At 45.8% G+C, this 72,089-nt stretch overlaps 3 protein-coding genes across 3 annotated transcripts; all 3 read right to left on the bottom strand.

Annotated features, from left to right (window-relative positions):
* Positions 1–8,618: 8,618 nt before the first annotated feature.
* On the bottom strand, positions 8,619–9,403 carry LOC124651766 (basic blue protein-like). The gene is made up of 2 exons (XM_047190804.1): positions 9,183–9,403; positions 8,619–9,092 (listed from the first exon to the last, which is right to left on the bottom strand). Exons 1-2 carry the CDS (start codon positions 9,346–9,348, stop codon positions 8,719–8,721), a joined length of 540 nt encoding a protein of 179 aa, XP_047046760.1. The 5' UTR covers positions 9,349–9,403; the 3' UTR covers positions 8,619–8,718.
* Positions 9,404–10,881: 1,478 nt separating this feature from the next.
* On the bottom strand, positions 10,882–11,621 carry LOC124657485 (basic blue protein-like). Its single transcript, XM_047196030.1, has 3 exons — positions 11,459–11,621; positions 11,130–11,357; positions 10,882–11,024 (listed from the first exon to the last, which is right to left on the bottom strand). The coding sequence occupies exons 1-3, from the start codon at positions 11,619–11,621 to the stop codon at positions 10,882–10,884; spliced, it is 534 nt and encodes a 177-aa protein (XP_047051986.1).
* A 16,927-nt stretch (positions 11,622–28,548) lies between these two features.
* On the bottom strand, positions 28,549–29,482 carry LOC124657486 (basic blue protein-like). The gene is made up of 3 exons (XM_047196031.1): positions 29,320–29,482; positions 28,970–29,213; positions 28,549–28,675 (listed from the first exon to the last, which is right to left on the bottom strand). The coding sequence occupies exons 1-3, from the start codon at positions 29,480–29,482 to the stop codon at positions 28,549–28,551; spliced, it is 534 nt and encodes a 177-aa protein (XP_047051987.1).
* Between the last annotated feature and the right edge of the window lie 42,607 nt (positions 29,483–72,089).

Genomic DNA, 72,089 nt, shown 5'->3' on the forward strand with positions numbered 1-72,089 from the left:
CTTTCAGCCTCCGGTATATTTTGTAGCCGAGATCTTGCTCTCCTCCGAGCTTCTCTGTGACTATCTCCCGAAGTTCCTGACTGTCGACTTAACTCCGCTCTTCGCCTGCTTGACGCGGAAGCTGCTTCCTTTCTTCTATTAAGAGCAGCTGTCTGCTTTTTCCAATTCCCTTCTTTCTCTGGCGAGCCTATATTGATATGCTTGCAGTTCTTCTACCGTGGCGGTTGTCTCCATTGGTTCGAGCCATCCAAAGCTTTCGCAGCTCTATCCCATGCTGCTTGTGGAAGTTGAACTCTGACGCGTGGTGTGGGCCCGACATATTTAGTGCCCAAACCTCTCCTTAGATCTGAGGGATCGACATAGGGATTTCCCAAATCGTCGAAAGCCTCTGATGTTTCCTCTTGATCGCGACTTGCTTCTCCAATGGCATAAACTTGGTGATATTTTGGAGTTTTCACTTTGCTTGGTTTGGTGACACCATCATGGAGATTGGTGAGGACCTTTCCAATAGAGATGGATTTGTCGATGAAGTCGAAGCTGTCGGTGTCGCTCGAATCATCGCTTATATAGGAGTCCGCAAATGACTCGAAGGACATGTCGCTGAAGATCTTGGCGAGTTTTTCGCTTGCCTTGCTGCCGATGAAGCGTGGCGACGAAACCTCCTCGTCGCTTGACTCGATGGATGACGCTGAGCTTGAGAAGTCAGGATCAATCGCCGATAATCCCGACGAGATCGGAATTTCGAGACGATACGCTCCTTCTTTCTCGACGCGGAAGTGGAACTTTCCAAACGTCATCTTCATGGGCTCCTCCAGATATGCATATGCATCCAAACGGGAAGGCGGGTGAGGTATAAAATCAACGAGATCAGTTTCGACCTGTTTACCTCTGTCCATGATGTTGCTTGCTACAGATGAAGTCGGCGATCTTGAACGTGCCATCGAGATCAGCTCCTTATCGCCTCTAGATCCCACAGACGGCGCCAATTGACAAGGTATCAACTTGTCAATGCCTACGGATTGTAGACTAGGGTTTAGTTAGATGTAGAGGGCAAGTAGATCTCGAAGGTTTCAGCCGAAAAGTACTCGACGAATATAAAACTAGGGTTGTGTTGACGGTAGATTCGATCCTTTCTTTGTCCCTCGACTCCCCCTTATATAGGAGGTGGAGCCGAGGGATTCGTATTGTACAAGTTACAGAGTCCGGGAAGGTTTCTAACTCATCCCGCAAGATTACAAACATCATCTCCTAATACAACTCTAGCTTTCCTTAATAACAACTTGGGCTTCCGATTCTTCTTATTCTTCGAGTCATGGGCCTTTAGTAAACCCCGGGTACTATCTTCGGCAGATCCATTGGGGATGCCTATGTCACCACGAAACGATGGTTGTGCTAACTCTCAACTCACAATTTGCAAACATATAAACTTCATAAGATAGTCACAGTGATCAAGTTTATTAAGTGCAAGAAAGTAAATGTGCCATCAAGTTTGTGAGAGCTTTACTAACTAATTTTCTTATGCCAAAAATTAATTTGGAAGATAAATAAAAGCATGATGAATTTACTTGGAATAGCAATAATGCTAATTGGTAGATATGGTGAACACAATTGCAAACTTTAGTTAATGGTGGTTGGATGCACGAGTAGAGTTCATACTCAGTACAGGCTAAGGCTAGCAAAAGACTGGGAGCGACCAACTAATAATCATGCGCATAGCAACAAAACATTATCAATCAAAGCAAAAAGTGATATTACAAATAAAACTAAATGATCATAGAGGCTTTAGTTGACTATTCATAGTCACAACATGGTATAAGCATGCGCCAAGTCAACTCAATAAAGTATCAAAGGATAATACCACAATAGTATGCTTATATGATGGAAATAACACATGATTCTTTCAATATCACATTATGCACTCTCAGCTATTTGATACAAGTCATGCTACAACAATAAATACTAAGCATATGACAAGAATAACATCCAACATGACATGCCATAGTCTAGACAAGCTTCTTCTTGCATCACTATAGGCATGAAACTTTTTACTCGTCTCCAACATCAATAAACTTATTTGAAATAAATCTCAGAGATAAAATCAATATGGACCAGAGAGCTAATCATACATGCATAAAGCAAACTAACAAGCTCTGTATAAAAAATAAAAATAGAAAACTAAAGCTAAACGAAGTACTAGAAAATTAGAACACTCGCAGAATAATAACATTGAAAACTAGAGCGTTCTATGCAATTAAAACGGAGCTGGTCTTTCTCCAAAAAATATGCTGGGATCCAAAACAAAATAAAATAAAAAAAAAGACGCTCCAAGAACAACACATATCATATGAAGCAATAACAATGTAGCGCATAGAAAGATAACATGACGCTCTAGTTATTTATACGAATTTTTATGGTGACAAACTTTTGCCCGCTCAGCATGTTCCAGGACCAATCCAGAGGCTACATAGTGGAATCTCGCTGCGTTATCGAGGTGGAGATGGCCATCGTTGGATCGTCAAATTAATGAATGATGGGTTGGCAGGCTAGGATCATGACCGATTTAGCTGATTGCTACTAGATAAGTGGTGCATCCTACATCATGTAGGCTAGTCACAGGATTTGGAATTTCGGTTTGATTAAAATTCGAGACCCACCAAGGTCTTCCGAATTTCAGAAATTTCCAATTTTTCAGAATTTACTTTGGGAACGTAAGTTCCAATTTTCATCAAATTTAAACAAATTCAATGGAATTTGGATTTATTTGAATTGATCCCGAATCTATTCCATACAGAAATTTCGTTGAAATTTTAATTCCCGAGTTATGCTCTTTGGTGGAACTGTAATTAATAGCTTGGCTGATGATCTTATGGTGAAATGTAGCTTGTCTTAAGTCTTAACTGACGAAAAAATTCAACACCAAACTTAGAAGAGGATGCAAAGTCAAAGCTCTGATCCATTCTATCAGAGCATCTTTAGTCGCGTCCCCCAAAGTGATTTGGGGCGCGCCGGACAAAAAAAGCGATCCAGTCGCGTCCCCCAAAGCCCATTTTTGTCCGGCGCCTCCCGATACGGTGTCCGGCGCCCGAGCCCGTCCCCGTTCCACAGGGGACGCACCGGGCACGCCGGACACAACGAAAAGCGAGGCGGGGAGTGGCGGGGCCGACCCGTCAGCGGCACAGTTAATTTTAACCTAACCGTCGTCTACCTCGCGACGGAAGTTATTCGCGCGCAATGACACACGGCGACATCTTTGCCTTAATGGCGACGGAGGGGCAGGCGAGACGTCTCGTCGGTGCTGCGCAGCCTCCACGCGTCGCCGGCGTTCGCACGCCACCGCCCGTTCCCGCGCGATCTTTCCGCCTCTTCTCGTCTGTTCCGACGCTTTCTTCCCGACGCCGGCGTCTATAAAAGGTCTCCCGGCTCATCAATGGTAGCCACCACACCCCGCCGACAACAAACACAGCCCTCGTCGCTCCACAGCCGTCTCCTCCACCACCAGTGGCAATGGCGAACCGCCCCGGCGATGGCCACTTCCCTCCACCGCCGTCTCCTCCACTTCCAGCCCGCCAGCGGCGTGAGGCACTCGAGGAGGAGGCACTCGAGGAGGAGGCCCGCCAGCGGGGTGAGGCGCAGCACGCGGCGGATCTAGCGGCGTTCTACGCCCCTGCCTCCGCAGCTGAGGAGGACACGATTGCAGCAGCGTGGCAGGGAGCGACGATGCGACACCGTTGCGGCGTTCGACGCCTCGACGGGACAAGAGGCGCGATGGCGCCGGTACCGGGAGGAGATGGAGCAGCGGTGGGCTGATGAGCGCCGGCGCCAGCGTGATGAGCGGCAGGCGCTGTACCGTGAACGGCGTGAGTCGATCGAGCGCTAGCAGCAGGTGACGGCGGAGGAGCGTCGGCAGCGGGAGGCGGCGCTGACGGCGCTATGGGGGAGGCGGGCGGACCAGTTGGCGGCGGAGGCCGACGCGTTGGCGGCGGCGATGATGGAGGCGCCAACAGATGTGGAGGAGGAGGCGCCGATGGAGGAGCAGGAGGCCGAGGCGGAGGAGACCGAGGTGGAGGACGACGACGACGATGAGTTCGAGTGGTCCGACGACGACGGGCCGCACCCGGACGAGACGGCCGATCAGCAACACGCCCTCGTCGAGTCCTTCGAGTCGGAGAAGAAGCTCCAGGACGACACCCGTGCCCGCGAAGAGGCGCAGATTCGTCGCGCCATCGAGCTCTCCCTCCAGGCGGCGCAGCAGGGGACGGCGGAGGACGCGCGGCGGGAGCGGCACCGTCTGGCCTGCGCCGAACGCAAGGAGAGGAGGCGCGTGCAGGAGGAGCTGCGGCGTAGGGGAGGCGACGACGGGGCGGGGCCATCGAACGCACCGCCGGGCGGTCAGTAGTCTAGGTTTAGATGAAATCTAGCCGTTTTCATTCAAACTTTGTAATATATAATCAAAATTGAATGAAAACCTTTATTTTCGTGCACAAATATTCATTTGGGGGAGGTGTTTGGGGGACGCGGCTGGGGAGCGACGTCCCCCAAACGCGGCACGAACAAAACACGTCCCCCAAACGCTTGATCCGGCGCGGTTTGGGAGACGGTTTGGGAGATGCTCTCACCGTCACGACAGCTAGCCGAACCACAAACCGATCACACCGATGGGGATATTTGTATCTTCCATTCTTGCATAGTTCATTTTTTCTAATCTTCTAACCTTCACCTACATAAACGCAGCTAGGTCTAACTTCAGTGTCAAGCACCCAATTTCAGAGTTCGAATGCTTGATTCCTCTTAGCGAACTACTGAAATCGTCTGATTTTCTGCATGATGATTGCTGTGTCTTTGGTGTGGAGATATTAAGTATTGATGTCTTCTCTTCCGAAAAGAGGGCTATTGTGAAGGCTACCGCACCTTGTCATCCAGAAGAACAGATTCATCAAAAAGACGTTCAGTGTGACCATGAACTTTCGTGAAGTGAAACCGAACGATCTCATCCGTTCGCGCACATTTGAACTTGGTGGACATAAATGGTACTGATCTGTTTCAGAGTCCTTTAACTTAACCGGAAATTTAATTCGGCTCCCGGGTGCATATGCTCCCTCTATCAAAAAGTTATATTTCGAAATGTCGAAAAATTTTGACAAAAAATTCTACATGTACATCTCCACAATATATGTACGTTCGTCAAGTTTCGCGATGAACCAATATGTTTTGTGGTCTGTGTAAAAAAGAGAAAATTTATCTCCTGAAAAGCTTTATTTTCAGCATTGAATTTTGTCTTTTTTACACACGTCACACGACAAGTCGGATTTTTATGAAACAACTTTGTGAGTGTGTAGCACGTGAAGATGTACGCTCGAATTTTTCGTTTCAATTTTTTGAAATTTGAAAATGTATGTAACATGCATTTCAAAATAAAGGGAGCATATGCTCCCATGTGCCAAAACACCTACTTAACATACTACTAAGTTTCATTACTAGTTTCATAGTTTTTTTTTCGAAATGGGGGAAATATCGCCCCAGCTTCTGCATCCAAAGGATGCACACGGCTTTTTTTATTAGATTATTCACAACACCTTACAAGAGCAATACAAAAGATCAAACTCGAAGCCACCTCGCTAAACCTACAGAGGGATGAAGGGGGTGACAATTCACCAACTCACATCAACCAAAAACCAAATGCCTTCCCAGGCCGCCCAATAGCAGATGAGAAGCACATCCAGTCAAGCAGACTCTCAGCATACGTCAACGCACATGCCGTAGAAGTTGCTACCGCCGTCTTCCTCGACTCCATCTTAAGAGAGAACATCGCATTGACCATGCCAGGCCTGCCATCGATGCCGCCACGGCGCCAGACGACTCCACCATCCTGCGCGTGTCCGTCACACTGCATCCGTCCCGAGACACCACTGCACCATGCCATGGCGACTCGACGACGCCGACACAGCAAAAGCACACCGCTCCACCTCAGCACCACCGCCATCCGTTGTCTGCTCCAAAAACGATACCCCCAACAGGGAGAACGGCGTTGCGCGCCGCCATCGTTCGATCCGGGAGACCCGAGTCTGGGGTTTCCCCCGGAGCAGCCCAGACGAATGTAGCTGCAGGAACAATGCCTTCAACAAGGATGCGACGAACAGGCGCCGCCATCGTCCGCCATGACTGCAGTCAAGACCGGTTTTCACCGGCAGCCACGTCGCCGTCCGGGACAAACGCAGCTGCGGGAACAATGCCTTCAACAAGGATGCGACGAACAGGCGCCGCCATCGTCCGTCATGACTCGCAGTCAAGGCCGGTTTTCACCGGCAGCCACGTCTCGCCATTGGGGACTAGATGACGGATCGCGAAACCCGCCAAAATAGCCACGAAACTGGCCGATCCCCTCCGACGAAAGAGGAAACCGCCACCGCCCAACCTTCCTCATGCTGTAGATCAGACCCATGAGCACCGCCGACAAGCAACAGGGACGCCAGAGATGCAGGTGTACACAACCCGACCAAGCCCAGATGGGCTCAGATCTGGCCCGCCTACCCGCAGCCATGGCCGTCCGCCGCTGGAGTTCACCGAGGAGCCCTGGCCGCCACCGCCGCCTGCAGCAGTGCCGTAGATGGCCGGAGCGGGCGCCGCCGCCACCACACCATGCCGGCGACCGAGGAGATTTTCTTAGTATAAATTTTATTACTAGTTTCATAGTTTTCTTAGTATAAATTTTATTACACCAAACAAGCTTGAACTTGGACATAAATGGTACCGATCTGTCTCAGAGTCTCTTAACTTAACATACTACTAAGTTTCATTACTAGTTTCATAGTGCCCAGGAGATTTTCTTAGTATAAATTTTATTACGCCAACAGGCTTTTTTTATCTTCATCCACTGCTAGGTTGATATATGTGCAACACAGGTATTTTCTCAGTTGTCATTTTAGCTATATCAACTGAATTTGATTTTTCCATCACCATATTAGCCTTCAATTTTATATGTTGTCTTGATTTATTTCAGTTGGTCTCTCTAGAAGAATTGAACCCGTGTATTATTCTCAGGTACCTCGGCATATATCCACATGGTGACCAATACAGCACTGGTTGCCTCTCCTTGTACATGTACCTGGACGCCCCGGAGGACGACCCCCCTCTCAAGCCTGGGCAGGCGGTGGACCTTGTTGTGTCCATCGTCGACCAGAAGTATGGGATAGACCACTTCAGTAAAACCATAGGTGAACCATATATATCTCCTATTTGTTTGTTCTCCGCGCGGTTTGATCTTGGCTGATAACCTATATTTATGTTACCTTGGTGCCATTATGCAGGACTAGTGGTATATCAGGGTAAACGCCGATGGGGATTTTCAAACTTTTGCCCGCTCAGCATGCTCCGGGACCAGTCAAGAGGCTACATAGTGGAATCTCACTGCGTTATCGAGGTGGAGATGGCCATCGTTGGATCGTCAAGTTAATGAATGATGGGTTGCATGTAGGCTAGTCACGGGGTTTGGAATTTCGGTTTGATAAAAAAATTCGAGACCTACCAAAGTCGTCCAAATTTCAGAAATTTAGGATTTTGCAGAAATTACTTTGGAATTGTTTAGTCCAAATTCTATACAAAAAATTAAAGAAATTCAGCAAAATTTGAATTTATTTGAATTAGGCCTGAATCTATTCCAGAAATTTATATTTCAGGACACACGCGGAAATTTCGTTGAAATTTTAGTTCCCGAATAATGCTCTTTGGTAAAACTGTAATTAATAGTACTAGCTTTGTCTGATGATCTTATGGTGAAATGAGCACCGGGTCAGGTTGAGGGTGCGATTGACAAATGATATACGGAGTATATACCGAGGGTAACTAGTTACTAGTGTGGTTCTTGAGGCCTAAATCTCAGGCTGAAACGTGTAGTTTCTCTGTGGAGCCCTGCTATACGTACGATCATCCGTGTACGGTTCTTGTACGATCAGCCTATCAGCAAGCTCACTTCACGCGGCGAACAAGACCGTGTGACTTTGCTATTTGTCTGCTCCTACTCAGAATTAAAGCCGACCAATCTACACCACCAAGTCTAAGATCAAGTCGTGTTCTTTCTTTTCGTCTTCTTCCTTCCTGACGGTTGTCATCGTTGCCGCTGCTATCGTCACCTTGGTAGTCGCCGCCTCCCCACGATTTGAACTTATGGTTTTCTATTATCTCAATGATCATGTGTTAGATGAACTCGTGGAGTCCTGCTCCCGTGCTCTCCCTAAGTGAAGTTGAGGATTATTTTTTATTTTTTTTCGCGTTGGGTCAACCGATTCAGCCCATGTATACTTGTCTGTATTGATACGGTATATATGCGTCTTGAAAAAAAAACAAGAGATCACATGAGCGGTTAAGATCTAATTCGCCTAAGTCCCCTCCCACCTCCTGCATGCCTTCTGTTTTGAAACTCTAGTGCGGACGCATCGATCAGCGTGGTGGGGTTAGGGTTGATCTTCCTCTCGGCTGGGATCTGCCATCGGAGGACGGAATCGCTACACGTGCCGGCCGTCTCCGCCGTCGCCGTTGATCAACCAGATTCACGAGTCCATCGACCCATAAACACGAGATCGGTGAACCGTACTTCCGCTCTTCAATTTGACTATTTACGGGCTACGAGAGATGCTATTAACTGACAAAAAAAATCGACAAAAAAAATCAACACCAAACTGAGAAGAGGATGCAAAGTCAAAGGTGTGATCCATTCCATCACCGTCACGACAGCAAGCCAAACCACAACCCGATGACAGCAAGGCAGGAAATCCCCGCCACGTCCGGCCACGCCAGCCTCCCGGACAACGAGGCACGGGAGCTCGGCGGCGGCGGCGCGGGCGTCGGCAACGCCGGCGGGGGAGGCGGGGGAGGAGGAGGAGGCGGTGGCGCGCCCACGGCGACGGTGAACTTCATGCCGCCGAGGCAGTGCCCCGTGATGTTGCAGAGGAAGTAGTAGTCCCCCGGCGCGGCGAGGTCGGCGACGTCGCTCCCCGACGCCCACATGCGCAGCGTCTGCCCCGGCGCCGGCTCGCACGTCCGGAACGCGTCCTGCGTCACCTGGTACACGTCGTGCTGCCCCGGCACGTAGTTGAACGCTGCACACCGGCCGGCCGGCCGCAGCGTCAAGGCGACTGAAAGCATATCCTGGATAGTATAGGGGATTGACTAGAACTGCACCGACGTACCGAGCGTGTCGCCGGCGGTGAAGTTGTACTTCTGCGACCAAGCGAGGTAGTTGGGGCCGATGGTCCACCCACCGGAGTCGCCCACCGCGTACTCCGTCGCGCCGGCGTCCCGTGGAGCCGCTGCCGCGGCCGCAAGGAGAAGCAGTAGGATGGCGGTGGCGGCCATGATTGGCGCGCGGGGACTTGCTAGCTAAGAGGCGTGTGTGCGTAGGGGGGCGACGACTATGGACTTTCTGAGTCCGAGATATGTTTTCGCAGAAGTTAGGTGGTGTACTTCCATCAGGTGCCTTTGCAAGTTGCAACCTCCAAGTCTCCAACCGATTGGCTTGGTCGTTATCACTCACTTGCCAACATGTCTGGCTTAATTATGCTTTTCCTTGGAAAGAAAAAACAGTACCCGATTATTATCTTGCATATTATGCAAAAATATGGCAATTTGGATTCCAATACTGTATGTTTTCACGGGAGGTGGTGTTTTAATTCGCTGATAGGTCTATATGCACCTATTATTAAAATGCATCAAAAAACAAATATGTAAAAAAAAGTCGGAGTAAACTTTCGCTTGCACATCCAGACATTCTATGTTCATAATCAAGTTTTTAGAAAAAAAAACATTTTATGTGACCTGTGTAAAAAAAGATAAAAAAATATGTCACGTAAATAGACATGTTAGAGCATCAAAATTTGTTTTTTTACACGAGACATATAAAATGTTATTTTTCCCATAAACTTGTGTACGGACATAAAATATCTTGATGTGCGTGTGGAATTTTATTTCAGAATTCTTATCATTCAAAATTATTTTTTCACACAAGGGGTTCATATGCACCCGCGTGCTAAAATGAATTTCCTGTAGAAGATACACTAAGACCATCCACTATGTATGTAAAAAGCGATTCATTTTGGCTTTGGAACCGGTTCGATACATAGTAGAGCATGGATACATCCTGTCTGACAAAAAAAGCGACTCAACTTCTTGATTCGGTTCATTGCAATTAAATAATGGTATTTCCAACGATATGATCATGCATGGGCAGAAAATGGTAGGTCCATCCAAGCCAAAGGATTAGAAAGGGAGTAAAAGAACATTACTTTATCTAAGCTGGACCCCATTGCTAGACTTTGATGCGGTTCTACACATAGTGGGAATTGGAGATCGATTCAAACTCTGACAACGTTTCAGAATGAACCGGCACCACATTGTACATGGCCTAACTTCGACCTACTTGCATCTATATATACCCAAGCGACAACAATCACTCCAACATGTCGGTTGACCTGCAGTGACTTCAACAACAAAGGATAATCCCTTGATACATAGTAACTGTCCAGATTTCAGTTTAAATTACTAGAACATATTTGAACTAAAACTCCAACCCTTGTTATAGATCGAAGGGAGTACATAAATACAAGAAGCCCATCCCGAAACTATCCCGAAGCCTGCGGGAAGCAGCCCGACTTGCACGCAGCAAAGAAAAAAAGGCCCATGGATAACAACTGCACAAGCCTTTGCGTACGGATGTGCCCTGTGACTTCACTTCACAGCACAAGCACCCATATCAGATGGCTGTACCATCGACTGAGATTTATTCTCAGGTGACCGGAATTTAGCAAATCCGTTTTTTCAACCGACCAAAAACTCAACACCAAACTGGGAATAAGGTAAGACGATGCAAAGTCAACTCTCGGACCTATTCCATCAACTCCAGCATGGAAAGATAATCCACAACCCGGTCACAGCGAGACATGAAATACCCGCCACGTCGAGCCGGCCTTGCAACGACGCGCCGGAGCTCGGCGGTAGAGGCGCGGGCGTTGGCAAGGCTGTCGGGGGAGGAGGGGGAGGCAGAGGCGAGGGTGGCGTGGCCACGGCGTCTGGGCTCGGCGGCGGCGGCGGCGGCAACACCGGCGTGGGAGGTGGCAGAAATGGAGGCGTGGGTGGCGACGACGGAGGAGGCGGGGGCGGCGTGGCCACGGAAACGGAGATCTTCATGCCGCCGAAGCAGTGTCCGGGGGCGTTGCAGAGGAAGTAGTAGTCCCCCGGCGCTGCGAGTTCGACGACGTCGCTCCCGGACGCCCACATGCGCACCGTCTGCCCCGCCGCCGGCTGGCACGTCCGGAACGCGTCCTGCGTCACCTGGTACACATCGTGCAGCACCGGCACGTAGTTGAACGCTACAACGACCAGTGGATATATTGATGATTTTTTACAGGTTGTCACCCCGTGCTGGATCGACTAGGTAGACACAGAGAATTGCACCGGCGTGCTGACGTACCGAGCGTGTCGCCGGCGTTTAAGTTGTACTGCTGTGACCAGGCGTCGTAGTTGGGGCCGATGGTCCACCCATCGGAGTCGCCCACAGTGTACTCTGTCGCGCCGCCGTGGCGTGGAGACGCGGCGGCAAGGAGAAGCAGTATGATCATGGCGGTGGCGGCCATGATTCGCTGGGACTGCTAGCTAGGGGCGACGACTTTGGACTTTTGGGGCATGTTTTATAGGTTGCTTTCGCATCCCGGGATAGCTGCAAGTTGCAACGTTGGCTTGGTCGTTATCGCTCACTTCACCTGCATGGCTTAAGTAAGGTTGCTTTTTTTCTCTCTCTCGAAAATAAGAAACAGTACGTATGAGATTATGGTCTTGCATATGCACAAATAGGAAAATTTGGATTCAAACAAGCTATTATTAAATTACTAGGATTTTAATCCATAGAGCGTTTCCGTTAAGCCTAACTTAGACTCAAATGGTTACAATCATCATACTTTTTTTGTGTGTTTATTCTGATTGTGCACCTTTATATGTTCGAGTTTCATATGTTTTGCCGTAAGATCTCAGAACCAGTAGAAATCATCTTTCCTGACTTACTCATAGAGAAGCTAATATATTTTCAAGCTTAAACTATATCATTCTCATTTCCGATAAACTTAGCAACTAATCATATTGCTTTAGAAAAAAAGATAAGTTTAAACTCAAGATTAATGTGCCTATTCCCCCCACCCCCCAACATTTTACAAAACTTACAAATATGTTTGTTGATACTAGTATTTAGAAAATGCGTGCACACAAGCCTTGTTGGCTGCATATCCAAAGAATGTTGGGATGGTGGTCCAAATTTTGAGTCCGGGGACCAGTTTAGTATTTTCAACCTCGCGTAACACGTACTTCTTACCAAGTGTGAGCCTTTTGTTTCTTTAGTTCGAAACATTCTAGAAGTCCAACTAAATAAGTAAAGTAACATAGGAATTATAATTTCATGTAGCATGCTAAATCATACTGTAAACTGAAAATGCAAGAATGCGTAACATAACTTACCTGCTGGTTGCATCGCAAAATAAAATGTGGACACTTTTCTAAATAGCATCTATATGCCATGGTTATCATAGAAATAAAATTAAAATTTATACGAGATTCGGCTCAATAAAAATATGCGTTGAAATTGCATACACAATGGACACCGGAAATAATTCCTACAAAACAAAATAGGTCCTGTAATAAAAATTAAGGGACACAATTTTTCAAAAATCATATATAATTCCTTCAAACAAAGAATTACATGACTATCACAAATCATTTATCTACTTACATTTATCTCTTCCAATCCAAATGATGATGAAAAATAAACTAATCTTTGTTTCATTTGAAATCCATAAGTTTGGAGTTGGGTATTTGACAAGACCCTTGTCAAATAGAAGGGATGGTGCAATATCACCCACATGATCGTTTTTTTAAAGCAGGAGAGGAGGGCTAGGCTATTTCATGTGAAGGCTTGTGCCATATTGTTATCTAACATTTTCCGAACATAATTGTAGAGAAAAAGGTATATGAATACACCCATAGTTCCAAGCTATTATTCTGGAGAGTTGAAAATGGTTCTTCAATTCCTGCATCACGGCTTTTAGAGCGCTTGGAGCTTAGAGGTGGCTACCTGACAAGTAGAAGTGGAGCAAGATGAGAAGACCATTGGGTTAACTCTATCTCTCATGGTCTAATATTTTAATAATGATCAATCATAAAGAATAGCCTATGAAGGTTTGATGAATCTCAACCCAAATGTTGTGTATTTGTGTACATGCTTTACCCCTGCTAGTAAGCGGCTCTGGATGAGAGGCTCACACACATTTGGAAAGTTGTGTTGGCGAATACGTTCTGGAAGTTTAGAAGCAAAGTGTTGGAAATTAGCTAAACATTTGTTAGATTGTACATCGAGCTTCATCCATGTTTGGAGAATTCTCAACCCAAAAGCATATGTTACAAAGTTTTCTGTTGATTCCCATCCGTTACATGTTCTATAGAAAACAAAAGATTTCACTTTTCTGCTATGAATCAACGGAGGAGAGAGCGCCGTGCTAGAGCGGTGTCCATCATCCCCATGACATTTTTCTGGGTCGCTATCTACCATTCCACGTGTAATTTTGTGTGAGCGACCAACCTAACATTTGGATCTTATCTGCATTAATCTCCCAATACAATATCTACATCGTAAATGTTGAGTGCCGGGAAAGCAAACATCGTCATTGTAGAATACACAAGCCACACCCGCCCAAAACACGTCACTGTAGAATACACACGCCACACCAGCCCAAAACACGTACGTTGTACTCCACTTTTTCTTCTGAAATTAATAATAGAGATATATTTCTTATATCCAAAAAAATACTTTAGAGCACCAAAATGAATTTTTTTGGCAGTGATGCAAAGTTATCTGATACCTAAACGCAGATAATTGTAGCAATCTTATACCCAACGGTTTTCACAATATCGCAATATCATACAACTCCTTAACATTATACAACTCCCAATATTGAATTAAAAAAATGCATGAATCACCAAGCCAGACATCTTGCCACAATTTCCACCATTATCATTGCCAATCTTCCATCTATGTATATATAGTACATCTTAGAGAAAAACATTTTGGTCCTTAGGAAGATGTATATTTGTAACAGAATTATTTTCGTTCTAGCCAATGTAACATAATCTAAAATATATCTCTTGCTTCATCAAACTTAAAAAACAAAATACTAGCAATCCAGTAAAAACAGATTGAACTCCTTAGTTCTCCATAGACAAACATTGTTTTTCTAGCAACCTAGCCCCCAGATTGTGCTATGATGGTGTGTGTGAGCTGCCAATCTGGGCCATGTCACCAAGAACATAGTTTATAGGTAGTAAGCAACTCCGTTTCTTTCTTTATTTTTCTCCCCGCCATAGCTAGAACCTGCGTTTTCGAAGCACAAGTTATCAAATTATACTTACCATATGGCCAGTTCCACGGAGCCATCGTCCCTACACCGATCGATCACACAGTGTCTAGGTGGCGCTGAGAATTATCATGCATGCATCGTCTGTGCTAGATCTTGCAGACGCAATGACGAACTGCTTTGAGCTTGCCTCGGTACGACCTTCCGGGTGATCGATCTTACTGAATGATCTAATGACAATCGTCGCTCACTCTGTGAGTCACATGCATGCACCACCCCATTGATCAAATGACAATCTGGTTATGTTAGGAAATTAACCATTCCATTCGCCCCCACCATTATATTGTCTCTGGCTCTGCTAGCAGCTGCTCCACATCTAGTCTTGGTGCATGCAAGAAAACAGAACTCTCCTCGATAGATGGCTAAACCAACACGACTTGCATCGGAGCAGGCTATGACAGTATGACCGCCCGAGCCGGCCGGCCGCTCCGGCTCTTGCACCGTTTCTGCCGATCTACAGTCCAATGTCCTAAGAAATTCTGATCAGCTGCACGCCGGGAACTGGACTTCGATCCAGAGCAGTGTGTGGGTCTTGCTGCTGCCCGACCAAATCTCAAATCAAACAATCACAGCTCAAAATTCACTAGATCGAATGATCGAATCGCGCTCACGTGCGCGCGGCTATGAATAGTTAATTGCAAGGACTGCATGCACGCGCGCGCGGCGCCGCACAGAGTAGGCGAGCTACCCCACCAAATCCAGGGCTGGAGCCGATCTGATCACGGCGGAGATCGTACATAAGCAGAGGCGCCGTCGACCGACCGAGAAATCGAGCCAGATCCAGCCCAGGCGCCCGTCCAGCTACATACACGGTACAGACTATAACTAAAAAACAGTTCAGAATTCAGAACCCGCCATGGATGAACAGGGACAGAGCTCCAACCAAAGCAAGTCTTATTGAGAAGATGAAGCTTTTACAAGCGAGATCGATGGCGACTCCTCTACGGCCAGGAGGAAGGAGAGAGGACTGCGAGCTCAAACTACGAGCTACCCCCCAGCAATTACGATAATTACAAGGAGATTCCTCACTCTATACACCTCGTCGTCTACTTCTTCTTGTTCTTCCGGCCGGTGCGCCCTCCAGTTTCCTCCGTCGCGGCATAGATCTCCACGATCAGCCGGTAGCGCCTCACCCTGCGCTGCCTCCCGGCAACCTCGTGCTCTTCATCCTCCTCCCAGTCCACGCAACCGCCCAGGGCTACGACCGGGGCCGCCGCCGGCGGGGCATCCACAGAGCGCGAGGAGTAGGAGCCGCCGGAACCCACGGGGGCCCGCCGGGCGGCGCCCGGGGTGCCCGAGGACGCGCTGCTCTCGCTGAGTTGGATGAGCTGCTCCGCCACCTCGAGCTCACACGCCGTGAAGGCCTCGACCGCCAGCGCACCCTTGATCTTGGGCACCGGCGCCGGCGCCGGAGCCATCTTCGCCCTCGCCGGCTGCGCCTCGCGCTGCAGGGCTTTGATGGTGATAGGTGGATGGGTTGCCGTGGACGCGCCTTGGCTAATTCTGCCTCTCCTCTCTTTTCCCCTTCTCATTTCCCTTTTTGCCTCTCAGGTTGGGTTTTTATTATAAGCAAAGGGGGAAAAGGCTGGTTTATATCTATTTATTTATTTTATTTACTCATCTTGCTATTTAAGGAAATATTTAATAGTTCTATCGAGTTGGATTTCATAAATATTGAAACATTAATGTTACATGTTCACGCGGAGACGCACTACAATTATTGTATAGATACACTTAGACCTATTTTTGTTATCCATCTCCGGAGGCTCCCACCTAAGCTAGCGAAAAACCTGCCGATCTCCTCCTAGGGCCGTTGTCGGCGCCGGGGATGGCTGACATGCCCAGCTGGCGAAGACAGGGGTTGAGAGCGGGTGGACCCTGTAGGTGTCCTACGGGCGGAGTGGGCCATCGTCGAGGAGGCACAATTGGAAAGTGGGAACAACGCGATCAGGGAGATGTATTCAGTTTTGCAGGGATGCCGTCCATCGAGGCTCTTCAAGCTCGCGGTGGCGCCCAGACTCATGTGGTCGACCTCCTCAAGGCAGAGCTATGGCGAGGAATGGGTGCAACACCCTCCCCTGTGGTGGCTTTAGCCTCTGGTCTATGATGACAGTGGATTCCGACGAATAGCAGAGATTTACTCATCTGGTGACGCGACCTGGTCTTTGGTGTCTTACCTTCTACCCGTCTTTGAGATGCCCGTGGCGGATTTGGGATTCAAACTCTGGTCAGTCTGACAATGGCGATGCCCGTGGACATCGTTACCTTTTTTAAGGAGACATTGTTGGGACTCTCCTTCCCCGCATAGATGTTCTAGGGATATTCCCTTGATCTGGGTCTCGAGTATCGGACGACAAACACTTTTGGTGTCATTCTCCCTCTTGGGGGCGTCGATTTGGAACAAGTTCTGGCTAGAGGGGTCTAGTCTCCCTCGAGCGCATCTCTGGGTATGTGATGTTCTTGGTTCCTAGTTGGTGGAGGGGTTTTGTTATTTTCAGGATATAAGGCCATGTTGACATGATCTTCACCCATTGTTGTGTGTAGGAAACGAGTGGGTCCAACCATTCACTCTAAAGTTCGATTCGCTTCGGGTTTTGTGATATATGTTCTTTCTCAGTCGTTTGTTGAATAATTAATAAATAAAGGAGTATGCATGTATCTCTTCGATGCAAACACCCAGAGGCCATACTCTAGTTCGAAAAGAAGTCGTAAATGACATAGTTTTTTCTTGCAACTACAACTACAACTAATTTCACTCACATCAAAGATCGAACCCATCTGCGGACCCTGCAGTTACCCACCATTTGCATGCACGGTTTTGCACGGTTGGTCAGATGTTGTTAGGTGAGATATGTAGGTTACTGATCAGTTTATCTACCGGTGCACTACTACGCTTCGTTTATGACCGTCTATACAACTTGTGGAGCATCGAGACCTATTTATGGAGGTATAGCTAATTTTGCATTGACATTTTTACAAACCAATAAATAAAAGAAGATAATGATACGAGTAGTACATAATACCACACATTATATATAGATCTAGTATCATATACTACTTCCTCTATTCCGATGAATAATGCATCCTCATTTGATGTGTTTTTCTTTGATCGAGAATTACTCTAAATATATAACAATTGTTGGTATAAAATTAGCATCATTACCATGGACGGAGCACCTTGTTGGTATAACTATTGCAAATGTTTTTCTAGGCTAACTCTGCATCGCATGTCTCCTAGAGTTTTACTAATTTCCAATCTAGCACAAGGGAGAAACGAGAAAGCGGCCTCAATTTTCTACATCAGTTGTCTGTCTGACGAGATGGGCCTGCTGAGTAATGTCCCAATCTAGTAAAATTAGTTTTTTTTTAATGTACGATGATCAACTGATTCTTAATGTTTTTTTTTTCTACTTTCTGGCCATCGGTGGATCTTGGGCCTAGTCCTCTTGCGGTTAAAAATTGAAATATAAATTCTCAGTATGTCAATTCTATGCAAATTCAGGAAACGGATCTTTGAAATTTTATAAACGTCTACAAAATGAAACAAATATATTATGAAAATATATTTTATAGTGAATCTGATACGGTAGTATTGATTTGGCACCGTAAATGTTTATAGAATATTTTTTATAACATTCATCAAATTTAAATGTTGACTATTCACTAAATTTATAGGTCTTATTCATTGAAACGGAGAATATTAATTAAGTGCATTTTCCCTATAAAAAGATTTTAAGTGCATTTGAAGGCATGAAAATCGTTAGTTGCCTGTTACAAATAGCTTTGAAATTAGCAAAAGTTTCAGATAAAGTATTGAATTTCGCCCCCTCTTTACATTTGGTCACGCTCCGCCACTGATCATTACCCAATTTTTTCAGTCAAAATTCATCCACGGAATGGATGTAGTAGATTGATATGCGTGTTACTACTGATTTGCTTCGATGTGACTAGTCTTATCGATCCCTGGTTTCATGTGGAGTTCCGAAGTATACCTGTTGCCAAGAATGGCATTGCTACTCTAAAATAAAATGGCATTGCTTATCGAACGCAACAGCCCTTGGCTTCCACTAAGCTTTCCCGTATCAGCAACAAAAGAAAAGCCTTTCATCAGCAAGAAAGCAAGCTGCCGGCTTCGCCGTCTCATTCGTAACTGAATGTCATCCACGCGCAATGGCATTCTGTGTGTGCGGCCATGTCGAGATTGTGCTGCTTAGAGCATCTCCAGTCGCGTCCCCCAAACCGTCCCCCAAACCGCGCCGGATCGAGCGTTTGGGGGACGCGTTTTGTTCGTGCCGCGTTTGGGGGACGTCGCTCCCCAGCCGCGTCCCCCAAACGCCGCCCCCAAACATTAAAAGTATTTTTTTGGCTAGAAAGAAACTATTTAATAATATTCAAATCGGCTGAACATAAACAAATTATATATAAAACTTCGAAAAAATATAATTAAATACATATAAACTATCTACTTCTTCTTCTTCGCTGATGGCCCTGCCTCGTCGTCGTCATCGCGGTGGCGCTTCCTGCTCGTCACCTCTTCCGAAGAGGCGGTGTCGGCGCTCGACGCGTCGTCGTCGCCGGTGCTCGTCGGCTGCGCCTTGGCCTTGGCCTTGGCCTTGGCCTTGGCGGCCTTGGCCTTGGCGGCCTTGGCCTTGGCAGCCTTCGCCTTGGCCGCCTTCGCCTTCGCACGGGCCACCGCCGCCGCCGCGGCCTCGCTCTCTTCTTCCTCCTCCTCCCAGCCCAGCCATTCCTCCTCGCTGTCAACTGGCGGCGGGGAATCGTCGCCGCTGCTCGGAGTCCTGGCTTTGTCCCACCAATGGCGCCAGCCAGCAGGCTTTCCCTCGCTGGAGGTGTCGGACGGGAGCTGGGAGATGTAGCTCATCGTCGCTGGAGGTGTCGGATGGAGGCTTGGATGAATGACGGCGTACGTACGGGTCTTATTGAGCGCGGATGAACGGCGGCGCAGAAGTCGAAGAGAGCAGCGGTTGCTCTTCCGAGGAGTCGGCGCTCCATTCCGGCGGGGTTGCGCGTCGTCGACGCGGTTGCCAATGCGACGATTCCGCTTCCTGTCAACTGCACCGTCTCTACGTATGTGGCGGTTGAGCGTCCGAGCCGCTGACGGGTCGGCCCCGCGCCTCCTCGCCTCTCATTTCGTTGTGTCCGGCGTGCCCGGTGCGTCCCCTGTGGGACGGGGACGGGCTCGGGACGCCGGACACCGTATCGGGCCGCGCCGGACAAAAAAGGCCTTTGGGGCGCGCGGCTGGGAACGTTTTTTTGTCCGGCGCGCCCCAAATCCCTTTGGGGGACGGTTTGTGGGACGGGGAGCGCTCGGGGAGTCATGACGAAACGAAAGCGCGGGAAACGCCGAGAAAACTTTCCGCGCGGCTGGTGGCCCCGACTTGTCGGCGAGAAAGTCCGATCGTCGTCCTCGTCGCACCGTCTTCCGCGCGCTATAAAAGCCTGCCACCGGTCAGTCTTCGCCGGACACGTAGCTTCCACGCGGAGTTAATGCCGTCATCTCGGTTTCACGTGCGTCGCCCTCTATTTATCGCGGAACTACCGAGTCTGGCCGCATTCACCACGTCGTCTCCCTGTTCTCACACCATCTCTCTTCCCCAATCTCATCGAGCGAGAGCTAGCGGCGATCAATGGCGAACAACGGCTTCGGCTGCCGCTCTCTCCACCAATGGGATGGGCGGCTCCTACACGCGGCGGCTACCCCGCACCGGCAGACTTCCGCGCGCCCGGAGGCTGGCGACTCAGCGCGGGCAGCGTCCCGATCCCGCCGCCGCCGATCGGTCGCGCCGCCCTGGAAGCGAAGATCGACGCGGTGCTCGTCAACCTCAGTGACGAGCAGCGCGCGGAGGAGCGCTTCTTCCCGGAGAACTACGAAGAGTGGACGAAGTTCTTCCGGCGAAGGTACGTGCGCAAACTCGCCCAGTACGACGGACCTCCTCCTCCTCCCGCTAGGAACAACGTCGTCGGCCGCCGCCGCTGGTGGGGCGCGCCTAGCTGCACCCTCGAGAATGTGCTCGCGCACATCGAGGGTGGGAATTCCCTCGTTCTGGGATGCCGCCGCCGGTGGCACCTACGGTGTCGCGTCGGCACGGTTGCTCCTGGATGCCGCGAAGGATGGCGCCGTCCTCCTCCTCGTCTAGGTCGAGGTCGGCGTCCAGGTCCGGCGGATCGGCTCCTCCGCCTTCGACACCGGCCTTCGTCAAGAAGGAGCCGGCGTCTCCACCGCCGACCAGAGGGCGCAGCAGCGGAGCCCGCGTCATCCGCGACCAACCTTCTTCTCCCTCGCGCGGCCGTAAGAGGAAGTCATCTAAGAAGGAGGCCGCCGCCGCGTCCCAGCTCGCCGAGGAGGGGGCTAAGCGTGCTGAGGATGTCGCGGTGGCGGAGGCGATCGCCAGGTCGCTCAACAACCTCGTCCCCGCCGACAACGCGCTCCCCACCGACGCCGCGCTCGACTGGTCCAGGCGGGACTAGGAGCGGCATGAGGCAGAGCAGCAGCGCCGCCTGCTGGACTTGGCTGCCGCGCGGCAATGCGCCGCTGCACCAGCCACCGCAATGAACGTCGCGCCCAAGCCCGTGCCGCTGATCAAGCTCGAGGAGAGCAGCAACGATGACCTCTACCGGCCGACGCCGCCACGCGGCGACCCTGGTGCTGGCTCAAGCCGTTGGTACGAGGCTCCGCCGGCCGAGGACGCCGGCAACTTGAGCGACGACGATGGCGGCGACTACACGGCCTTCTACCGCCATTTCGGCATGTAGAAGGCCGTTTTCAATTTTAGTTTATGTTTCCATCTAGCCGAATTCAAATATATGTACCAATTCGGCCTATATATGTACGAACTTGCCTATATATGTTAAAAAATCTTTAAATTCCCCTTATATTTAAACAAATTTCGCCTTGTTTTGTCTGAACTCGCCGTTATTTGTTAAAACTTTTCATCCATCCTGGATTCGCCGCTGGAAAAATGGGTCTTCCAGACAAAAATTACATCCATCCGGCGCTAAATAGCGCCGGATTTCAGCCTGGGGAGCCTCAACGGCTGGAGATGCTCTTAGCCCTGATGTAGATTAATCCCGTGTGCAGTGATCAGGTAAAATGGCCATGCATTCATACTTTATTTAGAAATAGTTCTAATCTGATTTTGCCACCCTCATGTGCTTTTACTCTCACAAAATCTTAGAATAACAGAAATTAAATAAAATTAAGAAACTGACGCGCTGGTCTGTGTTTCAGTGTGTACGCACCCCTGATGTAGATTAATCCCGTCTGCAGTGATCAGCTAAAATGGCCATGCATTCCTACTGTATTTAGAAATAGTTCTATTCTGATTTTGCTACTTTGCGTTCAACTTTCCTAGACAAGATAATGGAATGTACTTTCTCCATTTGGGTTTACATGTCTTGCATGTATTTCTAGATCGTTAATTTTTCAAATATAATATAAAATAAATAACATAAAATTTATACCATTAGAAAATATAAATCTCGGTTTCTAGTGATATATGTTTTATAATATATATATCATGTATTATGTTGATTAAATTGATGATCTAGAGATATGCCTCGACCTATAAACCTAGACGGGTGAGTAGCATAAATTGTATTGGGAATGTGCCAGCCATCATCTCTCTTCTATTTAATTTCTTTTTTTGACAACTTCTTCTATTTAATTTCTCCACCTCCAATACGATAAGTGCATATAAAAATTAGAAGACAACGTGTTGAATGTTAGTATTTGGTTTGATTCCCGTGTGATGGGACAAAAACCTTTTTTCCTATTTTAAAGTGCATCAAAAAAGAGAATTACACTCTTTTCTGCATATTTTGAAACTAAACACCTACATATTTGTCTCAATGCATTGGACCCGTGTGTGCGTTTAAACTTTAACCACTAATTTGATCAATAAAACATGTGTCACTTGGTCTACTAAAAATATTATCATTGAAAACTTTTGTCGAAGTATGAATTCAGTGTAGAACAAGCAGTCCATATTTTGATGTTATATCAATTGGCAACCTTAAACCTTGAAAAGCGAGTGCGCTGAGGGAGGGAGAGAGTATCATTTAGGGTGTGACTATTTCTCAGCCGACTGAGAAATAACTTCGTTTTCAGTCAGATGATATCATCAAATCTTAGTTGCAACTTATGATTAGCATGAATCATAATATAGATCAAATGGTGTAGGATCTAACTGAGCACTAGTTTTCAGCTAGCTGGAAACTAGCAAATCCCGTATCAATTAAAACCCAACAAGAATGTCCAAGATATGTTAGAAAGTTCTTTTCAGAACACGGTTGCATACGTCTAGAACTCGAGATTAAAAACAAATATTCAGAGCAACAATGGTACTGGCTTGTGCAGCGCACGACAAGATCATTGCCGTGTGGATGCAAGCAAACAGTACGAACGCGCTACGTACGTTACGCGCTGCTGTATTCTTTGGGTTGTCCAACTCCACATCATCAGGATCATGAGTCAGCTTCTATCTTGTCAAACATGAAGACCTCGCATTAGTGATCGCACACGCCGGCCGGGACCGCAACTCCATCGCGTGCGTGCGTGCGCGCTTTCCGAAAAGAAACGTACAGGGGGAGAAGCTGGATATTTGAATTCGAATTCAAATCGCAGAAGAGGGAAACGCGAGCGGAAATGCATTTGTAGAGTGACGAGCTCCGATATCTCTGGAGGTCCCTGAAGACTAGATTCAAACTCGAAATTCAGAAATGTGGAGGCGCCAGCCAGCCAGCTGCTTCCTGTCGAAGCAAAGCTGTGTAATGCTTGTCCTCTTCCGTTTCGTCTCTGAAAATATTGGTGGCTAGCTGCTAGCTACGACCACGACGGACAGGCGTATTTACACAAAAGCCATTCTACACTAAACTTTGTCTCTCTAGTAGTGGTCTCCGCCGTACCTCGTCGCCCCCTCCGACGAGGAGGACCCGAACCTGTGGTCGTCGCCGTGGTGGTGGTGCCTCTTCCGCTTCTTCTTCTTGTTCGCCCCGGAGCTGGAGGCGGAGGCGGATGTCAGCGGGCTCGTGGCGGCGTAGAGGTCGGACAGAAGGCGGTACCTCTTCCTGGCCCTCATGTCCAGCTCCGTCGACACGGCCGGCTCCTTGACGACGACCCGCTTCTCCGCCTCCGCGTCGAGGTCCTCCAGGCACGGGTTCGCCGACCTCCGCGACGAGCACGTGGTGGCCGACGACGAGTCAGCCGCTGCTGCCTGGTCGTCCCGTCGGGCTCCGGGGACGCTCAGCTGCAGGAGCAGGTCCGCGGCCGCCAGCTCAGCCGCCGTGAAGAGGCCCCCGAGCCAAAGCTCCAGGTCCTCCAGCCCTCGGCCGACGGCGAGCGAGGACATGGCTGAGCAGTGGCCGGGCCGATCGGTTGCTCCGCGAGAGAGGACCAGATTTTTTGGGGGTTCTCTCAGTTACCCACTGGGTGGTGGATGGATGCGGCCGGAAATGAAAACGTGAGGGAGACGTGGGGTGCACGCGCGGCGACTTTATAGCGGCCGGGGAGGGAACCGGGTCAGGCGGTGTCGGGCCCGTGCGAGACGTTGGTGCCGTGGGGCCTTGGGCACTGCTGCGTGGGCCCGTGAGGCTGTCTCGTGGGGTCTGGGTGGTGGACAGACGGATTGGTCGCTCGCGTGGACACGTGATCGTTGGGGCGTTGCGTGTGAGCTGGAACGGTGGATGGGTGTTGTGATATTTTCAGTGATAATAACGGATTATTCTTGTTGATCGTTACAGGTCGATTTTAAAAATACTCCTAGATCCTAGCACTACCACCGGCCTATTTAGTCCTTCCCAAGTTTCCATCTAAAGATCATTTTGTATCCAGGATTCATTCCATTTCGAGTTCAAACTTCTAGCAGAAATCCATTCGATTTGGATTGAGATTCCAATACCACACTACATGTTTGGCTGCCACACAGATTTGTAAATGAACTGAATTCCATATGGAATTGCTACATGATAGAATTCCATTTGGGGTATATGTGAGCATGAGATGAGTTGCAGCACTTTATTTTTCATAACCTTTTAAACTCGGAACGCACAAATTCATGTACTAAAACATAGATTAGCATGCACAACTACAAAAGGCAAGGGACATGGAGAAGCAATGTATCGGAAAAGAGCAGGGAGACGCTGGCGAGGTCATGGTCGGAAGGAGAAAGGAGGCAGGGCTAACCACCTTGACGAGCTCCATTGTCGCCAAGGTTCAAAAAAAGCGTTAAGTGTAATTTGTGCGGTAGCCTTCCGCTCAGAACTTATGTGATTTATGCGTGCTTTAAGCGGTGCTTAAGTATTGCTGACTTAGTCAACGGCGTGACCCAAAACTAGGCGAAACCAGGAGGCCCTACGCTTCGCGCATAAGCACGCTTAAGCGTCCAGTTTTTTCCGCTTTCCTGAACCTTGATTGTCGCTGATTGGATGTAGAAGCGATGTTTGTCGTTGCACGCGCTGACCCGACATAGGAGGAGGGAACCGACGCGGATGGTTTCGGCGTTGTTGTTGTTGGTGCTGCGACGAAGCTAGGGCTCACGGGACAGATCGACGTCGTCGGGCTCAGTGGCGCAGCGGGAGGGTGAGCAGGCGGCACACAACCGATGTCTTCACCTACCAGGCATGTTGACTGCGACTGCATAGCCTTACCCGATGTCCTCCCATGTTGGTTGTGATCCCTCATATACCGATCAACGTCGATCGAGTTTTTTAATTCTAACAATATACGCGAGCCTACGACTCCCGTAGACACTCAGAGACTACTGACGTGTGTATACGTTATTGGGTAATCACTATTGCATACCAGGGTGTGTTCCAACTAAAGGCTCATGAAGCCCATGGCACAGCAAGCGACCGGAGCCTAAGAACTTGGCGTGCAACACAAGGACAAGCCCATACAAAAACCATTTTGGTCTTAGTATGGATAGAGGATCTTCCTATTACTATTCCACTCTCAACTATGAATTGATTTGATAGATCCGATATTCATAATATTGAATTGATTCAGTATTATCAGAATGCAAGCCCTACCCTTGAATTTACAGGATACCCCTTTTTCCTCTCCATGGGATTACATCCCGAGTTATTGTGAAAATAAAAAATAAAGAGGTTATGGAAGTCAATATTCTCGCATTTATTGCTACTGCACTGTTCATTCTAATTCCTACTGCTTTTTTACTTATTATTTATGTAAAAACAGTCAGCCAAAATGATTAATTGGAATTCTAATTAATCATTGAAGACATCCAAAAAGGGATTAAATAAAAAAAATCCAAGTCTTAAATGAAAGGATCTGGTTGAAATCTTAAAGTGTGGTAGAAAGAACTACATATAGTTTTTTCTACGACACTTTAGAGTTTTTCATTTTTATATTATATTATCGAACATGTAACCTACCCGGAGTCCTGAGACTTGGCCTCCTATAAAAGTACTAGGAAGAATCGATGGGGAGGAGGATTTCACATCAGACAGTATAGAGCACATTATAGTGATGCATGTAAAATGCATACATGAACTTTGTCCTTCTACATACTGAATTCCCACGTATTTGCAACATGTATGATGATAATACCATGTTTTACATTGATTTATGGGGATTTACCAATGATCTCCTTTATTTAGTTTATAACTTCCATCTCCCCTTTGGACTCCGACTTCGTGATAGAAAAATAGGAACTTCTGCTTTTTTTCGTCCAATTCCGAGAATATTTCCAGAACAACTTTTCTAGAAATACAAAACAATAGAATGTTTCCAGAACAATTCCGAAAAATAACTTGCCTTATATGAATGTTATTATGCGGACCATTCCGAACCTCCTCGTGATGTACTGGATCTCATCCGAGACTCTGAACAATATTCGGTCTCCATCTCATATTTCATACCTACTAAGCAACATCAAATCTTAAGCGTGTTACCCTACGGTTCGTGAACTAAGCGGATATGATCGAGACACATCTCCGATCAATAACCAATAGCGGAACCTAGATATCCATAATGGCTCCCACATATTCAACGATGACTTCGTGAATGAATGAACTATTAACATATGATACTGATTCCCTTTGTCGCGTGATACTTTACTTTCCGAAGTTCAATTCGATCATCGGTATCTCTATACCTAGTTCGACCTCGTTACCGATAAGTACTCGTTACTCGTACCGTGGCATGTCATCCCTTGTGACCTAGTCAAATGCTTGCAAGCTAATTGAATGACATTCCACCAAGAGGGCCCGGAGTATATCTATCCGTCATCAGGATGGACAAATCACACTCTTGATCCATGCGCTTCAACTCATACTTTCAGAATACTTAATCTCATCTTTATAACCATCCATTTACGAAATGACGTTTGATGTAATCAAAGCATCCATCCGGTGTAAGTGATTTACACAATCTCATGGTCGGAGGATTAGGTTACTATGTATCGATAAGCTTATAGCAAGATGAACTTCATGAATTGATCTTATGCTATGCTTACAATGGGTGTGTGTCCATTACAACATTCACCTAATGACATAACCTTGTTATTAACAATATCCAATGTTCATGATCAGGAAACCATGATCATCTATTAATCAACAAGCTAGTTTAACAAGACACTTACTAGGGACTCTTTTATGTTTACAAAACACACAAATATAAATATTTCCGGTTAATACAATTATAGCATGGGATGCAAACATTTATCATAAACACAAAGATATAATAATAACCACTTTATTATTGCCTCTTGGGCATATCTCCAACAGAATTTTATTTCCAAAAATTTTGGCATTTAAAATTATTTTCTTACACAACAGATTCATATGCATCTAGGTGCCAAAATGAATTTCCCATAGAAGATACACTAACTTTGGCCCACTTGTGCCTCTAGACTAACGTGCGATTTCCCTTTATGAGCTATGAAATGATTTTTTTTTTAAGCAGCGTGAAAATGAGTAAACTTAGCTGCGAGAACACACTGGATCTTTTTCAGATAGGGGTGCGGGAGACATGAAGGAGTACCAACGGAAAAAAAGCCCGGAATGATTCTTCTCTATATCTAAAGCTTTCACATCTATACCCGGGCGACAACAATCTCTCCAACATGTCCGTAGACCTGCATGGACTTCAACAAAAAAAGATAATCCCTCTGAATCCCTCTGATACATAGTAAATGGTTCCCTCGTTTTGTTTCTGCTAGCAGAAACGTGCAAATTGCTGGGCTGACTGCAATCTGTTGGGCTATTTGTAAACTGCGAAATAGAGCTTGTTTTGAGAAAATATATAATCAAATCTCCTAATGAGCTAATCAGTTTTTATGCCGTCTTTATGAATTACTGGGCAGGTCTACATAACCCATCTGATGTACAAAACATCAAAGATGGTGCTGATAGTCTTCTCTGTCTTGCGGCTGCTGCTACATCATCGACAATAGAGAGGCGATCTACTGGGATAAATCTTCGCATAACTGATGAGAAGATGGCAGATCCTGATGGGGATAACATGGAGACCGATGATGCTGATGCTTAACCTGCTCCTGCTGATATTGCTGATGCAGATACTGGTTCCCCTTCCTACTTTTGAGATAGACTTTATCGCTGATAGCGTGGTGGTGCTGGCGCTTGCTGTTGGTGGCGTTCGATTTGTTGGCTAGATGGTTTGGTTACTGGTGATAAGTTGTATATATTTCATCTGTCATGTAATCTCTCTGAAAACACTAGCAGTAGGCGGTGATCCCCCTCCTGCATTTCCTTTATATTTGCTACCAGAGCAACTGTTGTTTTCGTTATCTCCTGATAATGAAAATCGATCCTACGATTCGGTTGCTTGGAAAAAAAAACCCTCTTTATGGATCGAAGGGAGTACATAAATACAAGAAGCCCATCCCAAAAATAGCCTGCGGCCTGAAGGAACCAATCTGACTTGCACGTACGGGCCGTGCGCCCTGTGACTTCACAACACAATCGCCCATATCGATGGCTGTACCATCGACCGAGATTTATTCTCAGGCGACCGGAAATTAGCAAATCCGTTTTTTAAACCGACCAAAAACTCAACACCAAACTCGGAATAAGATACGACGATGCAAAGTAAACGCTCGGACCTATTCCATCAACTCCAGCACGGAAAGCTAATCCACAACCCGGTCACAGCGAGACATGAAATTCCCGCCACGTCGAGCCGTCCGTGCAACGACGCGCGGGAGCTCGGCGGTAGAGGCGTGGGCGTTGGCAACGCCAGGGACGGAGACAAGGGGGGACGAGGGGGGGCTCAGCCCCCCCTATGGTTTGGATTTTATGAAGAATACTGCTCACTAGAACTGTAATTTCTTGCTGATTTAGCTTACTCTGCCCCCCTCATGAAATTTACAACACTATTTTGCCCCCCTCAAAGTTGAAAGCTGGCTCCATCCCTGGGCAACGCTGTCGGGGGAAGAGGCGAAGGCGGGAGCGGCGCGGCCACGGCCACAGGGCTCGGCGGCGGCGGCAGCGTGGGCGGCTGCAACGTCGGCATGGGAGGCGGCGGAAATGGAGGCGGGGGTGACGGCGACGGAGGAGGCGGGGGCGTCGTGGCCACGGAAACGGAGAACTTCATGCCGCCGAAGCAGTGTCCGGGGGCGTTGCAGAGGAAGTAGTAGTCCCCCGGCGCTGCGAGGTCGACGACGTCGCTCCCCGACGCCCACATGCGCACCGTCTGCCCCGCCGCCGGCTGGCACGTCCGGAATGCGTCCTGGGTCACCTGGTAAACGTCGTGCAGCACCGGCACGTAGTTGAACGCTGCAACGACCAGTAGATATGTCGATGAGTTACACGTTGTCATCTCGTGCTGGATCGAGATCGACTCTAGCTAGACACAGAGAGTTGCAGCGGCGTACGAACGTACCGAGCGTGTCGCCGGCGCTGAAGTTGTACTGCTGCGACCAGGCGTCGTAGTTGGGGCCGATGGCCCACCCATCGGAGTCGCCCACCGTGTACTCTGTCGCGCCGCCGTCGCGTGGAGACGCGGCGGCAAGGAGAAGCAGTATGATCATGGCGGTGGCGGCCATGATTCGCTGGGACTAGCTAGCTAGGGGGCGACGACTTTGGACTTCTTGGGCATGTTTTATAGGTTGCTTTTGCATCCCGGGATAGCTGCAAGTTGCAACGTTGGCTTGGTCGTTATCGCTCATTTCACCTGCATGGCTTAATTAAGGTTGCTTTTTTTTTCTCTCTCTTGAAAATAAGAAACAGTATGAGATTATGGTCTTGCATATGCACAAATAGGAAAATTTGGATTCAAACATGCTATTTTTAAGTTAATAGGATTTTAATCCAGAGCGTTTTCCGTTAAGCGTAACTTAGACTCAAATGGTTACGATCATCATACTTTTTGTGTGTGTTTGTTTTGATTGTGCACCTTTCTATGTTCGAGTTTCATATGTTTTCCCGTAAGATCTCAATACCAGTAGAAATCATCTTTCATGACTTACTCATAGAGAAGCTAATATATTTTAAAGCTTAAACTATATCATTCTCATTTCCGATAAACTTAGCAACTAATCATATTGCTTTAGAAAAAAGATAAGTTTAAACTCAAGATTAATGCGCCTATCCCCCCCCCCCCCACACACACACATTTTACAAAACTTACAAATATGTTTCTTGATAGTATTTAGAAAATGCGTGCACACAAGCCTTGTTGGCTGCATATCGAAAGAATGTTGGGATGGTGGTCCAAATTTTGAGTCCAGGGACCAGTTTAGTATTTTCGACCTCGCGTAACACGTACTTCTTACCAAGTGTGAGCCTTTTGTTTCTTTAGTTCGAAACATTCTAGAAGTCCAACTAAATAAGTAAAGTAACATAGGAATTATAATTTCATGTAGCATGCTAAATCATATTGTAAACTGAAAATGCAAGAATGTGTAACATAACTTACCTGCTGGTTGCATCGCAAAATAAAATGTGGACACTTTTCTAAATAGCATCTATATGCCATGGTTGTCATAAAAATAAAATAAAAATTTATAGGAGATTCGGCTCAATAAAAATATGCGTTGAAATTGCATACACAATGGACACCGGAAATAATTCCTACAAAACAAAATAGGTCCTGTAATTAAAATTAAGGGACACAATTTTTCAAAAATCATATATAATTCCTTCAAACGAATAATTACATGACTATCACAAATCATTTATCTACTTACATTTACCTACTTACATTTATCTCTTCCAATCCAAATGATGATGAAAAATAAACTAATCGTTGTTTCATTAGAAATCCATAAGTTTGGAGTGGGGTATATGACAAGACCCTTGTCAAATAGAAGGGATGGTGCAATATCACCCACATGATCATTTTTTAAAGCAGGAGAGGAGGGCTAGGCTATTCCATGTGAAGGCTTGTGCCATATTGTTATCTAACATTTTTTCAACATAATTGTGGAGAAAAAGGTATATGAATACACCCATAGTTCCAAGCTATTATCCTGGAGAGTTGAAAATGGCTCTTCAATTCCTGCATCACGGCTTTTAGAGCAGTTGGAGCTTAGAGGTGGCTGTTAGATGTATATATTTGTACATTTTAGTTTCCCCATATGTTAGGGGGCGTTCTGCATATGTACACATGTACATGTACTATATATTGTGGCCTTTGGCCTCCTGGTAATACAACAAGCATATTGCCCTAACATGGTATCAGAGCTAATTTTGGTCCTATTTTTCTAGTCCGCGCGGTGCCTTGGCTTGTTCCGCCGCCGCTCTTCGCCCTTGGCCAGCCGCTGCCTCGTCTTCCCCGCCGGCCGCCGCCCCGTCGCCCCTGCCGGCCACCTCTCCCTCGCCGGCCGCCGCCTCGTCTCCCCCGCCTCTCCCGCCGGCCGTCGCCCTGCCGGCCGCCTCTTCCTGTCCTCTGTCGGCCGCTCCTCTCCCGTGCCAGCCACCTCTCCCGCCGCTGCCGCCCCGGTCGCCGCCCGGCCGTCCCCGTCCCCGCCGCCTGCTGCTGCCGCCGCCGCCCGCTCTGCCCCGTCGCCCCGCCCCGTTATGCCGCGTCGCACCGCCTGGTGCTGCTTCGATCTGTTTCTGCTTCATCCGTTGACTTCGATCTGAAAAAAAAACAGTGGCTACCTGACAAGTAGAAGTGGAGCAAGATGAGAAGACCATTGGGTTAACTCTATATCTCATGGTCTAATATTTTAATAATGATCAATCATAAAGAATAACCTATGAAGGTTTGATGAATCTCAACCCAAATGTTGTGTATTTGTGTACATGCTTTACCCCTGCTAGTAAGCGGCTCTGGATGAGAGGCTCACACACATTTGGAAAGTTGTGTTGGCGAATACGTTCTGGAAGTTTAGAAGCAAAGTGTTGGAAATTAGCTAAACATTTGTTAGATTGTCCATCGAGCTTCATCCATGCATGTTTGGAGAATTCTCAACCCAAAAGCATATGTTACAAAGTTTTCTGTTGATTCCCATCCGTTACATGTTCTATAGAAAACAAAAGATTTCACTTTTCTGCTATGAATCAACGGAGGAGAGAACGCCGTGCTAGAGCGGTGTCCATCATCCCCATGACATTTTTCTGGGTCGCTATCTACCATTCCACGTGTAATTTTGTGTGAGCGACCAACCTAACATTTGGATCTTATCTGCATTAATCTCCCAATACAATATCTACATCGTAAATGTTGAGTGCCGGGAAAGCAAGCATCGTCATTGTAGAATATAGAAGCCACACCCGCCCAAAACACGTCACTGTAGAATACACATGCCACACCAGCCCAAAACACGTACGTTGTACTCCACTTTTTCTTCTGAAATTAATAATAGAGATATATTTCTTGTATCCAAAAAAATACTTTAGAGCACCAAACTGATTTTTTTTGGCCGTGATGCAAAGTTATCTGATACCTAAACGCAGATAATTCTAGCAATCTTATACCCAACGGTTTTCACAATATCGCAATATCATACAACTCCTTAACATTATACAACTCCCAATATTGAATTAAAAAAATGCATGAATCACCAAGCCAGACATCTTGCTACAATTTCCACCATTATCATTGCCAATCTTCCATCTATGTATATATAGTACATCTTAGAGAAAAACATTTTGGTCCTTAGGAAGATGTATATTTGTAACAGAATTATTTTCATTCTAGCCAATGTAACACAATCTAAAATATATCTCTTGCTTCATCAAACTTAAAAAACAAAATACTAGCAATCCAGTAAAAACAGATTGAACTCCTTAGTTCTCCATAGACAAACATTGTTTTTCTAGCAACCTAGCCCCCAGATTGTGCTATGATGGTGTGTGTGAGCTGCCAATCTGGGCCATGTCACCAAGAACGTAACATAGTTTATAGGTAGAAAGCTACTCCGTTTCTTTCTTTCTAGAACCTGCGTTTTCGAAGCACAAGTTATCAAATTATACTTACCATATGGCCAGTTCCACGGAGCCATAGTCCCTACACCGATCGATCACACAGTGTCTAGGTGGCGCTGAGAATTATCATGCATGCATCGTCTGTGCTAGATCTTGCAGACGCAATGACGAACTGCTTTGAGGTGCAAACGTGCAATGCCCGCTTGCCTCCGTACGACCTTCCGGGTGATCGATCTTACTGAATGATCTAACTAGACTACAGTATGATGAAACCGAGAGTCCATCGTCGCTCACTCTGTGGGTCACATGCATGCACCACCCCATTGATCAAATGACAATCTGGTTATGTTAGGAAATTAACCATTCCATTCGCCCCCACCATTATATTGTCTCTGGCTCTGCTAGCAGCTGCTCCGCATCTAGTCTTGGTGCATGCAAGAAAACTGAACTCTCCTCGATAGATCGGCTAAACCAACACGACTTGCATCGGAGCAGGCTATGACAGTATGACCGCCCGAGCCGGCCGGCCGCTCCGGCTCTTGCACCGTTTCTGCCGATCTACAGTCCAATGTCCTAAGAAATTCTGATCAGCTGCACGCCGGGAACTGGACTTCGATCCAGAGCAGTGTGTGGGTCTTGCTGCTGCCCGACCAAATCCCAAATCAAACAATCACAGCTCAAAATTCACTAGATCGAATGATCGAATCGCGCTCACGTGCGCGCGGCTATGAATAGTTAATTGCAAAGACTGCATGCACGCGCGCGCGGCGCAATCGAGAATCGCCGGCCTCGCGGCGCCGCACAGAGTAGGCGAGCTACCCACCAAATCCAGGGCTGGAGCTGATCTGATCACGGCGGAGATCGTAGATAAGCAGAGGCGCCGTCGACCGACCGAGAATTCGAGCCAGATCCAGCCCAGGCGCCCGTCCAGCTACATACACGGTACAGACTATAACTAAAAAACAGTTCAGAATTCAGAACCCGCCATGGATGAACAGGGACAGAGCTCCAACCAAAGCAAGTCTTATTGAGAAGATGAAGCTTTTACAAGCGAGATCGATGGCGACTCCTCTACGGCCAGGAGGAAGGAGAGAGGACTTCGAGCTCAAACTACGAGCTACCCCCCAGCAATTACGATAATTACAAGGAGATTCCTCACTCTATACACCTCGTCGTCTACTTCTTCTTGTTCTTCCGGCCGGTGCGCCCTCCAGTTTCCCCCGTCGCGGCATAGATCTCCACGATCAGCCGGTAGCGCCTCACCCTGCGCTGCCTCCCGGCAACCTCGTGCTCTTCATCCTCCTCCCAGTCCACGCAACCGCCCGGGGCTACGGCCGGGGCCGCCGCCGGCGGGGCATCCACAGAGCGCGAGGAGTAGGAGCCGCCGGAGCCCACGGGGGCGCGCGGGGTGCCCGAGGAGGCGCTGCTCTCGCTGAGGTGGATGAGCTCCTCCGCCACCTCGAGCTCACACGCCGTGAAGGCCTCGACCGCCAGCGCACCCTTGATCTTGGGCACCGGCGCCGGCGCCGGAGCCATCTTCGCCCGCGCCGGCTGCGCCTCGCGCTGCAGGGCTTTGATGGTGATAGGTGGATGGGTTGCCGTGGACGCGCCTTGGCTAATTCCGCCTCTCCTCTCTTTTCCCCTTCTCATTTTCCATTTTGGCTCTCAGGTTGGGTTTTTATTATAAGCAAAGGGGGAAAAGGCTGGTTTATATCTATTTATTTATTTTATTTACTCATCTTGCTATTTAAGGAAATATTTAATAGTTCTATCGAGTTGGATTTCATAAATATTGAAACATTAATGTTACATGTTCACGCGGAGACGCACTACAATTATTGTATAGATACACTTAGACCTATTTTTGTTATCCATCTCCGGAGGCTCCCACCTAAGCTAGCGAAAAACCTGCCGATCTCCTCCTAGGGCCGTTGTCGGCGCCGGGGATGGCTGACATGCCCAGCTGGCAAAGACAGGGGTTGAGAGCGGGTGGACCCTGTAGGTGTCCTACGGGCGGAGTGGGCCATCGTCGAGGAGGCACAATTGGAAAGTGGGAACAACGCGATCAGCGAGATGTATTCAGTTTTGCAGGGATGCCGTCCATCGAGGCTCTTTAAGCTCGCGGTGGCGCCCATACTCATGTGGTCGACCTCCTCAAGGCAGAGCTATGGCGAGGAATGGGTACAACACCCTGTAGGGATTCGTTGCATAGAAAACAAAAAATTTCCTACCGCGAACACACAATCCAAGCCAAGATGCAATCTAGAAGACGGTAGCAACGAGGGGATTATCGAGTCTCACCCTTGAAGAGATTCCAAAGCCTACAAGATGAGGCTCTTGTTGCTGCGGTAGACGTTCACTTGCTGCTTGCAAAAGCGCGTAGAAGATCTTGATCACGGCGCCACGAACGGGCAGCACCTCCGTACTCGGTCACACGTTCGGTTGTTGATGAAGACAACGTCCACCTCCCCGTTCCAGCGGGCAGCGGAAGTAGTAGCTCCTCTTGAATCCGACAACACGACGGCATGGTGTCAGTGGTGGTGGAGAAACCCGGCGGAGCTTCGCTAAGCGTGCGGGATGTGGTGGAGGAGAGAGGGCCGCTAGGGTTTGGGAGAGGGGGGCGCCGGCCACTAGGGGGTGCGGCCACCTTGTGGTCTTGGGGTGGCCGGCCCCCTCCCCTTGGCCCCTCATTATATAGGTGGAAGCCCCAAGTGTTGGACTACAAGTCTCCGAATAAGACCCGAACCCAAAACCTTCCATGTGATAGGGAAACCTACCCAAGGTGGGAATCCCACTTGGGGTGGGATTCCCCCTTCCATGTGGGGGTGGCCGGCCCCCTTAGGGGAGTCCACTTGGGACTCCTCCCCTTAGGGTTGGCCGGCCATGGGAGGTGGAGTCCCTCCGGGACTCCGCCTTCCTTAGTGGTTTCTTCCGTACTTTTCTAGAACCTTCTAGAACCTTCCATAGAACCTTCCGGATCATTTTAAATCTTCTAAAATGACTTCCTATATATGAATCTTATTCTCCGGACCATTCCGGAACTCCTCGTGATGTCCGGGATCTCATCCGGGACTCCGAACAAATATTCAAACTCCATTCCATATTCAAGTTCTACCATTTCAACATCCAACTTTAAGTGTGTCACCCTACGGTTCGCGAACTATGCGGACATGGTTGAGTACTCACTCCGACCAATAACCAATAGCGGGATCTGGAGATCCATAATGGCTCCCACATATTCAACGATGACTTTAGTGATCGAATGAACCATTCACATACGATACCAATTCCCTTTGTCACACAATATTTTACTTGTCCGAGGTTTGATCATCGGTATCACTCTATACCTTGTTCAACCTCGTCTCCTGACAAGTACTCTTTACTCGTACCGTGGTATGTGGTCTCTTATGAACTTATTCATATGCTTGCAAGACATTAGACGACATTCCACCGAGAGGGCCCGGAGTATATCTATCCGTCATCGGGATGGACAAATCCCACTGTTGATCCATATGCCTCAACTCATACTTTCCGGATACTTAATCCCACCTTTATAACCACCCATTTACGCAGTGGCGTTTGATGTAATCAAAGTACCTTTCCGGTATAAGTGATTTACATGATCTCATGGTCATAAGGACTAGGTAACTATGTATCGAAAGCTTATAGCAAATAACTTAATGACGTGATCTTATGCTACGCTTAATTGGGTGTGTCCATTACATCATTCATACAATGATATAACCTTGTTATTAATAACATCCAATGTTCATGATTATGAAACTAATCATCCATTAATCAACAAGCTAGATAAGAGGCATACTAGGGACTCTTTGTTGTTCACATATCACACATGTATCAATGTTTCGGTTAATACAATTATAGCATGGTATATAAACATTTATCATAAACATAAAGATATATAATAACCACTTTTATTATTGCCTCTTGGGCATATCTCCAACGAGTCTCCCACTTGCACTAGAGTCAATAATCTAGATTACATTGTAAGGAACCTAACACCCATGGCATTCTGGTGTTGGTCATGCTTTGCCCTAGGGAGAGCTTTAGTCAACGGATCTGCTACATTCGGATCGAGTGTGTACTTTGCAAATCTTTACTTCTCCATCTTCGATGTACTCGCGAATTGAGTGGTAACGCAGCTTGATATGCTTCAGCCTCTTGTGTGACCTTGGTTCTTGTGCATTGGCGATGGCACCCATCTTGTCACAGTATATGACTAGTGGGTCCAATGCACTAGGAACCACACCGAGCTCTACAATGAATCTCTTCATCCATACCGCTTCTGATGAAGCCTCTGAAGCCGCTATGTACTCTGATTCTGTTGAAGACTTCGCCACCGTGCACTGCTTCGAGCTTGCCCAGCTTACTGCAGCACCATTCAATATAAACACGTACCCGGATCGTGACTTAGAGTCATCAGGATCAGTGTTCCAACTTGCATCGGTGTAATTTGTTACAACGAGCTCTTGGTCACCTCCATAACAAAGAAACATATCCTTAGTTCTTTTCAAGTACTTCAGGATATTCTTGACCGTTGTCCAGTGTTTCATTCCTGGATCACTTTGATATCTGCTAGTCAAACTAACAACATGCACTATATCCGGTCTTGTACATAGCATGGCATACATAATAGAGCCTACTGCCGAAGCATAGGGGATCTCCTTCCCCGCATAGATGTTCTAGGGATTCCCTTGATCTGGGTCTCGAGGATCGGACGACAAACACTTTTGGTGTCATTCTTCCTCTTGGGGGCGTCGATTTGGAACAAGTTCTGGCGAGAGGGGTCTAGTCTCCCTCGAGCGCGTCTCTGGGTATGTGATGTTCTTGGTTCCTAGTTGGTGGAGGGGTTTTGTTATTTTCAGGATATAAGGCCATGTTGACATGATCTTCACCCATTGTTGTGTGTAGGAAACGAGTGGGTCCAACCATTCACTCTAAAGTTCGATTCGCTTCGGGTTTTGTGATATATATTCTTTTCCAGTCGTTTGTTGAATAATTAATAAATAAAGGAGTATGCATGTATCTCTTCAATGCAAACACCCAGAGGCCATACTCTAGTTCGAAAAGAAGTCGTAAATGACATAGTTTTCTTGCAACTACAACTACAACTAATTTCACTCACATCAAAGATCGAACCCATCTGCGGACCCTGCAGTTACCCACCATTTGCATGCACGGTTTTGCACGGTTGGTCAGATGTTGTTAGGTGAGATATGTAGGTTACTGATCAGTTTATCTACCGGTGCACTACTACGCTTCGTTTATGGCCGTCTATACAACTTGTGGAGCATCGAGACCTATTTATGGAGGTATAGCTAATTTTACATTGATATTTTTACAAACCAATAAATAAAAGAAGATAATGATACGAGTAGTACATAATACCACGCATTATATATAGATCTAGTATCATATACTACTTCCTCTATTCTGATGAATAATGCATCCTCATTTGATGTGTTTTTCTTTGATCGAGAATGTTGTGGGTATACTTCATGGGTGTACCATCGACAGTGCCTAGATCCGGCAAGCCCGGGTGGCCCACAGATGGTGATGAGGCATGTGGCCCATCGGGCGGCCCAGTTGCTGTTGATCATGAAGGAAGAAGTCCAGCCCCAGGATCAGTAGGCCGGATCCGTACCGACATTAGGAGTAACCCGGATCCATGGAGGCCCATGAGGAACCCGGATCCAGTACGACGTATATGGAAGGCGGATTCGTGACGTGCACGGCAAGATATTGTACCGTAGTTAGGCTGTCTGTAATCCGGCTAGGACTCTCCATGTAAACCCTAGATCCGTGCGCCTTTATAAGCCGGATCCCGGGAGCCCTAGAGGGACAACCACAACTCATTGTAACAACGCGAAAGCGCCCAGATAATTCCAGACAAGCAGCAGTAGGCCCTGTCATCGTGCAGGTGTTCCGAAGCTGGGTAACTCGCGTACCACCGTCCCGTGTGCACTCCACCCTATGGCCCCTACTTCTTCTCCCCCTCGTGAGGATCCCTCCTCCGAGGTACCGTCGATTAGGCAACGACAGAGAATTACTCTAAATATATAACAATCGTTGGTATAAAATTAGCATCATTACCAATCTAGCACAAGGGAGAAACGAGAAAGCGGCCTCAATTTTCTACATCAGTTGTCTGTGTGACGAGATGGGCCTGCTGAGTAATGTCCCAATCTAGTAAAATTAGGTTTTTTTTTAATGTACGATGATCAACTGATTATTTATGTTTTTTTTTCTTTCTGGCCATCGGTGGATCTTGGGCCTAGTCCTCTTGCGGTTAAAAATTGAAATATAAATTCTCAGTACGTCAATTCTATGCAAATTCAGGAAACGGATATTTGAAATTTTATAAACATCTACAAAATGAAACAAATATATTATGAAAATATATTTTATAGTGAATCTGATACGGTAGTATTGATTTGGCACCGTAAATGTTTATAGAATATTTTTTTATAACATTCATCAAATTTAAATGTTGACTATTCACTAAATTTATAGGTCTTATTCATTGAAACGGAGAATATTAATTAAGTGCATTTTCCCAATAAAAAGATTTTAAGTGCATTTGAAGGCATGAAAATCGTTAGTTGCCTGTTACAAATAGCTTTGAAATTAGCAAAAGTTTCAGATAAAGTCTTGAATTTCGCCTCCTCTTTACTTTTGGTCACGCTCCGCCACTGATCATTACCCAATTTTTTCAGTCAAAATTCATCCACGGAATAGATGTAGTAGATTGATATGCGTGTTACTACTGATTTGCTTCGATGTGACTAGTCTTATCGATCCCTGGTTTCATGTGGAGTTCCGAAGTATACCTGTTGCCAAGAATGGCATTGCTACTCTAAAATAAAATGGCATTGCTTATCGAACGCAACAGCCCTTGGCTTCCACTAAGCTTTCCCGTATCAGTAACAAAAGAAACGCATTCTGTGTGTGCGGCCATGTCGAGATTGTGCTGCTTAGAGCATCTTCAGCTGTCTCCTTGGGTAGGCCTCAGGATGGCTTTTGTCATCCGGATGGATGAAAACGGCTCAGTCATGTCCCTGGATCCTCGTTTTCGTTTGGATTTGGGCATTTATCCATCCGGGGAGCCCAAGTCATCCCCGCCCCCCGGGGAGCGCTCGGGGAGTCATGACGAAACGAAAGCGTGCGAAACGCCGAGAAAACTTTCCGCGCGGCTGATGGCCCCGACTTGTCGGCGAGAAAGTCCGATCGTCGTCCTCGTCGCATCGTCTTCCGTGCGCTATAAAAGCCTGCCGCCGGTCAGTCTTCGCCGGACACGTAGCTTCCACGCGGAGTTAATGATGTCGTCTCGGTTTCACGTGCGTCGCCCTCTATTTATCGCGGAACTACCGAGTCAGGCCGCATTCACCACGTCGTCTCCCTGTTCTCACACCATCTCTCTTCCCCAATCTCATCGAGCGAGAGCTAGCGGCGATCAATGGCGAACAACGGCTTCGGCTGCCGCTCTCTCCTGCACGCGGCGGACTACCCCGCACCGGCAGACTTCCGCGCGCCCGGAGGCTGGCGACTCAGCGCGGGCGGCGGCGCCGCCCTGGAAGCGAAGATCGACGCGGTGCTCATCAACCTCAGTGACGAGCGGCGCGCGGAGGAGCGTGATACGTCTCCAACGTACCTATAATTTCTGATGTTCCATGCTTGTTTTATGACAATACTTACATGTTTTGCTTGCACTTTATAATGTTTTTATGCATTTTCCGGAACTAACCTATTAACGAGATGCCGAAGTGCCAGTTCCTGTTTTCTGCTGTTTTTGGTTCCAGAAAGGCTGTTCGGGCAATATTCTCGGAATTGGACGAAATCAACGCCAAACATCTTATTTTTCCCGGAAGGCCCCAGAACACCGAAGGAGAGTCGGAGGCGAGCCAGGGGGGCCCCACACGACAGGGCCGCGCGGGCTCCACCCTGGCCACGCCGGCCTATGGGGAGGAGGCCCCGTGGCCCCTCCGACTCCGTCTCTTCGCCTATATAAGCCCTTTCGACCTAAAAACGCGATACCAATTGACGAAGTCGCCAGAAACCCTCCAGAACGCCGCCACATCGCGAAAATCCGTCTCGGGAGCCAGAAGTCTCCGTTCTGGCACTCCGCCGGGACGGGGAATTGGAGGAGATCATCGCCGCCATCACCACCGACGCCTCTTCATCAACCAGCCATGTTTCCCCCATCCATGTGTGAGTAATTCCCCCGCTGTAGGCCGAAGGGGATGGTAGGGATTGGATGAGATTGGTCATGTAATAGTGTAAGATTGTTAGGGCATAGTGTCTAGTGTCCGTAATTGGTACTTTGATGATATTGTTGCAACTTGTTATGCTTAATGCTTGTCACTAGGGCCCGAGTGCCATGATCTCAGATGTGAACATGTTATTGTTTCATCATGATATTCATTGTTTATGGTCTTACCTGCAAGTTGTATACACATGTCGCTGTCCGGAACCAAAGGCCCCGAAGTGACAGAAATCGGGACAACCGGAGGGGATGGTAGTGATGTGAGGATCACATGTGTTCACGGAGTGTTAATGCTTTGCTCCGGTACTCTATTAAAAGGAGTACCTTAATATCCAATAGATTCCCTTGAGGCCCGGCTGCCACCGGCTGGTAGGACAAAAGATGTTGTGCAAGTTTCTCATTGCGAGCACGTACGACTATAATTGGAACACATGCCTATTGATTGCTTTGTACTTAGACACCGTTTTATTATTATCCGCAAATGCCCCGCTTGATTGTTACATGAGTTTCTCTCATCCATGCAACGCCCGTTATCCGTCCCCGTGCCTACGTATTTTAATCCTCGCTCGTTTACTATAATCACTACTGCTGTCTCTCGTTACTCTGCTGCTCGTTATTTCACTACTGCTATCGCTATAAAACCGTTACTATCGATAAACTCTTGCGAGCAAGTCTGTTTCCGAGTGCAGCTGAATTGACAACTCCGCTGTTAAGGCTTTCAAGTATTCTTTGTCTCCCCTTGTGTCGAATCAATAAATTGGGTTTTACTACCCGCGAAGACTGCTGCGATCCCCTATACTTGTGGGTCATCAAGACTGTTTTCTGTCGCCGTTGCCGGGGAGGCATAGCTCTACTCATAAGTTCACCTGGGGAGTACACTCTACCTCTCTCTCTCTGTTTTTATTTTGTTTTACTTTGTTTTGCCTAGTTTATTTGTGCTTAGTTTATTTCTGTCTTGTTTAATTTTTCTTAGTTTACTTTTGTCTAGTTTCTTTTTGTCTTGTTTTACTTTTCTCATATACCCAAAAATCCATAAAAAAATTGAAAAACCTAAAAATTAAAAACTGCTGTTATGGGAGAACCCATAACCTACTTGGAGCTTATAGAATATTATAATAATTATAGAGAATCAAGAGCGGGAAAAGTGATGAGTGCTGTGATAGAAAAATTGAATACAATTGCTAAAATCTTGCTTAAACGCCATGATATAAACTCGTTGCTCTCAACAGGACACTCGAACATCTTAAATTTCAATGTGGCTTTAGTGAGGAATTTTTAATTAAGAACTATAATCGGAATAGCTATATTCATTTTGGGTTTGAAGAGGTAGAACAATTTGTCATATTTATGGGAGCCTGCGAGATAGAATCCTTCATGGTTAAAAATTATGAAACTTGTGTTGTTTGTAAGAACCTTAAAGATTATGTCTCTTCTATCCTTAATTTTTGCAATGAAAGTTACACTGATAATCCTTATATCATTGATTATAAAGAGAGACTCATTAATGCACAAGAATGCACTCACAATTTGCAGGGACCAGTGGAAGAAGAAATTGATGAACCTGAAAGCTCATTGGATGAAAAAGAGGAGGAAATTGATGAACCTGAAAGCTCATTGGATGAAAAAGAAGAGGAGAGTGATGTGATGCGTGTAGTTGACACGTCCGTTGGGAACCCCAAGAGGAAGGTGTGATGCGCACAGCGGCAAGTTTCCCTCAGTAAGAAACCAAGGTTTAATCGAACCAGTAGGAGTCAAGAAGCACGTTGAAGGTTGATGGCGGCGGGATGTAGTGCGGCGCAACACCGGAGATTCCGGCGCCAACGTGGAACCCGCACAACACAACCAAAGTACTTTGCCCCAACGAAACAGTGAGGTTGTCAATCTCACCGGCTTGCTGTAACAAAGGATTAACCGTATTGTGTGGAAGATGATTGTTTGCAGAGAAAACGAGTAAAACAAGTATTGCAAGCAGATTTGTATTTCAAGTATTAAAGAATGGACCGGGGTCCACAGTTCACTAGAGGTGTCTCTCCCATAAGATAAAAGCATGTTGGGTGAACAAATTACAGTCGGGCAATTGACAAATAGAGAGGGCATAACAATGCACATACATGGCATGATAAGTATAGTGAGATTTAATTGGGCATTACGACAAAGTACATAGACCGCCATCCAACCGCATCTATGCCTAAAAAGTCCACCTTCAGAGTTATCGTCCGAACCCCTTCCAAGTATTAAGTTGCAAAGCAACGGACAATTGCATTAAGTATGGTGCGTAATGTAATCAACAACTACATCCTCGGACATAGCGCCAATGTTTTATCCCTAGTGGCAACAAGACAACGACAACCTTAGAACTTTCGTCACCGTCCCGGTGTCAATGCGTGCATGAACCCACTATCGAGCATAAGTACTCACTCTTGGAGTTAAAAGCAAAAACTTGGCCGGAGCCTCTACTAGTAACGGAGAGCATGCAAGATCATAAACAACACATATGTAATAACTTGATAATTAACATAACATGGTATTCTCTATCCATCGGATCCCGACAAACACAACATAGAGTATTACAGATAGATGATCTTGATCATGTTAGGTAGCTCACAAGATCCGACAATGAAGCACAATGAGGAGAAGACAACCATCTAGCTACTGCTATGGACCCATAGTCCAGGGGTGAACTACTCACTCATCACTCCGGAGGCGACCATGGCGGTGTAGAGTCCTCCGGGAGATGAATCCCTCTCCGGCAGGGTGCCGGAGGAGATCTCCAGAATCCCCCGAGATGGGATTGGCGGCGGCGGCGTCTCTGGAAGGTTTTCCGTATCGTGGTTTTTCGCATCAGGGGTTTCGCGACGGAGGCTTTAAGTAGGCGGAAGGGCAGAGTCGGGGGCTGACGAGGGGCCCACACCATAGGCGGCGCGGCCCCCCTTGGCCGCGCCGCCATGTGGTGTCGCCACCTCGTGGCCCCACTTCGTATGCTCTTCGGTCTTCCGGAAGCTCCGTGGAAAAATAGGCCCCTGGGTCTTCGTTTCGTCCAATTCCGAGAATATTTCGTTACTAGGATTTCTGAAACCAAAAACAGCGAGAAAACGGAACCGGCACTTCGGCATCTTGTTAATAGATTAGTTCCGTAAAATGCACGAATATGACATAAAGTGTGCATAAAACATGTAGGTATCATCAATAATATGGCATAGAACATAAGAAATTATCGATACGTCGGAGACGTATCAAGCATCCCCAAGCTTAGTTCTGCTCGTCCCGAGCAGTGTAAAACGATAACAAAGATAATTTCCGAAGTGATATGCCATCATAACCTTGATCATACTATTTGTAAACATATGTAGTGGATGCAGCGATCAAAACAATGGTAATGACATGAGTAAACAAGTGAATCATAGAGCAAAGACTTTTCATGAATAGTACTTCAAGACAAGTATTAATAAGTCTTGCATAAGAGTTAACTCATAAAGCAACAAATCAAAGTAAAGGTATTGAAGCAACACAAAGGAAGATTAAGTTTCAGCGGTTGCTTTCAACTTGTAACATGTATATCTCATGGATAATTGTCAACATAGAGTAATATAACAAGTACAATATGCAAGTATGTAGGAATCAATGCACAGTTCACACAAGTGTTTGCTTCTTGAGGTGGAGAGAGATAGGTGAACTGACTCAACATAAAAGTAAAAAAGAATGGTCCTTCAAAGAGGAAAGCATCGATTGCTATATTTGTGCTAGAGCTTTTATTTTGAAAACATGAAACAATTTTGTCAACGGTAGTAATAAAGCATATGAGTTATGTACATTATATCTTACAAGTTGCAAGCCTCATGCATAGTATACTAATAGTGCCCGCACCTTGTCCTAATTAACTTGGACTACCGGATCTTTGCAATGCACATGTTTTAACCAAGTGTCACAATGGGGTACCTCCATGCCGCCTGTACAAAGGTCTAAGGAGAAAGCTCGCATTTTGGATTTCTCGCTTTTGATTATTCTCAACTTAGACATCCATACCGGGACAACATGGACAACAGATAATGGACTCCTCTTTAATGCATAAGCATGTGGCAACAATTATTATTCTCATATGAGATTGAGGATATATGTCCAAGACTGAAACTTCCACCATGAATCATGGCTTTAGTTAGCGGCCCAATGTTCTTCTCTAACAATATGCATGCTCCAACCATGAAGGTGGTAGATCTCTCTTACTTCAGACAAGACGGACATGCATAGCAACTCACATGATATTCAACAAAGAATAGTTGATGGCGTCCCAGAAGCATGGTTATCGCACAACAAGCAACTTAATAAGAGATAAAGTGCATAAGTACATATTCAATACCACAATAGTTTTTAAGCTATTTGTCCCATGAGCTATATATTGCAAAGGTGAATGATGGAGTTTTAAAGGTAGCACTCAAGCAATTTACTTTGGAATGGCGGATAAATACCATGTAGTAGGTAGGTATGGTGGACACAAATGGCATAGTGGTTGGCTCAAGTATTTTGGATGCATGAGAAGTATTCCCTCTCGATACAAGGTTTAGGCTAGCAAGGTTATTTGAAACAAACACAAGGATGAACGGTACAGCAAAACTCACATAAAAGACATATGGTAAACATTATAAGACTCCATACCGTCTTCCTTGTTGTTCAAAACTCAATACTAGATGTTATCTAGACTCTAGAGAAACCAAATATGCAAACCAAATTAGCAAGCTCTAAGTATTTCTTCATTAATGGGTGCAAAGTATATGATGCAAGAGCTTAAACATGAGCACAACAATTGCCAAGTATCAAATTATCCAAGACATTTTAGAGTTACTACATGTAGTATTTTCCAATTCCAACCATATAACAATTTAACGAAGAAGAAACTTCGCCATGAATACTATGAGTAGAGCCTAAGGACATATTTGTCCATATGCTACAGCGGAGCGTGTCTCACTCCCATAAAGTGAATGCTAGGATCCATTTTATTCAAACAAAACAAAAAACAAAAACAAACCGACGCTCCAAGCAAAGTACATAAGATGTGACGGAATAAAAATATAGTTTCAAGGGAGGAACCTGATAATGTTGTCGATGAAGAAGGGGATGCCTTGGGCATCCCCAAGCTTAGACGCTTGAGTCTTCTTAGAATATGCAGGGGTGAACCACCGGGCATCCCCAAGCTTAGAGCTTTCACTCTCCTTGATCATATTGCATCATACTCCTCTCTTGATCCTTGAAAACTTCCTCCACACCAAACTCGAAACAACTCATTAGAGGGTTAGTGCATAATAAAAATTCACATGTTCAGAGGTGACACAATCAGTCTTAACACTTCTGGACATTGCATAAAGCTACTGGACATTAATGGATCAAAGAAATTCATCCAACATAGCAAAAGAGACAATGCAAAATAAAAGGCAGAATCTGTCAAAACAGAACAGTCCGTAAAGATGGATTTTATTAGGCCACCAGACTTGCTCAAATGAAAATGCTCAAATTGAATGAAAGTTGCGTACATATCTGAGGATCATGCACGTAAATTGGCTTAATTTTCTGAGCTACCTACAGGGAGGTAGACCCAGATTCGTGACAGCAAAGAAATCTGGAACTCCGCAGTAATCCAAATCTAGTACTTACTTTACTATCAAAGACTTTACTTGGCACAACAAAACTCAAAACTAAGATAAGGAGAGGTTGCTACAGTAGTAAACAACTTCCAAGACACAAATATAAAACAAAAATACTGGAGTAAAAACATGGGTTGTCTCCCATAAGCGCTTTTGTTTAACGCCTTTCAGCTAGGCGCAGAAAGTGTAACTCAAGTAACATCGAGAGACGAAGTATCAACATCATAATTTGTTCTAATAATAGAATCATAAGGTAACTTCATTATCTTTCTAGGGAAGTGTTCCATACCTTTCTTGAGAGGAAATTGATATTTAATATTACCTTCCTTCATATCAATAGTAGCACCAACGGTTCGAAGAAAAGGTCTTCCCAATATAATGGGGCAAGATGCATTGCATTCAATATCCAAGACAACAAAATCAACGGGGACAAGGTTATTGTTAACCATAATATGAACATTATCAACTTTCCCCAAAGGTTTCTTTTTAGCATTATCAGCGAGATTAACATCCAAATAACAATTTTTCAATGGTGGCAAGTCAAGCATATCATAGACTTTTTTAGGCATAACGAAATACTTGCACCAAGATCACATAAAGCATTACAATCAAAATCTTTGACTCTCATTTTAATGATGGGCTCCCAACCATCCTCTAGCTTTCTAGGAATAGAATTTTCAAGTTTTAGTTTTTCTTCTCTAGCTTTTATGAGAGCATTTGTAATATGTTTTGTGAAAGCCAAGTTTACAGCGCTAGCATTGGAACTTTTAGCAAGTTTTTGCAAGAACTTTATAACTTCAGAGATGTGGCAATCATCAAAATCTAAAGCAATGGGATTATCATCCCCAAGGTTGGAAAAAATTTCAGCAGTTTTATCACAGGCAGTTTCAGCAGTTTTAGCAGTTTCAGATAATTTTGCGCGCTTTGCACTATGAGTAGAAGCATTGCCAACACCAATTATTTTATCATTGATAGTAGGAGGTGCAGCAACATGTGAATCATTAGCATTGCTAGTGGTGGTAATAGTCCAAACTTTAGCTACATTTTCCTTTTTAGCTAGTTTTTCATTTTCTTCTCTATCCCACCTAGCACGCAGTTCAGCCATTAATCTTATATTCTCATTAATTCTAACTTGGATAGCATTTGCTGTAGTAACAATTTAATTTTCAATATCCCTATTAGGCATAACTTTCGATTTCAAAATATCAACATCAGAGGCAAGACTATCAACTCTAGAAGCAAGAATATCAATTTTATTGAGCTTTTCCTCAACAGATTTGTTAAAGGCAGTTTGTGTACTAATAAATTCTTTAAGCATGGCTTCAAGTCCAGGGGGTGTATTCCTATTATTGTTGTAAGAATTCCCATAAGAATTAGCATAACCGTTACCATTATTATAAGGATATGGCCTATAGTTATTACTAGAATTGTTCCGATAAGCATTATTGTTGAAATTATTATTTTTAATGAAGTTTACATCAACATGTTCTTCTTGGGCAACCAATGAAGCTAATGGAACATTATTAGGATCAACATTAGTCCTATCATTCGCAAGCATAGACATAATAGCATCAACCTTATCATTCAAGGAAGAGGTTTCTTCAACAGAATTTACCTTCTTACCTTGTGGAGCTCTTTCCGTGTGCCATTCAGAGTAATTAACCATCATATTATCAAGAAGCTTTGTTGCTTCACCAAGAGTAATGGACATAAAGGTACCTCCAGCAGCTGAATCCAATAAATTCCGCGAAGAAAAATTTAGTCCTGCATAGAAGGTTTGGATGATCATCCAAGTAGTCAGTCCATGGGTTGGGCAATTTTGAACCAGAGATTTCATTCTTTTCCAAGATTGAGCAACATGTTCATTATCCAATTGTTTAAAATTCATTATGCTACTCCTCAGAGATATAATTTTAGCAGGGGGATAATATCTACCAATAAAAGCATCCTTGCATTTAGTCCATGAATCAATACTATTCTTAGGCAGAGATAGCAACCAATCTTTAGCTCTTCCTCTTAATGAGAAAGGGAACAATTTTAATTTTATAATGTCACCATCTACATCTTTATACTTTTGCATTTCACATAGTTCAACAAAATTATTGAGATGGGCAGCAGCATCATCAGAACTAACACCGGAAAATTGCTCTCGCATAACAAGATTTAGTAAAGCAGGTTTAATTTCAAAGAATTCTGCTGTAGTAGCAGGTGGAGCAATAGGTGTGCATAGGAAATCATTATTATTTGTGCTAGTGAAGTCACACAAATTAGTATTTTCAGGGTTGGCCATTTTAGCAGTAGTAAATAAAACAAACTAGAAAAAGTAAATGCAAGTAAACTAATTTTTTTGTGTTTTTGATATAGAGTGCAAGACAGTAAATAAAGTAAAACTAGCAACTAATTTTTTTGTGTTTTGATATAATGCAGCAAACAAAGTAGTAAATAAAATAAAGCAAGACAAAAACAAAGTAAAGAGATTGGGAAGTGGAGACTCCCTTGCGGCGTGTCTTGATCTCCCCGACAACGGCGCCGAAATTTTCTTGATGCGTGTAGTTGACACGTCCGTTGGGAACCCCAAGAGGAAGGTGTGATGCGCACAGCGGCAAGTTTCCTCGATAAGAAACCAAGGTTTAATCGAACCAGTGAGGAATCAAGAAGCACGTTGAAGGTTGATGGCGGCGGGATGTAGTGCGGCGCAACACCGGAGATTCCGCGCCAACGTGGAACCTGCACAACACAACCAAAGTACTTTGCCCCAACGAAACAGAGTGAGGTTGTCAATCTCACCGGCTTGCTGTAACAAAGGATTAACCGTATTGTGTGGAAGATGATTGTTTGCAGAGAAAACAGTAAAACAAGTATTGCAGCAGATTTGTATTTCAGTATTAAAGAATGGACCGGGATCCACAGTTCACTAGAGGTGTCTCTCCCATAAGATAAAAGCATGTTGGGTGAACAAATTACGAGTCGGGCAATTGACAAATAGAGAGGGCATAACAATGCACATACATGGCATGATAAGTATAGTGAGATTTAATTGGGCATTACGACAAAGTACATAGACCGCCATCCAACCGCATCTATGCCTAAAAAGTCCACCTTCGAGGTTATCGTCCGAACCCCTTCCGAGTATTAAGTTGCAAAGCAACAGACAATTGCATTAAGTATGGTGCGTAATGTAATCAACAACTACATCCTCGGACATAGCGCCAATGTTTTATCCCTAGTGGCAACAGACACAGCACAACCTTAGAACTTTCAGTCACTCGTCCCGGGTGTCAATGCGGGCATGAACCCACTATCGAGCATAAGTACTCACTCTTGGAGTTAAAAGCAAAAACTTGGCCGAGCCTCTACTAGTAACGGAGAGCATGCAAGATCATAAACAACACATATGTAATAACTTGATAATTAACATAACATGGTATTCTCTATCCATCGGATCCCGACAAACACAACATAGAGTATTACAGATAGATGATCTTGATCATGTTAGGCAGCTCACAAGATCCGACAATGAAGCACAATGAGGAGAAAACAACCATCTAGCTACTGCTATGGACCCATAGTCCAGGGGTGAACTACTCACTCATCACTCCGGAGGCGACCATGGCGGTGTAGAGTCCTCCGGGAGATGAATCCCCTCTCCGGCGAGGTGCCGGAGGAGATCTCCAGAATCCCCCGAGATGGGATTGGCGGCGGCGGCGTCTCTGGAAGGTTTTCCGTATCGTGGTTTTTCGCATCAGAGGTTTCGCGACGGAGGCTTTAAGTAGGCGGAAGGGCAGAGTCGGGGGCCTGACGAGGGGCCCACACCATAGGGCGGCTTGGGCCCCCCCTTGGCCGCGCCGCCATGTGGTGTCGCCACCTCGTGGCCCCACTTCGTATGCTCTTCGGTCTTCTGGAAGCTCCGTGGAAAAATAGGCCCCTGGGTCTTCGTTTCGTCCAATTCCGAGAATATTTCGTTACTAGGATTTCTGAAACCAAAAACAGGAGAAAACAGGAACTGGCACTTCGGCATCTTGTTAATAGGTTAGTTCCAGAAAATGCACGAATATGACATAAAGTGTGCATAAAACATGTAGGTATCATCAATAATATGGCATAGAACATAAGAAATTATCGATACGTCGGAGACGTATCATGATGAACAAAAGGAGGAATAATGGATTAGCTACCCATGCCAACCTTCTAATGAGAGTAACTCTTTATCTCTTACACTATTTGATTGTCCTCCATGCTTACCGAAAGAGGTTGAATGTTATGTTCCTGTGGATTCTCTTGAAATATTCCCTATGAGTAAAACTTGTGAGAATAATTATGCTACTGTTATTTATGATAAGGCTACTTTGATAAATCTTATGATAATTCTTTGTTTGTGCCTGATGTCGAAATGCATGGTACTAAAGAATTTTGCGTAGCAAATGTTTATGATAAAGCTCTTGATGATGGTCCTATGTTACTTGATAATATTAATTGTACTACTAATGAAAATGGGATTGGAGAGGTCTTGACATTATCTATGAGTCCCATATCTCTTGAAATTGATCAACCATCTTGTTACATTATTGATAAAAGTGTGTTTGAAAGTTTTAATCGCACTACTTTTGAGCTTGATAAAAATTATGTGTTTATGGATCATGAAAAGCATGCTATATGTGATAGTTATATTGTTGAGTTTGTTCATGAAGCTACTGAAAATTATTATGAGAGAGGAAAATATGGTTGTAGAAATTTGCATGGTACTAAAACACCTCTCTATATGCTTAAAATTTTGAAGTTACTCTTGTTTTATCTTCTTATGCTTATCACTTTGTTCTTCATGAATTTATTTGTGTACAAGATTCCTATGCATAGGAAATGGGTTAAACTTAAATGTGTTTTGAATTTGCTTTTTGATGCTCTCTTTTACTTCAACTCTTATTTCTTGCGAGTGCATTATTAAAACTGTTGAGCCCATCTTAATGGCTATAAAGAAAGAACTTCTTGGGAGATAACCCATGTGTTTATTTTGCTACTGTTTTGTTGTGTCTTGGAAGTTGTTACTACTGTAGCAACCTCTCCTTATCTTTATTTTATTGCAATGTTGTGCCAAGTGAAACCTCTAATCGAAGGTTGATACTAGATTTGGATTTCTGCGCAGAAACAGATTTCTATCTGTCACGAATCTGGGCTGTTTTCTCTGTAGGTAACTCAGAAAATTATGCCAATTTACGTGCATGTTCCTCAGATATGTACGCAACTTTCGTTAGTTTTGAGTTTTCTGATTTGAGCAACGGAAGTACGTCTTTTAAATTCGTCTTTACTGGCTGTTCTGTTTTGGCAGATTCTGTCTCTGTTTTTTGCATTGTCTCTTGCGGACTTTAAGCAAGGCTTTCTACACGTGGGGAGCTGTAGCTAATGTTTTATTGAGTTCTTGCAATGTGTCACTACAGGACCAAGGTGGATTCAAGTTTTTTAAGTACTAACCCCTCTAATGAAGTTTATGAGAAGTTTGGTGTGAAGGAAGTTTTCAACGGTCAAGAGAGGAGGATGATATATGATCAAGAAGAGTGAAAAGTCTAAGCTTGGGGGTGCCACCGTGGTTCATCCCTGCATATTTCAAGAAGACTCAAGCGTCTAAGCTTGGGGATGCCCAAGGCATCCCCATCTTCATCAACTTATCAGATTTCTTCTATTGAAACTATATTTTTATTCGGTCACATCATATGTGCTTTACTTGGAGCGTCTATGTGTTTTTATTTTCGTTTATGTTTGAATAAATTCAGATCCTAGCAATCCTTGTTTGGGAGAGAGAAACGCTACGCTTTTTCATATGAACACTTGTTCTTCGTTTTACTTTTAATGTTCAATGATAAAAGTTGGAAGCTACATCACTTATGGTTATTTGGTTGGAAACAGAAAATGCCTCATATTGTCTTGAATAATTTGACACTTGGCAATTGTTTTGAGCTCTCAAGTAGATCATGATTAAGTTTTTTCATGTAGTTTAAACCTATTAGTGGAGAACTACTTGTAGAGCTTGTTGAAATTGGTTTGCATGATTGGTCTCTCTTAAGGTCTAGATATTTTTCGGTAAAAGTGTTTGAGCAACAAGGAAGACGAGTGTAGAGTATTATAATGCTTGCAATATGTTCTTATGTAAGTTTCTGTTGTATCGGTTCATACTTGTGTTTGCTTCAAACAACCTTGCTAGCCAAAGCCTTGTACTGAGAGGAAATGCTTCTCGTGCATCCAAAACTTTGAGCCAAAACCTATGCCATGTGTGTCCACCATATCTACCTACTATGTGGTTTTTCGTGCCATTCCAAGTAAATATTTCATGTGCTACCTTTAAACAATTCAAAACTTTACTATCTCCTATTTGTGTCAATGTTTTATAGCTCATGAGGAAGTATGTGGTGTTTTATCTTTCAATCTTGTTGGGCAGCTTTCACCAATGGACCAGTGGCTTCATCCGCTTATCCAATAATTTTGCAAAAAGAGCTGGCGGCGGGGTTCCCGACCCCAATTAATTAACTTTCATTAATAATTCTCTTCACATGTTTTGCTCTGATTCATCGGTAAGCAACTTAATTTTGCAAATAGACACTCCTTCATGGTATGTGAATGTTGGAAGGCACCCGAGGATTCGGTTAGCCATGGCTTGTGTAAGCAAAAGGTTGGGAGGAGTGTCAACCATAAAACTAAAACTAAAATACATGTGTAAACAAAAGAGAAGAGGGATGATCTACCTTGCTGGTAGAAATAACGTCCTTCATGGGAGCCGCTCTTTGAAAGTCTGTTTGGCAAGGGGGTTAGAGTGCCCATTACCATTCGTTGACAACAACAAACACCTCTCAAAACTTTACTTTTATGCTCTCTATATGATTTCAAAACTTAAAAAGCTCTAGCACATGATTTAATCCACTGCTTCCCTCTGCGAAGGGCCATTCTTTTACTTTATGTTGAGTCAGTTTACCTACTTCCTTCCATCTTAGAAGCAAACACTTGTGTCAACTGTGCATTGACTCTTACATACTTGCTTATTTGCACTTATTATATTACTTTATGTTGACAATTATCCATGAGATATGCATGTTGAAAGTTGAAAGCAACTGCTGAAACTTAAATCTTCCTTTGTGTTGCTTCGATGCCTTTACTTTGAATCTATTGCTTTATGAGTTAACTCTTGTGTGAGACTTTTGATGCTTGTCTTGAAAGTACTCTTCATGAAAAGTTCTGCTATATGTTATCTATTTGTTAGCAGCTATAGATCATTGCCTTGAGTCACTTCATTCATCTCATATGCTTTGTAATAGTATGATCAAGGTTATGTAAGTAGCATGTCACTACAGAAATTATTCTTTTTATCGTTTACCTACTCGAGGACGAGCGAGGAACTAAGCTTGGGGATGCTGATACGTCTCCAACGTACCTATAATTTCTGATGTTCCATGCTTGTTTTATGACAATACTTACAAGTTTTGCTTGCACTTTATAATGTTTTTATGCATTTTCCGGAACTAACCTATTAACGAGATGCCGAAGTGCCAGTTCTTGTTTTCTGCTGTTTTTGGTTCCAGAAAGGCTGTTCGGGCAATATTCTCGGAATTGGACGAAATCAACGCCAAACATCTTATTTTTCTCGGAAGGCCCCAGAACACCGAAGGAGAGTCGGAGGCGAGCCAGGGGGGCCCCACACGACAGGGCCGCGCGGGCTCCACCACGGCCACGCCGGCCTATGGGGAGGAGGCCCCGTGGCCCCTCCGACTCCGTCTCTTCGCCTATATAAGCCCTTTCGACCTAAAAACGCGATACCAATTGACGAAGTCGCCAGAAACCCTCCAGAACGCCGCCACATCGCGAAACTCCGTCTCGGGAGCCAGAAGTCTCCGTTCTGGCACTCCGCCGGGACGGGGAATTGGAGGAGATCATCGCCGCCATCACCACCGACGCCTCTTCATCAACCAGCCATGTTTCCCCCATCCATGTGTGAGTAATTCCCCCGCTGTAGGCCGAAGGGGATGGTAGGGATTGGATGAGATTGGTCATGTAATAGTTTAAGATTGTTAGGGCATAGTGCCTAGTGTCCGTAATTGGTACTTTGATGATATTGTTGCAACTTGTTATGCTTAATGCTTGTCACTAGGGCCCGAGTGCCATGATCTCAGATCCGAACATGTTATTGTTTCATCATGATATTCATTGTTTATGGTCTTACCTGCAAGTTGTATACACATGTCGCTGTCCGGAACCAAAGGCCCCGAAGTGACAGAAATCGGGACAACCGGAGGGGATGGTAGTGATGTGAGGATCACATGTGTTCACGGAGTGTTAATGCTTTGCTCCGGTACTCTATTAAAAGGAGTACCTTAATATCCGAGTAGATTCTCTTGAGGCCCGGCTGCCACTGGCTGGTAGGACAAAAGATGTTGTGCAAGTTTCTCATTGCGAGCACGTACGACTATAATTGGAACACATGCCTATTGATTGCTTTGTACTTAGACAACGTTTTATTATTATACGCAAATGCCTCGCTTGATTGTTACATGAGTTTCTCTCATCCATGCAACGCCCGTTATCCAGTCCCCGTGCCTACGGTATTTTAATCCTGCTCGTTTACTATAATCACTACTATCGTCTCGTTACTCTGTCTGTTGTTATTTCACTACTGCTCTTGCTATAAAGCGTTACCTCTTGATAAACTCTTGCGAGCAAGTCCGTTTCCAGCTGCAGACTAAATTGACAACTCCGCTGTTAAGGCTTTCAAGTATTCTTTGTCTCCCCTTGTGTCGAATCAATAAATTGGGTTTTACTACCCGCGAAGACTGCTGCGATCCCCTATACTTGTGGGTCATCAGAGCGCTTCTTCCCGGAGAACTACGAAGAGTGGACGAAGTTCTTCCGGCGAAGGTACGAGCGCAAACTCGCCCAGTACGACGGACCTCCTCCTCCTTCCGCTAGGAACAACGTCGTCGGCCGCCGCCGCTGGTGGGGCGCGCCTAGCTGCACCCTCGAGAATGTGCTCGCGCACATCGCGGGTGGGAATTCCCTCGTTCTGGGATGCCGCCGCCGGTGGCGCCTACCATGTCGCGTCGGCACGGTAGCTCCTGGACGCCGCGAAGGATGGCGCCGTCCTCCTCCTCGTCTAGGTCGAGGCCGGCATCCAGGTCCGGCGGATCGGCTCCTCCGCCTTCGACACAGGCCTTCGTCAAGAAGGAGCCGGCGTCTCCACCGCCAACCAGAGGGCGCAGCAGCGGAGCCCGCGTCATCCGCGACCAACCTTCTTCTCCCTCGCGCGGCCGTAAGAGGAAGTCATCTAAGAAGGAGGCCGCCGCCGCGTCCCAGCTCGCCGAGGAGGAGGCTAAGTGTGCTGAGGACGCCGCGGTGGCGGAGGCGATCGCCAGGTCGCTCAACAACCTCGTCCCCACCGACGCCGCGCTTGACTGGTCCAGGCGGGACTAGGAGCGGCATGAGGCGGAGCAGCAGCGCCGCCTGCTGGACTTGGCTGCCACGCGGCAATGCACCGCTGCACCGGCCACCGCAACGAACGTCGCGCCCAAGCCCGTGTCACTGTTCAAGCTCGAGGAGAGCAGCAACGATGACCTCTACCGGCCGACGCCGCCACGCGACGACCCTGGTGCTGGCTCAAGCCGTTGGTACGAGGCTCCGCCGGCCGAGAACGCCGGCAACTCGAGCGACGACGATGGCGGCGACTACACGGCCTTCTACCGCCATTTCGGCATGTAGAAGGCCGTTTTCAATTTTAGTTTATGTTTCCATCTGGCCGAATTCAAATATATGTACCAATTCGGCCTATATATGTACGAACTTGCCTATATATGTTAAAAAAATATTTAAATCCACCTTATATTTAAACGAATTTCGCCTTGTTTTATCTGAATTCGCCGTTATTTGTTAAAACTTTTCATCCATCCTGGACTCGCCGCTGGAAAAATGGGTCTCCCAGGCAAAAATTACATCCATCCAGCGCTAAATAGCGCCGGATTTCAGCCTGGGAAGCCTCAACGGCTGGAGATGCTCTTAGCCCTGATGTAGATTAATCCCGTGTGCAGTGATCAGGTAAAATGGCCATGCATTCATACTTTATTTAGAAATAGTTCTAATCTGATTTTGCCACCCTCATGTGCATTTACTCTCACAAAATCTTAGAATAACAGAAATTAAATAAAATTAAGAAACTGACGCGCTGGTCTGTGTTTCAGTGTGTACGCACCCCTGATGTAGATTAAGGGAGTGGCTGCGTCTCAGGCGACTGAGATTTGGCTATATCTCAGTCGATAAGTTTTGTGTCCCCCTGTAGCATCTAGCCACTGGCCTGGTCATGTTGCTTGTCATGTATACGTAGCTTGTTTCTCTCTCAAAAAAGAATGTACTTAATTAGCTTGTACGTGTGATTTTGGAAAAAGAGAAAATTTTCCTTAAAATGTTACTTCTAAACCTCATGTCCAAAATTGTAGACTGTTGTACGTAAGGTGATACCTGTAAAACAAGAAGACGATTCTAAAAAAGGTGCAATTTTGGTGTGGAAAAAATGTAACCTTTAAATAACTTGAAAAAACTGAGAATCAACATTTCTTGATAAAGTGCAACTTGTTCAAGACCAGTTGCATGTATCTCGAGAAAAGTGTAACTCATAGCGGAAACCGGTTGGAGTTGCACATATCTTGATGAAAAATGTAACTCCGGTTGCACGTTTCTCGAGAAAAGTGCAACTCATGGCGAAAATAGGTTGGAGTTGCACATATCTTTGATAAAAAGTATAACTCGAATTAGCTACTTGCATATTTCTTGATAGAAGTGAAACTAGCTAAAGACCGGTTGCACCTTTCTCGAAAAAGTGCAATTCTCAGCGGAAACTAGTTGGAGTTGAACATATCTTGATAAAAAAGTGCAACTCTCATCAAAATAATAATGCTACTTGCATATTTCTTGATATAAGTACAACTTCTTCGAGACCGGTTGCACGTTTCTCGACAAAAGAGCAACTCATAGCAGAAACATGTTTGAGTTGCACATATCTTGATGAAAAGTGTAACTCGTATGAAATCGTATTGCTATTTGCATATTTCTTGATAAAAGGACAACTAATTCAAGACCAGTTGCACGTTTTCTCGAGAAAAGTGCAACTCATAGCGAAAACCGGTTGTAGTTGCACATATCTTGATGAAAAGTGTAACTCGTATCAAAACAATGCTGCTACTTGCATATTTCTTGATAAAGGTGCAACTAATTTAAGACCGGTTGCATGTTTCTCGAGAAAAGTGCAGCTCGTAGCGAAAATATGTTGGAGTTGCACATATCTTGATAGAAAAGTGTAACTCGTATGAAAACCCTACTTGCACTCTCATATTTCTTGATAAAAGTGTAACTAATTCAAAACCGGTTGCATGTTTCTCAAGAAAAGTGCAACTCGTAGCAGAACCGGTGGAGTTGCGCCATTCTTAGGAGAGTTGCTTATTTTGCAACTTGTTTCGTGCGTAAATGTATACTAATTGCATGTTTCTTTATAAAAAGTGTACTTGTATTAGCAACCATTCTGGGTTGCACATTTCTTAAGAGAGTTGCATATTTATTGAGAATAGTGCAACTTGTAACGAAAACCAATAGAGTTGCACGTATCTTGAGAAAAGTTCAACCCATATCAAAATAATCTTGCTACTTGAAAGCTTTTTGATGAAAGTGCAACTTGTTTGGAAAAACATTTGCTAATTGCATATTTCTTGAGAAAAAGTGTGACTCATGTAAAAAATAATGAGGATCAAAACATTCAAGTTGCATGAAACTCAAATATATTAAAAAAGTTAATTATTACAAAAGCAAGAACAAGGTTCGACATATAATAGACTGGAAAATAAATAAAGAATACAGATAACAGATAAAAGAAAAAATAAAAATAAAAGGAAAAAACTAAAAAAATGGAAATGGAAATGGCTACAAAATAACTCTATTAGGAAACGTGCTCACTAATAGACGTGGAGCATTATGTGCTGAAGTGGTTCTCCGAATCCTGCACGCTGCATATCTTTTTATTTTTCTGCGTTCCGCTCAGCCAAGCTTGCGCGAATCTTGAAGTAGATCGAATGGTCCTGCAGGTCGACTGAGACTTAACAAATTCTCAGTCGCCTGAGGAGTAGCAAATCCGGTAGATTAATCCCGTCTGCCATGCGTTCATACTGTATTTAGAAATAGTTCTATTCTGATTTTGCTACTTTGCGTTCAACTTTCCTAGACAAGATAATGGAATGTACTTTCTCCATTTGGGTTTACATGTCTTGCATGTATTTCTAGATCGTTAATTTTTCAAATATAATATAAAATAAATAACATAAAATTTATACCATTAGAAAATATAAATCTCGGTTTCTAGTGATATATGTTTTATAATATATATATCATGTATTATGTTGATTAAATTGATGATCTAGAGATATGCCTCGACCTATAAACCTAGACGTGTGAGTAGCATAAATTGTATTGGGAATGTGCCAGCCATCATCTCTCTTCTATTTAATTTCTTTTTTTGACAACTTCTTCTATTTAATTTCTCCACCTCCAATACGATAAGTGCATATAAAAATAAGAAGACAACGTGTTGAATGTTAGTATTTGGTTTGATTCCCGTGTGATGGGACAAAAACATGTTTTCCCTATTTTAAAGTGCATTGAAAAAGAGAATTAAACTCTTTTCTCCATATTTTGAAACTAAACACCTACATATTTGTCTCAATGCATTGGACCCCGTGTGTGCGTTTAAACTTTAACCACTAATTTGATCAATAAAACATATGTCACTTGGTCTACTAAAATTGTATCATTGAAAACTTGTATCGAAGTATGAATTCAGTGTAGAACAAGCAGTCCATATTTTGATGTTATATCAATTGGCAACCTTAAACCTTGAAAATCGAGTGCGCGAGGGAGGGAGAGAGTATCATTTAGGGTGTGACTATTTCTCAGCCGATTGAGAAATAACTTCGTTTTCAGTCAGATGATGTCATCAAATCTCAGTTGCAACTTATGATTAGCACGAATCATAATGCAGATCAAATGATGTAGGACTTAACTGAGCATGAAGTTAGTTTTCAGCTAGCTAGGAACTATAGCAAATCCCGTATCAATTAAAACCCAACAAGAATGTCCAAGATATGTTTTTCGATAGTCAAGATATGTTGAAAGTTCTTTTCAGAACACGGTTGCATACGTCTAGAACTCCAGATTAAAAACAAATATTCAGAGCAACAATGGTACTGTCTTCTGCAGCGCACGACAAGATCATTGCCGTGTGGTTGCAAGCAAACAGTACGAACGCGCTACGTGCGTTACGCGCTCCTGTATTCTTTGGGTTGTCCAACTCCACATCATCAGGATCATGAGTCAGCTTCTATCCTGTCAAACATGAAGACCTCGCATTAGTGATCGCACACGCCGGCCGGGACCGCAACTCCATCGCGTGCGTGCGTGCGCGCTTTCCGAAAAGAAAAGAAACAGGGGGAGAAGCTGGATATTTGAATTCGAATTCAAATCGCAGAAGAGGGAAACGCGAGCGGAAATGCATTTGTAGAGTGACGAGCTCCCACTAGTGGAAAATGGGGCATCCATCTAAGCCATTGGTACCGGTTCCCTTACGAACCGGTGCCAATGGGGCAATCTGCACCGGTTCGGGGGCTCAGGCGGGCGAGGAGCAATGGCACCGGTTCGTGAGGGGCTTTCGTGCCGGTTCGTGTTAGGAACCGGTACGAAAGGTCTTCGGCCATTTGTCAGACGCGTGGTGGGGCTCGGGTAGGACCTTTGGTACCGGTTTTTAACACGAACCGGTACCAAAGGGTGCCCCCTATATTATCATCAAGTCTCGAGCCCGTCCCCTGGCCGGCTCTTCTCTTCATCTCATTTTTCTCTTCTTCCTCTCACACACAAAATTTTTGCACCTCTCACACTCCAATAAATCTCTATTTTTTCTCCACCATTTTAACAAGATTAAGGGCATTCATCTATCCAAGGGTTAGCAATATCATCCTTTCTTCCGGCGTTCCTAATTTAGCACATCTCTTTGGTAGTTTTAACTCGTACTATTTTTCTAGTGCTAGCAAGGTGTTCGATGAAATTCCTAAGTTAGGGGTTTTACTTTTTTATAATCAATTTGAGCTGAAATTATGGTATATTTTGTAGGTTTTAATTAGTATCATCCCCGTCCTTACCGCCGTCGATCGCCAGCGTCGTCCCCTAGCCGGCACCGTACAACCTCGGTGAGCCTCTTCTTTTTATAAATAAAACTTAGTTTTATACGATGAACTTGAATATTAATTTAGTTTGTCACTCATATATCCACGATGTTGTGTAATTAATGATATTTGATATACATATAAAATGCGAGATGAATCGACAATGGATGTACGGTGACCGGTGCCGTCCCGACTTCATTAATGGCATGCATTATTTTCTCAACGTGGCTGAGGCAAACAGGAAGTCGAATGGTTTCATCTATTGTCCATGTAGTTCCTGTAAGAATATGACGGATTACTCTACCTCAAAGACCATTCACGTCCACCTGCTGCAGAACGGTTTCATGCCCAGCTATAATTGTTGGACCAAGCACGGAGAAAGAGGGATTATATTGGAAGACAACGAAGAAGAAGAGGATAGTGACAACTATCCTATGTTCACCGAAGACGGTGATAGTAGAATGGGGGAAGACGAAGGCTGAAGAAGAGCCCATATTTGATGAGCCCATTTTTGATGACCCCGATGACGATTTGGGTCGGGCCATTCTTGATGCGAAGATAAGCTGCGGAAGTGAAAAGGAGAGGTTGAAGTTGCGAGAAAATGTTAGAGGATCACAAGACAACTGTTGTACCCAAATTGCGAAGATGGCCGGAAAAAGCTGGGTACCACGGCTGGAATTGCTGCAATGGAAGGCGAGAGAATGGTACTTCGACAAGGGATTTGAAAAGTTGCTGAAAATAATAAAGAAGATGCTTCCGAGGGAGAACGTATTGCCCTCTAGTACGTACGAAGCAAAGAAGGTTGTCTGCCCTCTAGGATTAGAGGTGCGGAAGATACATGCATGCATCAATGACTGCATCCTCTACCGCGGGGAGTACGAGAATTTGAATGCATGCCCGGTATGTAGTGCATTGAGGTATAAGATCGAGGCGAGATGACCACTGGCGATGTTGAGGGCGAGTCCACCCCCGGGAAGAGGGTTCCTGCGAAGGTGATGTGGTATGCTCCTATAATTCCACGGTTGAAACGTTTGTTCCAAAACAAAGAGCATGCCAAGTTGTTGCGATGGCACAAAGAGGACCGTAAGAAAGATTTGATGCTTGAGACACCCCGCTGATGGGTCGCGGTGGAGAAAAATCGACGAGAGAGTTCAAGTCATTTTCAGATGACGCAAGGAACTTAAGATTTGGTCTAAGTACCGATGGCTTTAATCCTTTCGGTGAGCGAGCTCCGGTCATAGCACCTGGCCGGTGACTCTATGTATCTATAACCTTCCTCCTTGGTTGTGCATGAAGCGGAAGTTCATTATGATGCCGGTGCTCATCCGGGGCCCGAGGCAACCCGGCAACGACATTGATGTGTACACGAGGCCGTTGGTTGAAGAACTTTTACAGTTGTGGCATGACGAAGGTGTACTTGTGTGGGATGAGCACGAACAAAAGGAATTTAACCTACGGGCGTTGTTGTTTGTAACCATCAATGATTGGCCTGCTCTTAGTAACATTTCGGGGCGGTCAAACAAGGGATACAACGCATGCACACACTTGTTTAGGTGAGGCTCGACACTATATATTTAGGAAACAAGAATGTGTACCTAGGGCATCGTCGATTTCTTCCAAAACAACATCACGTAAGAAAGAGAGGAAAGCATTTCGGAGGTGAGGGCAGATAACCGGACGAAGCCTACCCGCCCTACTGGGGAAGTTATATATGATATGGTCAAGGATTTAAAAGTGATCTTTGGAAAGGGTCCCGGCGGACAATCTGTTCCGAATGTTGATGGACATGTACCCATGTGGAAGAAGAAGTCGATATTTTGGGAGCTACCCTACTCGGAAATTCTTAGAGGTTCACTCGCAATCGACGTGATGCACGTGACGAAAAATCTTTGCGTGAACCTGCTAAACTTCTTGGGCGTGTATGGGAAGACAAAAGATACACCGGATGCACGGCGGGACCAGACAAAGTATCCACGAAGGAAGCAACTCTGAATCCAGAGAAGTATCAAGGTCCTTCCGGCTACGCTCTTACCAAAGAAGAGAAGGAGATCTTTTTTGAAGTCTCGAGTAGCATCAAGGTCCCGTCCGGCTTCTCGTCGAACATAAAGGGAATAATAAACATGTCCGAGAAAAAGTTTCAAAACCTAAAGTCTCATGATCGCCACGTGATTATGACACAATTACTTCCGGTTGCATTGAGGGGGCTTACGTCGGAAAATGTTCGAGTACCCATTGTGAAGCTATGTGCTTTCCTCAATGCAATTTCTCGAAAGGTGATCAATCCACTTACTCTACAAAATTTACGGAAGGATGTGGTCCAATGTCTAGTCGGCTTCGAGTTGGTGTTCCCACCATCCTTCTTCAATATTATGACACATCTCCTAGTTCACACGGTCGAAGAGATTGGCGTTCTCGGTCCCGTATTTCTACACAACATGTTCCCTTTTGAGAGATTCATGGGAGTCTTAAAGAAGTATGTTCATAACCGTGCTAGGCCGGAAGGAAGCATCTCCAAGGGCTATGGAACGAGAGGAGGTCATTGAGTTTTGTGTTGACTTTATTCCCGACCTTAAGCCGATCGGTGTTCTCGAATCACGCTATGAGGGAGACTGCGTGGAAAAGGCACGCTAGGAAAGAAAGCAATAACGTGTATGGACGGACATTCTTTCACTCAAGCACACTACACGGTTCTACATAATTCCATCTTGGTGGCTCCGTACAAAGAGGAACACAAGGATATCTTACGCTCTAAATACCCGGAGGAACGTGAAGATTGGATTGATGGAGAACACATGAAGACTTTCGGCGGTTGGTTGCAAACACGTCTCATGAATGCCACTGATGACGAGCAGCTATACTTGTTGGCCAAGCAACCTTCTTCGACTATATCGACTTTTCAAGGGTACGAGATTAATGGGAACACATTTTACACGTTCGCCCAAGATAAAAAGAGCACCAACCAAAACGGTGGTGTCCGCTTTGATGCAGCGAGATGACAATGGGAAGAAGGTCACATATTATGGGTACATAGAGGAGATATGGGAACTTGAATATGGACCTAATTTCAAGGTCCCTTTGTTCCGGTGCAAATGGTTCAACTCTGAAAGATGGGGTACGAGTAGACCCGCGATGCGGAATGACTACGAGTGGATCTCAAGAATCTAGGGTACGACACCGAACCATTCGTCCTAGCCGAGTGAAGTGGCTCAGGTTTTTTATGTGAAGGACATGTCTAGCAAACCGAAGAAAAGAAAAGAAAGGCAAGAGGACACATCATACGATGAGCCAAAGCGGCACATAGTTCTTTCGGGAAAAAGAAACATCGTGGGAGTAGAGGACAAGACGGACATGTCGAGAAGATTATAATAAGTTTGATGATATTCCACCCTTCAAGGTGAAAACTGACCCAAGCATCATCTTAAATAATGAAGATTGTCCATGGTTGCGTCGCGATCGGAAGAAAGGGAAACGGACGAAGAAAACTCGGAAAACTAGCTAGATAGGGATCATAACTTGTGTATCTTAATATGGAAATCACTTTTGTGTAATGATGTTAACAATGGAGCTTTCACGGGCTTGCATGGAAATTTTTCCAAGGCGGAACTTCCGAATATGCCATATATAGGGCATGTGCACCAAGGGCATATTCGAGAAGTTCCGCCACGGAGATTTCCCTATCCTTCCACAACATTGTTAGAGGAGATGGAGTCTTTCACGGGCTTCCGGGGAAATTTTTCCGAGGCGGAACTTCCGAAGATGCCATAGGTCGTGTGCACCAAGGGCATCTTCGAGAAGTTCCGCCACGGAGATTTCCCAACCCTTTCCTCCATCCATGGGGATGAAACTCTCCATCCATGTTGGCTTGTTGAGCTGCTTGCCATGGCGATGCTCCTTTTATAGGCACGGCGCCGCTTCTACTTTGTCTTCTTCCTTCGAGCAGGGCGTCATGCGCTACATGCTTTATCTCATCGAGCAGGGCGTCCTTATCATGCCGACGGCTTTAGTACCGGTTGCACCCACCGGCCGGTACTAAAGGTTACCCACGCGTCCTTATCCCACCGACGGCTTTGTTACATGACGGAAAACCACCTTTAGTACCGGTTGCACCCACCAGCCGGTACTAAAGGTTACCACGCGTCCTTATCCCACCGACAGCTTTGTTACATGACGAAAACCACCTTTAGTACCGGTTGCACCCACCGGCCGGTACTAAAGGGTTTCCGCCTATTTTTTCACCGGTTCCCGCCTCCGTCATCCCGCCATTTTTTCACTATATATATGTAGGCTTGGCCTCCATTTACATATCACATCTAGACTCATATCTGCAAACCTCATCATTCTCTCCCATGGCTTCCATCGTATATCTAACCCCCCGGGAGGCGGAGGCGCTTTGCGCCTCGAACTACCCCTGCCCGCCGGGCTACCGCGTCCCGACCGGCTGGTTACTAAGCGTCGGAGGCGTACCGGTTCCTCCAGTCCCTCTAGGTGTGGCGCGCGAGATGGCCATCACGAACCACTACTACTTCGAGCTCACGCCGAGCGGCGGAGGAATCCCCGATGGCATCCCGACTACAGCCCGACTTGGGAAAGCTTCTTCATCAATCGGCGTGAGAGGGCGCTTGCCGAGCACGAGGAGGGCGGCCCGCCTCCTTCGAACTTCAACGAGGCCGGCCGTCGGCTGTGGTGGCGCGGCCGGACTCTCCCGAGGCGTCATGGCCTACCGTGGCCCCCGCTGCGCTACCCTCGGTCCCGGCCCACGCGTGCTCTCCCGCAGAGGTTCGACTACCGCGACCCCGATGCCGGCGACGATGATGACGGCGACTACGACGACTACGGTGGCGAGTACTATAGGGCTAGGCACGAGTATGGCTGAATGACTCCAACGAGTCAAATCTGGCCATGTATCTTAATTTTCGGTTGAGCTACTTTTAATTCGAGTTCAATCGTAACAAAATTGTATTCCCACCCTTTCTTTCTCGCCTTTTTTCTCCCACGCGCGGCATCGTGACGGGCAAGTTTCCCGCGCGACGTCGGGGCGGGAAACTTTCCCGCGCGGACGGCGTCATGGCGGGAGTAAAGAAAAGAAATAGAAAAGAAACAGAAAAGAAAAGAAAAGGAAAAAATAAATAGAAAATAAAAGAAAAGGAAACAGGAAAAGAAAAGAAAAGAAAAAGAAAAGAAAAAGAAAAGCAATAGAAAAAATAAATAGAAAATAAATAGAAAAGAAAAAGAAAAGCAAAAGAAAAAATAAATAGAAAAGCAATAGAAAAAATAAATAAAAAAGAAATAGAAAAGAAAATAAATAGAAAAGAAAAGAAAAAGAAAAGCAATAGAAAATAATAAATAGAAAAGAAAAGAAAAAATAAAAGCAATAGAAAATATAAATAGAAAAGAAAATAAAAGAAAATAATAAATTGAAAAGAAAAGAAAAGAAAAGAAACAGAGAAGAAAAAATAAACAGAAAAGAAAAAGAAACAACAAAAGAAAAGAAAACAGAAAAAGAAAAAAGAAAAACAAAAAAAAACCTTTGGCACCGGTTGGTGCCACCAACCGGTACGAAAGGCCTTTCGTACCGGTTGGTGGCACCAACCGGTGCCAAAGGGGGTTCGCCTCCATTTTCCCTTAGCCGCGCGCGGGCAATCCCCAAATCCAGTTAAGTTTCAGACGCACAGAGACCCGCGCCGCTCCTCGCCGTCGCCGTCGTCCACGCACAGGGACCCCGCGCGCTCCTCGCCGTCGACGTCGCAGCCTCGCCGTCGTCGTTGCAGCCTCGCCGTCGCCGTCGGCCGCCGCCCGCTCCTCTCCGCGCGCGCCTCGCGGGTATGTGTGCGCCGCCCCGTCGCCTCCCTCCCTTCTTCTTCGGCGCCGTTGCCCGCCGCCGATGCGCCGCCACCGCGCGAGACCGTGGCCGCCGCCGCTGCGCGCCACGCTGCCGTTCCCTCGCCGGAGGCCGTCGCCATCCGCGCGACACACCGCCGCACACCACCGGTAGGTGCACGCATGGTGCTCGACGAAATGCACCTGCCGCCGGGGACGCGCTCGCCGCCCTCGCAGGTGCACGGCGCCGTCGGGGTCCTCGCGGGCCTCGCGCAGCCGCACGACGGCGGCCCCGCCGCGGGACGACATGCGCCGCATGATGGCCACCTCCCTCCGCACGTCCGCCGCGTGCGCCGCCCGCGGTCTTGCGCTGCGCCCAGCGTCCGCGGCCCCCGCGGCGATGCCTCCGGATGGTCTTGCACGCGAGCGACTTCGCCGTGGCGGCGTCCGGCAGCGGCGCGTGACCCCGAACTCGCCGCGGCCCAGCTCCTTGCCCAGCACGTACCGGCGCGCGAACTCCGCGGCCGTCGTCTTGGCCACCAGCTCTGTTATGGTAGTGCTAGGTGTTAGTTTTATTCAGTTTCGTCAGTTAACACTTTGCAGTTTTCCCGTTTGTTTCGGTTAGGATTTTAGCGTCCTGGACGTTGCTTGTAACGATCCAGGAACGAGTCGGATGGGAGCCATGATCTTCTCGTGGGATGGCGCGAGAGTAGCGGATCGTGGATCTCCCACGTTTGCTTTGTAATCGAGAATAAAAGGAAGAGAAACAGAAAAGCCGAGCACGTTTACACGGCGCAAAAAAACTCTTGTCTTCGTCTTCCTCGTGAACTGAGCGAGAGAGAGAGAGAGCCAAGACTACAAGCTCCGCGGGTTGGGGTCTTGTTCGGTGACGGGGAGGACGAAGGAGAGGTTGCCGAGGCGGCCGTGCAGCTTCCGCGAGGAGGCGTAGGCGGAGTAGCAGCCCCCCATCGAGCCGCCTCGCTCCCTAGCCCGCCGCTGCGACGCGCGCGCCCTCTCGGCTCCCCTCTCCCTCTGTCCTGCTCCTCGGTTCGGCGCGGCGATGGCGATGGCGCGGTAGTTGGGGCGGAGAAGAAGGGATCATGCTCTTTTTGAAAATTCAGTACATCTTGTTATATTATGCATGAAATAATTAACAAACTATGACATTATTGAGACTATAACAAACAATCAGATAATTTATAACAAACTATGCTCGTCATTCTCTCTATCTTATGTAGAAAATTACAAACAATCTGATAATTTATATTTAAAATTTCAAATCTAAATTATTGGCATCATTGGCATTCTCATGCATTCTCATTCTCATGAATTCTCATGCATCATTGACAAGATGAATGAAATATAATTGCTTTCTTAATTTTGTAGTGACATTGAGCTATGGCGGACGGCACCTTCGTCCGAGATGAGGAGGGGAAGAAGCGGTGCAGAAATTGATATATGAGAGTGCCCGTGGGGCTGATGGAGATGAAACAGATTTTGCCGACTTTCCGAATGATTTCGGCGAGGGACTTGAGTCCGAACAAGTTAGAAGAGACAACGAAGTTTCCATAACAAACTCCGCCGAGGTGTATATTTATGTATCAAGTCTATGTTCATATCACTAGATGCATTCATTTATTTGTATTTCACTTATTAACGAATAATTTTTCTATTAGCCTTACGGAACATCGAGCAAGTCTGTTAAAACAAAACGAGGCCCGACGCGAGTTCTAAAGGGCGAGGGTAGGTTAGCCCTCACGGCATTTAAGGATAATGGTGAACCGGTGCATCCCAAAGATCATCGCACCAAATTTACAAGTCAAGCTGGAGTTCTTGTTAGGGACCATGTACCGATCAGCATTCGAGAGTGGCATAAGCCGAAGAAAGCGGACAATGAAGCTAGTTATGTCAACGACGCGATGAAAAAGTTTCTTTGGGAAACTCTGCTGACACGCTTCAGCCTACCGGAAGACATGACGGAAGGCCAGAAGAATAAAGTCAAGGAATGGACTCTCAAGAAGATGGCCATACAATTCCAGACTTGGAAGAAAAATTTATGGGACAAATATAAGAATGAAGATCCGAGTATTCGATGATAATCTAGTGAAGATAAAGGATCACTGGCAAGAATTTAAGAGGTATAAGCAATCGTCTACTTTTGTGTCTCGATCGGTCACAAATAAGAAAAATGCTGCAAAGAAGACAATTTGGCATCATATGGGGTCAGGTGGCTACAAGACTGCCATTCCGAGGTGGATAGCGTATGAAAATGAACTGATGGCTGCAGGAATCACTCCACAGACATGGGACTGGCCCGAACGGTCCAAGTTTTGAATCAGTGGAGCTTGATATTCCTAGAGGTGACGATGAGAGGACACTTGCCGATGTCAAGCACGGTTTCGCCCTATGGCCGAAGAAGTACGTCGTCCTTCTGCAAAGGCCACCGACTCCTCATAGCAGTCCACATGAGCATCAAAGGCCTTCGACTCCTCCTCCTAGCAGTCCACATGAGCAGCAAAGTCCATACCTACCCGAGAGGGACCCCGAGCATGAGTCCACCACCTCGAGATCCTCCGCGTAAGACGGCGCACGGTAAGCGGAATGGTACGCCGCCTAAGAAGAGATCTAGAAAGGAGAAACCACTTGCCGCCTATTGAGAAGTTACCTTGGGAAAAAACTCCCGAGGAAAACCGGGAAGCCGTTGAGTCCCAGCGGAGGGCCTTTTTGCTAAGAAAGAGCCGGAGATACCTTTTGAGAAGACACTAGATCCGGTGAAGGTTTATCGTACGGTCGAGAATCTGTATAACCTCGAACCATCGCCGCCATCCGACTATAGGCGTTCTATTGAAAGGTCGTACGACCAAATGATGGAGGCGAAAAACCCCACTACCAGCTCGGGTATCGGGGAGATAAAAGGGATACACCAAGTCTACCGGCTCGGAGAACAACCCGTTAAATCGGTCCCCCTCTAAAGGTGTTTGACGAGAAGGCCGTTCAAAGTTCTCGACAAATCTCAACCGATTACGCCATGGCTAAGGTAGTATATCAATATGTTCAAGGGAAAGATTTGGTCGAGAATCTCAGCAAGCTACCAACAAGTATGCGTAACTTGCATACGTGGTACGGTGTTGCCGCAAAGGGAGGGATGGAGACTATCATGGTGCGAGTTAAGGAAGAGCACTACTTCCAAGAATACTACGTGAGCGTTGACTTCTCCGAGCTTTTCCGGTTATACAATCTTCGGGCCCTCGACAAATCTATCGTCGGTTGCTATTGTACGTAAGTGATTTATTTATATAATTTGAGAAGTCTTTAGCTCAGCTCCTTGATTATCTGCAAATTATAATCTTTTGTGCGCTATGTTATGCAGATTGAAGATGCTCGAATGCAAAAGGGATGAAATCAAGGACATTGGGTTCATTGACCCGGACACAATGCATGTCAAGACCATAGAAGAACCCCTCTATAACAGGGATACACCGGAGACTTTGCTAAGGTTTTTGAAGCGACAACGTGACAAAAAGACAATACTTTGGCCTTACAACTTCCGAGTGAGTGTTACTCTCTTATAACACATTCTATTTTGCTCACTTATATATATGACACTACATATTTAAACGTGCGCAGGTTTCACTTTATTCTTATCGTCATTAAAATGTACGAAGGAGAAGTTGAAGTCTTTGACTCACTAACCAAAGAGCCTATACAATACAAGTCTTGTTTTCTTATGCTCAAAAGGTAATTCAAATTCTTATCGGTTTTTTTGTTAGTTTCTGATATCAAGCTGATTGATAACTCTTTTGTGCATTTTCTTTTGTCGGGCAGCGTATGGGAAACTTTCATCAAGGAAGATCAGTCCCATGATTGGAAACCGAAGCTGATATGGCGTGCGAACAAAGTAAGTAGTACTACCTAGGTCCACACACCTTTATCATACTTCATTATTGTTTGACTGAATTATATTCTTGTACGAAATGCGCAAAACAACCACCGGGGACTAATCTATGTGGATACTACGTTTGCGAGTACATCCACGAGAATTGTCAGCGAGAGAGCGAATAATGAAAGAAATAGAGAGGTACGAAAATAATATTCACAAATTTATTTTCTTACCATAAGTTGTGCTTGAGTTTCGGTAATAATTGTTTGATTTGTGATTTGATATAACACACATAGCTCATGTATTCATCTTATTCTTTTACGAGTTGAGAAGAAAGCGGGAGAAGATCGGAATCGAGGAGCGCTTCAAAGCAATCGGCGATGAATTGGCGGGATTTTTCCTTCGGGAAGTCATACCACCATCCGGAGAGTACCACTATGCATAAAGATCTTCTCCGGCTCCTCGATTGCTTTGTGTGTATATATAGTTTGACTCGGAGTGTACCACTATGGTACATGTGTGTAATAGATCGATCTTCATGCTTGTACTATGGTGCATCGACTTGATTTGCATCGGAGAGTACTACTTATGCAATTACATGTGTGTTATATTATATGCACCAACTTTATATGCATCACCTTGATCTTCATGTACTACGTAAACCCAAACGCATTTCCGGTGCATCGACGCGATATGAAACGCTCCGATACCCCTAAACCCCTACGAAACCCTAAACCACTGAATTCTCGCCGCGGCGAGATTCTCGAATTTTTCCTGCCGAGGCAGCCTACCTTTGCCACCGGTTTGTAGTACAAACCGGTACGGCAGGTCCATCGACGTGCGCTCTCCTGGGCGCCCACGTGGAGGGCCATCTATACCGGTTCGTAAGGAACCGGTAGGAAAGGGGGGGGGGGCCTTTTGCACCGGATATTTTATACCGGTTGCTAAACCGGTGCAAATGGCCCTCTGGAACCGGTATTGATCAGCGTTTTTCCACTAGTGTCCGATATTTGGAGGTCCCTGAAGACTAGATTCAAACTCGAAATTCAGAAGTGGAGGCGCCAGCCAGCCAGCCAGCTGCTTCCTGTCGAAGCAAAGCTGTGTAATGTTTGTCCTCTTGTGTTTCGTCTCTGAAAATATTGGTGGCTAGCTGCTAGCGACGACCACGACGGACAGGCGTATTTACACAAAAGCCGTTCTACACTAAACTTTGTCTCTCTGGCAGTGGTCTCCGCCGTACCTCGTCGCCCCCTCCGACGAGGAGGACCCGAACCTGTGGTCGTCGCCGTGGTGGTGGTGCCTCTTCCGCTTCTTCTTCTTCTTCTTGTTCGCCCCGGAGCTGGAGGCGGAGGCGGATGTCAGCGGGCTCGTGGCGGCGTAGAGGTCGGACAGAAGGCGGTACCTCTTCCTGGCCCTCCTGTCCAGCTCCGTCGACACGGGCGG

This window comes from Lolium rigidum, chromosome 5 (genome assembly GCF_022539505.1).
Source record: "Lolium rigidum isolate FL_2022 chromosome 5, APGP_CSIRO_Lrig_0.1, whole genome shotgun sequence".
Lineage (NCBI taxonomy): Eukaryota > Viridiplantae > Streptophyta > Magnoliopsida > Poales > Poaceae > Lolium > Lolium rigidum.

What these genes read in the sequence shown, in the direction of transcription:
- LOC124657485 (XM_047196030.1), bottom strand. Translation starts at nt 11,621, where the DNA reads ATGGCCGCCACCGCCATGATCATACTGCTTCTCCTTGCCGCCGCGTCT. An exon ending in AAACGCCGGCGACACGCTCG is followed by an intron (nt 11,358 to 11,458) that starts GTACGTCAGCAC and finishes TGGTCGTTGTAG; the next exon opens with CGTTCAACTACGTGCCGGTG. An exon ending in GCCGCCCCCGCCTCCTCCGT is followed by an intron (nt 11,025 to 11,129) that starts CGTCGCCACCCA and finishes CGCCTCTGCCTC; the next exon opens with CCCCTCCTCCCCCGACAGCC.
- LOC124651766 (XM_047190804.1), bottom strand. Translation starts at nt 9,348, where the DNA reads ATGGCCGCCACCGCCATCCTACTGCTTCTCCTTGCGGCCGCGGCAGCG. An exon ending in CACCGCCGGCGACACGCTCG is followed by an intron (nt 9,093 to 9,182) that starts GTACGTCGGTGC and finishes GCCGGTGTGCAG; the next exon opens with CGTTCAACTACGTGCCGGGG.
- LOC124657486 (XM_047196031.1), bottom strand. Translation starts at nt 29,482, where the DNA reads ATGGCCGCCACCGCCATGATCATACTGCTTCTCCTTGCCGCCGCGTCT. An exon ending in CAGCGCCGGCGACACGCTCG is followed by an intron (nt 29,214 to 29,319) that starts GTACGTTCGTAC and finishes TGGTCGTTGCAG; the next exon opens with CGTTCAACTACGTGCCGGTG. An exon ending in CCGTCGCCGTCACCCCCGCC is followed by an intron (nt 28,676 to 28,969) that starts TCCATTTCCGCC and finishes GTCTCCGTCCCT; the next exon opens with GGCGTTGCCAACGCCCACGC.